At 36.8% G+C, this 72,089-nt stretch overlaps 3 protein-coding genes and 1 long non-coding RNA gene across 7 annotated transcripts; 3 read left to right on the forward strand and 1 right to left on the reverse strand.

The window, feature by feature from the left end:
• Window positions 1–7,739: 7,739 nt before the first annotated feature.
• CCT8 (chaperonin containing TCP1 subunit 8) lies at window positions 7,740–20,364 on the forward strand. The gene is made up of 15 exons (XM_079101212.1): window positions 7,740–7,896; window positions 9,461–9,551; window positions 10,458–10,537; window positions 11,853–12,002; window positions 12,437–12,617; window positions 12,723–12,784; window positions 13,868–14,005; window positions 14,856–15,034; window positions 16,017–16,083; window positions 16,157–16,244; window positions 16,329–16,444; window positions 17,019–17,090; window positions 17,163–17,327; window positions 17,628–17,747; window positions 20,133–20,364. Exons 1-15 carry the CDS (start codon window positions 7,837–7,839, stop codon window positions 20,208–20,210), a joined length of 1,647 nt encoding a protein of 548 aa, XP_078957338.1. The 5' UTR covers window positions 7,740–7,836; the 3' UTR covers window positions 20,211–20,364.
• Window positions 20,365–20,891: 527 nt separating this feature from the next.
• USP16 (ubiquitin specific peptidase 16) lies at window positions 20,892–46,941 on the reverse strand. 4 transcript variants are annotated; one of them, XM_079155909.1, is made up of 19 exons: window positions 46,789–46,941; window positions 45,823–46,007; window positions 43,546–43,646; window positions 41,897–42,075; window positions 38,655–38,758; window positions 37,356–37,459; window positions 36,264–36,445; window positions 35,653–35,748; window positions 34,566–34,696; window positions 34,183–34,270; window positions 33,105–33,183; window positions 31,704–31,795; window positions 31,288–31,344; window positions 30,519–30,695; window positions 28,016–28,673; window positions 26,683–26,777; window positions 25,688–25,774; window positions 22,457–22,613; window positions 20,892–22,360 (listed from the first exon to the last, which is right to left on the reverse strand). In XM_079155909.1, the coding sequence occupies exons 3-19, from the start codon at window positions 43,604–43,606 to the stop codon at window positions 22,236–22,238; spliced, it is 2,472 nt and encodes an 823-aa protein (XP_079012035.1). In that variant the 5' UTR covers window positions 43,607–43,646; window positions 45,823–46,007; window positions 46,789–46,941; the 3' UTR covers window positions 20,892–22,235. The 4 variants fall into 4 exon arrangements, with proteins under 4 accessions (XP_079012035.1, XP_079012032.1, XP_079012034.1 ...); XM_079155906.1 differs by having other exon boundaries at window positions 36,264–36,448; XM_079155908.1 differs by having other exon boundaries at window positions 36,264–36,448; window positions 45,823–45,885; window positions 46,789–46,938.
• A 1,891-nt stretch (window positions 46,942–48,832) lies between these two features.
• On the forward strand, window positions 48,833–51,226 carry LOC306670874. Its single transcript, XR_013766524.1, has 3 exons — window positions 48,833–49,778; window positions 49,880–50,016; window positions 50,953–51,226. It is a non-coding gene; the product is annotated as an uncharacterized lncRNA (long non-coding RNA).
• A 1,085-nt stretch (window positions 51,227–52,311) lies between these two features.
• On the forward strand, window positions 52,312–54,986 carry RWDD2B (RWD domain containing 2B). Its single transcript, XM_079101370.1, has 4 exons — window positions 52,312–52,597; window positions 52,695–52,762; window positions 52,883–53,245; window positions 53,496–54,986. The coding sequence occupies exons 1-4, from the start codon at window positions 52,391–52,393 to the stop codon at window positions 53,728–53,730; spliced, it is 873 nt and encodes a 290-aa protein (XP_078957496.1). The 5' UTR covers window positions 52,312–52,390; the 3' UTR covers window positions 53,731–54,986.
• Window positions 54,987–72,089: the final 17,103 nt, after the last annotated feature.

Genomic DNA, 72,089 nt, shown 5'->3' on the forward strand with positions numbered 1-72,089 from the left:
TGGCCATTGTCTAAGGAGAAGGTGGCAACCACAGAAGCCCTCATTCAAGAACAGTTATAATTGGGACATATTGAACTTTCTACCAGTCCATGAAATACATCCATTTTTATCACAAAGAAGAAATCAGGGAAATGGACATTCTTACAAGATTTAAGAGAGATTAATAAATGTATATAACCTATGCGTCCACCTCAGTGTGGATTGCCTAACCCTAGTCTAATTCCTCAGGATTTTCCCTTATATGTAATAAGCTAAACGACTGATTTTTTTTTTTTTTTTTTACTATTCCTCTCTTTCCTGATGATCGAGAAAAATTTGCCTTTACAGTTCCTGTTTTCAATCATCATAAACCTGCTCATAGATGTCAGTGGAAAGTTCTTCCTCAAGGTATGTTAAATAGTCCCACATTATATCAACATTTTGTGTATAAGGCTCTTCAGCCTTTCCAAAAATTATTTCCAAATATTCTTGTTTATCATTATATGGGTGATATTTTGATTGCTGGGCCAATATTTGCAGAAGATATTTTAACTAATTTAATTAAATTGCAACACATTCTATTACAATCTGGCCTCCATGTGGCTGCAGAAAAAATTCAATGACAACTCCCTATTAACTATTTAGGACATAAAATTCTCCAACGTTATTCCATTCATCATGTTCCAAAATTGACTCTTCCTTCAAAGTTTTCCTTAGTTCATTGGCAACAATTTTTAGGACATTTAAATTGGACTCGGCCATATATTTCTTTATTTACTGATATGCTGTTGCCTTTTTTCAGCTGTTGAAAAAGCAACATAATCCCACCAGTTTTTTCCAATTAACTCCTGCACTGACTGCAGCTCTCCAGCATGCTAATGAGAAATTATCTACAGTTCTTATAGATACTCTCCCAACATTCAATGTTCCTTTATCCCTAATAATCTTTACAGGAAAACCTTATGCCTTTGCTGCAGTTGTTGCCATTTATAATCAAAACTTATATATAATACAGTGGCTATATTCTCCTTACTTTTCAGGAAGAAATGTTCTCCTTTATGCTGATCTGTATGCTCAATTGATCTCAGATGGTCACAATTGGATTTATCTCTTACAAGAAGAGATATTAATGTACTTTATCTTACTTAAGGAAAGACTTTATATTTACAGTATTTATAATTTTCTTCATATTATCAAGTTGTCTTAACTGATTTTTTAGCTCCTATTGCTTTTCATGCACCTCCGGATGAATGCCTTTTCTTATTGTGTCAAGTCTCTCATGCTCCTTCTTCTATAATCTCCTCCATTCCACTTTCCAGCAGAATTACTGTTTAGACTGAAGGAGGAAAACAACAGAGTGTGGTGTCTATATTCATTGATTTAAAAAAATGGACTGATTATTACACATTGCCTCAAGATTCTTCTCACAAGCAGAACTAGCTGCAATTATTTTGGCTTTTCGTATGCTTCCCACGACCTGAAACGTTATTACAGATTGTCAGTATATAGCCAAACTGATGTTTCATATTTCCTTTGCAATTTTATCACCTCATTTGGACTCTGTTTATCACTCTTCAGTCTCTTTTACAGGATTGTACACATCCCGTACCGTATTTTTTGTTCCAGTATTTCTTGCTCACATACATAGCCACACTAAGATTCCTGGACCGCTCACTGAAAGAAATGCTCATTCTGATGCCACTATAAAATCACTTTATCCTCTGTTTTCAGATGCCATGGAATCACACAATTTTTTTTCATCAAAATTCTCACTCTTTAATGAAAACCTTTTCTATTTCCTCTCAACAGGCCTGTTTCATTGTTAATAGTTGCTCTCATTGCACTCCCTTTCATTCCCCTACTTGGGAAGCTGTAAACCCTCAAGGTTTACACTCTAATGCCCTTTGGCAAATGGGCATTAACTCATTTTTCTCCCTTCCACCCCTATTCCTTTTTACATGTAACCATAGATACATCCTCAGTTCTTATATAGACCAGTGCACATCGTTCAGAGAAGGTCTCAGCCTGTGTCTCTCATGTGCTCCTTTGCATTGCCACCATGGGTAAACCTCATCATTTAAAAACTGACAATGCCCCTGCTTATACTTCTAGTGCCTTTGCTCAGTTTTGTAATCAATGGACTATAACTCTAACTCATGGAATTCCTCATAATCTTACTGGACAGGCCTTAGTTGAATGTGCACATCACATGCTTAAAACATGCTTTTTTAAAACAAAAACATAAAAAGAGACCTAGCCTTGCTTATGTTAATAATGCTTTCAATAATGCCTTGTTCACAATAAATGCTCTTAATGTACAGTATGAAGATAATACACATCACCGTTCCTCTGCCTGGGACAGGCATTTTACCCCTAAGGAACCACAACCAAAGATTTATGTAAAACACCAAGTTCCAACAGATCCAATATGGTGGACCTCTGCACCTTGATTACTTGCAAGGAAAGGATATGCTGCAATCTTACTTCTAAAGATCTACTCTGGATTTCTGTCAGGTGTGTGAAACCCATCAATCATCATGAGTTGGTATTGAGGACTTCACAATCTAATTCCCAAATTCCATTTGACTCTGGATGAAGAGGACTCTGATTCAAAAAAGGAACCCCCAACAAGAACAAGAGGCCCAAGAGACCCTCAGTCTTCAAATTGTCTACTGACTTGGGGGGATATAGAAAATAATTCCTAGCCCAGATGTGTTTAGAATGTACTGGAGACATTTTCTTATTATAATAATCTTTGGTACCAGTGGACCCTGAGAAGCAAGTAAGTTATGTGATCTAACTGCACTATGTAACCTAATGTAATTTGATATGACCTGGAATAGACAATAGATAATAAACTGGACTGGCTTTCCCATGGAGGCCACATCCTGTTCTTCGCCATTCTGTGTGCTTGCCTCTTTATTAGCTCTCCCCTTAACCCTTTATAGCTTGACCCCAATTAACTTTTACAGTTTCCAAACCCAGAAAAGGAACAGGGGTATAAATTATTGCCCCCCCCATTAAACTAAAAAATGTGATTAAAACATAAAAAAAGTAAGTTTATACATTAACATTAAGAGCATTTAAAAAGAAAAGAAACTGAAATAAAATAACAAGTCAACAAAAAACAAGTCATAAAATCTAAAACCAAAGAGAATGAATTAAAATTTAATGGAAAACAAGATAATCTAGTAAAGTGAAATAAATAATATAAAAGGAAAAAAAGAAAAGTCAAAAGGCTGCAGATTTTTAGGAGTTGATAAAATTAAATGTGAAAACCAAAAAAATTATAACATGTAGACAATGCAAAAATATTACAATTCTAAAGTAGAGATTAAAATTTTAAGACAAATAGTCACACACAGTGGCACACACCTGTAGTCCCACTACTTGGGAGGCTGATACAGGAGAATCACTTGAGCTCAGGAGTTCCAGCCAGCCTGAGCAACATAAAGAAAGAAGGAAACCTTAAGGCAAACAAAAGGAAGAAGAAAACATGAAAATAAATGATGAACTCAGTCCTTATCGGAGTCTAGCTGGATTAGACATCCCAAGCCCCATGGTAGAGTACCTCCTAAATGGGTAGTTAAAGGGTTTTAGCTCTCTCTTGAGGGGCTGGAGGCCATATTTTCAGTTGGCACTTAACGCAAGGGTTCCAGACTCTTGGATCAAAATAGCAGAAATCTAGAACCTCCTTGACCTTTTTACAAACTCCCGGACAAATCTTGATTGTTTTGTTCACGGATTTACATGTACACAAGCCTACCTGGGAAGAATAGAGACCACACCTGTTGTGTCTTAGTCTGTTTGGGCTGCTATAACAAAATAGCACAGACTGGGTAGCTTATAAACAACAGAAATTAATTTGTCACAGTTCTGGAGACTGGGAAGTCCAAGTTCAAGATGTGGACAGGTATAGTGAGGGTCCATTTCCTGGCTCACAGATGACGCTTTCTATCTGCATCTTCACATGATGGAAGGGCAAACATGCTTGGTTCTTTCTCTCTTATAAGGTTGTTATGACAAGATTGCAATAAATCACTGAGTCGATCTTGAAGCAGGAAATGGAACATTTGTTCACCAGCTGGTGGGTCAAGGGGAGGCTGCAAAGCCTACACCCTTCAACTCTTTAGGGGTTAGAGCACACCTTTTAAAGCATGTCAGTACATTAATCATAAATGGCTATTTCTATGATTCAAAACTACAAACAAACATCATGAAATCTAAAATCATAAGCAGAAGGGGAAGTAGGTCAAGACAACCCTAGTTGAGTACAATATAAATAACAGTTACTAATGTCTAGATAAACATTAACATTCTATGCAGTTAGGGTACATTGCCCAAGAAAAATGTGAACAAAAAAGTAAACAGTTTTACATTGTATAAGAATCACCATTTTGTGTTGCCAAACATGCTACACTAAGCATCTGTTAGTAGGTTTTCTCACAGGAGAAGCATTTCTTACATGACATAGAGTTCTAGGGTAAAATGGAGTCTGTTTGGTCATTGCTCATAAAACCTGATCCATAACAATTACTAATGGGTACTAATACCATTAATAACCTTCCAAAAGGCCATAGAGGGAAGTAAGATTCTAACAGTTGGATTTTGAGGGGACACAAACATTAGCATTCTACTTCTTTGGTCTTCTCTGGACACCTATTTATTTGTCCGCTAGTTCATTTGACAGCCATTTATTGATACCTTACTCCATACAATGTCCAGTTGTAAGTACTGGTGATACAGTACCTACCTTGGTTGAGAAAGATGATAAATAACTTTTGCCGTGACAAGTGTGGTAAGCGCTCTGAAGGAGAAGCACAGAAGCTATCACCATGACAAGGAGGGAATGTCCTGGGAGTCATCAAAGGTTTTCTAAGGAAAGTGTTTGCTTGTTGGACTAGAACAAACTACGCCAAAAGGGAGTGGAAGAACGTTGTAGCTAAAGGGAACAGCAGGGTTGAAAACTCCAGGCAGAAGAGGCAAGCCAAACAATTGTGACCAGAAGACAGACAGAAAGGCCAAGAGGAAGAAAACGCAGATGAGATGAGCAGGGGCCAGAACCTAGATCCTGAAGCCACAATAAAAATTTGCTCTCCCCCCCTCCTTCCCTCCCTTCCTTCCTCTTTCTTTTTTTCCTTCTTTCCTTCAAGTGAGGAATATTTGACCCACCATTTGAACCCAGTGCAAATGTTGCCTTTGATGTTTTGATTCTGTAATTATGAACCCAGTTCAACTCAAATCACAAAATTAACAAGTTTTCATCCAAAAAGCATGTTTCTTGCAATCAAATAATTTTAATTTCTTGATAAGTTACCATACAGATTTACCTAGATTTCAATTCTCCCCATTTACACTTTATAAAATTAATGTAAGATCAATTTTTACTGTAAACTTTCAAAGAAAATTTGTTTCATCAATTGTTTTGCCCTCAAATTTAATTTTCAAGGGTCTAGTTATAAATTTTCTCAAGGTTTGATTCCTTATAGTGATTTTTAATTAATCAGATTTTATGTCATTTTAGCTCCTTTCAATATTATTTTATGTCAGTTATGTCTATAATATTCTGAGTTAAAGAAATGTATTTTTATTTATTTTTTAGCTAATCCATGAGATAATCTTGATTCATCTTATTGTTCTATTGAAGTGGTTCTCAAATGTGGCAGTCTCAGAACTCCTTTAGACTCTTAAAAATGTTGAGGTTCTCAAAGACTGTTGGGGGCTGTGCCATGTTGACCGCACCAGGGCGGCGCCTGATCACATCTGCAGTGAGGAGGTTAATTGACATAAGAACACTCAGGTGATTTATCGTCCACTGCACACAATGTATGCGCATGTGTTCTCAGCACTCCTAATTGGGCCTGCTCGGACTTCTAGCGTCTGGCCTAATCTTTGCATAAAAGGCGTGGCCCTGCTCTCTGCCTCCTGGAGGTGATATAAGCATACACGGAGCAAGACAGCAGCAACACGCTCAGCAGCAGCAGCAGCGAGTAGGGGCAGCAGCGAAGGCAGATCACAGAACGGAGAACTGAGACCCATCACTAAAGCACCTTAGGTAGACATACTCTTAGTTCACAGGATGCAGCAAGCACCAGTAAGAAGCAGCAGACCTTAAGTGAGGCGTAGCAAGTCTCTCTTCCTCTAAGCTCTAAGCAAAGCCTGCCCTTCTCTCGAAGTCTCTCTTAAGCAAAGTCTCTCTCTCTCTCCTCTCAAAGCAAGTAAACCTCATTTCCTCTATCCTGTATAAATAAACAAGCAAGAAAGCAGTGCACTAAAGAGAAAGATAGAAGTAGCTCAGTTTCCAGTCCACCACCCATAAGACCCGTGCAAATTGTTGCTGCAAGAGGTGACAAATATCCACAGATTTTGTACGGCAAAGAGCCAGCAACAAAAGACCTTTTGTTTTTGTGGATTTTAACTATTGTTAGTTGCTGTATTATGAATTAATCTGATGCCTTTAAACATGTTTTAAAATTACAATAAAATCACGTTTACACACATACTTTATTAAATATACTATTTTCCACAACAAAAGAAAATGAAAAGAATGGCATTGTTTCACATTTCTGCAAATCTTTTATATGTGGTTTAAAAAAGGACAACCGCCTTCTCGTGCCTTTCAAATTGTTGTAATATCAAACATCATGTCGGACTCTAGAAAACGCCCCACCGGAAGAATAAACGAGGAAATACCTCACTATTACGATGAAAGTACTTTTGTACTAATGGATCCTGAAAAGGGTCTTGAGGAACCTCAGAAGTCCTTAGACCACACTTTTGAGATCCACTGATCTCTGGAAACGTTTCCCAATGTTTTTGACGTAACAAGAAAACCTTTTCATAATGATGTATTTTAAATGCTTATTAGGAAAAAAGATGTAACTCATGATACACATGCGATTATTTCTTAAGGAGCACTACGTCTGTGCCAGTTTAATTTATATTGAATTTATATTCAAGTCAAAGAACCCACCGAAAACGTTTTGTGTTCTCTGTTTTCTACGAGATTACTTCCACTGTGAAAACTATTCTTTTTGAAATCAGCTGTGTGTTGATGTAGAAAGACACAGCAGTCAGGCTTGGAAACGATTCTGGGACAGTAAAGAAGAGTTTAGGTTTCCAAGAAGTAGAAAAGAGGAATACAGATAGTGGTTACAAACGTGCACGCTGCAATCTGGCTGAGCTAGGCGGGAATCGTGACTTCATAGCATGCATTTGCTCTGTGATCTCGCGTATGTTATTCTCCTTTTGTGAGTTTCCGTTTCCCTTCTATAAAATGGAGATGATGATATTAAGTTATCAGCTGGACCATTAACAAAGATGCTGCAGGTAAAGCAAAGCACACGGAACCTGGCGCCTGTGAGCACGCGACAGGTTTTGATGGGCACCTTTACATTCCCAGTGCCTCCTACAGTTCCCAGCCCGGACCCGACACCAAGGATAGTTTGGGGGTATGAAGACAGGGGCACCGCTTCAGGACAAAGGGCACGCCTGTCCTGACGCTGGTGCCTGGATCTGGAAGAGTTAATGAACATTAAGTTTGGGAAGTGTGATTTACGGGTTAGAAACGGCCACGCCAGAGAATCTACCCCGGAGCTCCCTGCTTAAGCATCAACCAAAGACCCGCCCACATTGCGCTCGCTGCGCTCGGCCGGATCGTTCGACCTGATCGGGGATCGGCCGGTCGGCGCTGGCTGCGGGAACTACTCTAATATCGCGAGGATTCAAGCCAGGCGGTCGGCGGGAGGGAGGCGGAGCGAGAGGCGGCGGCACGCAGCGTCCCCAGAAGGCTGTGCGGGTCGGCCGCTTCCTCCCGTTCTTCCTCCGAGCGCGTGAACGGTTCTGTGCAGGCTGACCATGGCGCTTCACGTCCCCAAGGCCCCGGGCTTTGCCCAGATGCTCAAGGAGGGAGCGAAAGTAAGGGGTGGAATGAGAGGGTGAGGCGGGAGAGCCGGCGTGGGGTTGCGCGGCTTTGCCGGGCCTGCTAACGGGCCGGGCGTGCTCCCCTGGAACGGCGGCCGGGGAAGGAGAAGATTCCAGAAAGGGAGGAGTACCCGAGAGACTCGCCGCCAAAACCCGAGTCATTTGTGTTCTCCTTATGCCGGGGAGACCCGAGGCGGCAGTGTGGAGGATCCACGCAGCCTAACTGGGGAAGCGTCTTGCGGCTCCTGCCTTTTCTCCCTCCGTCAGTACAAGGGGACTCACCAGGCTCCTTAAAGGGATTTGTAAGAGTAAAGTTGAAGGACGAGATGAAATTGCCCTGGGAACTGGGAGGCCGATTAACACACAGTTCATGGATTACAGGCTGGGGAGGAAGAAGGAGGCGGCCCTCCCGACAGGAGGGCTTAGAAACAGGAGCCAGCCAATTCTTGGTTGCCTCTTTCCAAGTGAGAAATTGTGTTGGTAGTAGGACAGTCCAAAGGGTTTCTGGTCCCAACTTAACTGTAACCAGCTTGATGTAAAGCGTGCCCCCCAGGGCCTCGTTTTCCTTATCTTTTTTAAAAATTGGAGCAAAAGGTGGTATTTTTGAGTTCCGAGTCCCTTAGTTACCTGTATAGGTCACAGGGTAAATGGACACCTTGGTCCATATACTATTTAGTTTTATGGTCTTGAACATAATTTCAGGAGCATATTTTTTTTAAAAATATAGTGTGGTTGAATTTAAGGTTTATGGAAGGTGGAGGGAGCTAGGTTCTTGTTTATAGGACACACTTTGGAGGTAACTTGTATATTAAGTAAATGTCAGGATTTAACGTATATGTTGGGGTTTTTTTGTTTTTGTTTTTTTAATAACAGTTGATTACTCCCCTTAAAATGTCAGGCTGAAATCTTAGTTTTAAATTTGGTACTGCTGGGCTGGAGTTGTGGCTCAGTGGTAGAGCACTTGCCTAGCTTGCATGAGGCATGGGTTCGATTCTTAGCACCACATATAAATAAATAAAAATAAATAAAGGTCCATTGACAACTCTTAAGAATATATTTTTTAAAAATTTGGTACTGCTGACTCTGAAAAGATACTTTACCTGAGAAATCTTACATCCTTTCTCTAATTGGACTTAGCACTCCTCCTGTACTTTTCACCACACATAAAAATTAAAAGCCTGGGTTTTGATGTATAAATAGATCTCTGTAGTCCCTAAAAAGCACCCTTCTTTAATCATTCAACTAAGAAGGAGATTTTGTGACTCATTTAAAGTATAAAGCACCATGTTTTACATGTGTAAATCTTGTGTGATTGACTCAACAATCCTGTGAGGTAGGTACTATTATTGTCTGGATTTACAAGTGAAAAAAATTGCCCAAGATCATATAAGTTAGCCAGAAAACTGAGATTGGTAACCACCCATTCAATATCTGGACCCCATGTATGAAATACTCGAACAATACTTTATTTTTATTAGAAGAATAAATTTTATTAGAAGAAAAGCAAAGACATCTTGTGCTGGGAAATTCTTGTTTATTGTCTTGTTTTATTTTACAGCATTTTTCAGGATTAGAAGAGGCTGTGTTTAGAAATATACAAGCTTGCAAGGAACTTGCCCAAACTACTCGTACAGCATATGGACCAAATGGTAATTTCCAAATTCATGTTTTAAAAATACAATAATGGAACCCTGTTTATTTTTCTTTCAAACTTGTTCTGAGGGTTATATTTACAGTGTGGTTTTGAAAGTTTATTTCATTGTTCAGTAATACTAGTACATTTCCAACTTTTAATCAGCAACTTAGATCTCTAGAAAAATAGCAATCAAATTGTTATTTTTATTATATTGGAAGGATATAAAAACTGTAGCACTTTTACTTTCCGCTCCCTTTTTTTTGAGACAGGGTCTCCCTTAGTTGCTCAGGTTACCCTTGAACTTGTGACACATGTAATCCCACAGATTCAGAAGGATGAGACAAGAGGATTGCCAAGTTCAAAGCCAGCCTCAGCAACTTAGGAAGACCCTGTCTCAAAATTTTAAAAAAGAGATAGGAATGTGGCTCAGTGGTTAGACACCCCTGGGTTCGGTCCCCAGTACCAAAGTTATAATTTAAAAAAAAAAAAGTGACCTAAGTTAAGGGAAACTTTTCTCTTCTTACCTTCAACTATTGAAATTAAGATGCAAATCTATGGAATAAGCATTAAACTAAATATAAGTAGATTATTTTGGTTTTTATACATGTTAACATACTTTCTGTTTATTAAGCACTTTTTACTTGCCAAGCATGTCGCAAATAACTTGTAAATCCGCTATAGGATTTGGCATACTCCTTGGTAAACATGGAAAATTAGAAATGAAAGATGTAATATGGATGTGTAATCAGGGAAAGCCCATTGGTCTATGAGATAGAATGGAACATATAGTATGTATTGAATTTTTACAACACTGTTTTAAGAAGTAAATACAGATTTGTACTTCTTACTAGATTTTCCTAGGTGTTTGGGAAAATATTTTGAGTAATAATGGATTTTTTTTTTAACTATTATTTTTGAGGCATGAACAAAATGGTCATCAACCACATGGAGAAGTTGTTTGTGACAAATGATGCAGCCACTATATTAAGAGAGCTAGAAGTAAGTTCTTTCTTTTTGAAACAACCAAGAAATGTTTTGATGGCATCAAAAATTAAGTATATTTTATGGCATAGGTGAAAATTTCTTCAGATTGAATAATAAAAGGGCTACTTTTTCCACCTTGAAATTTTATTATGGCAGAGGTATAAACAGCTCTAGGTTTAATGTTTTAAACTTATTTTTAAAATCTTAAGTTGTTAATGTTTGGAGGGATTAATGATGATTAAACATTTGCTAATAATGTCAAATTGATTTTAGAGTGACAATGAAGTGAATTATTCCAAAATACAGAAATACCTGATAAGCAAAACTTTTTGATCAAACTATTTGATTTTATGAAAATAAAAACAAAAATAATCAGGACACTAAACAAAAATTGGAATTTTGCTTTATTCAGCAGCAGTTTTGATATTATAACCTATAGAGTAGATACTACTGGCAGGGTTATGAGGAAGGTCTGGCACCTAAATGCACATAGCCATTTCTCATAGAGCTGCATTGTAATTGAAGGATATGTTCAATCAACTTCAGGGAATTTTCCTAAAGCTTGGCCTATAAAGAATTTAATCTTGTTTTAAATGAAACTACAGATACTTTTAACAACAGTATTTTCAAGGACATATTTAACTCCTCAAATTATTTGTGGAGGAGCTCATTGTAAATGTTGATTTTTATACACTATGATGTTCTCAGAAATTATTAAAGTATAATAAGGATACTGTCAAGGTAACAATAGCACAGTATTAACTTTTTTTACGGCCGTCACTACTCGCTACTTGTTTCTGTAAAAGTACCTAAAATGAACTCCTAAGAACAAAATTATGTAAAATATTTATAGACTTTTAGGAAAATTTTTACATTCCTTTTTTATAAATCAAAAGTGATAGCCCTTATGGCAGGAACATATAATGAAACTAATATTGAGGGTCTTAACCAAGTTAAGTGATGTCTGTTTTACTCCTCTAAGACTTACTATCTAGATATAGTGATAGGAATTGCATTATTTTTAAATTTAAGGAACACATAATGATGTGCTGAACCTTATAGAGTTGTGTGTAATGGGTGACTGCCCTTCAAAAGATGTGCTTCACATTTGTTTTCATTTGTAGTTAGTTGTACCTAACTATAAATATTTGTGTTTATAGACCTAGAGGAGCTTGGATTTTCTTGTGACCACACTTTTCGTAGCATAGATTAATCAAATGGAATTAACTGACTTACAGGGAAATTAAAGTCTGTTTAAGAAATGGAAATTAATGATTTTATGTTACTGTAGGGATCAAATGTTTGCACTTGGTATTCCTTTTTATACCAGGTACAGCATCCTGCTGCAAAAATGATTGTAATGGCTTCTCATATGCAAGAACAAGAGGTTGGAGATGGCACAAACTTTGTTCTGGTATTTGCTGGAGCTCTTCTGGAATTAGCTGAAGAACTTCTGAGGATTGGCCTATCAGTTTCAGAGGCAAGTGTTCATTTTATAATTTACTCCTAGTTAATTTTTGTATATTGCTTAAAATTTAAGATCGTTAGCAAAGGGATAGCTAACATTGAGCACTTTACTCTGAGCCAGGAATACATGTACTTCATTTGCAGTACCATTTTATCATCAGAACAATCCTATTAGGCCCAATAAACCCATTTTCTTTTAAATGAGGACAGTGAGAAAAATGTTGCACAAGATTCTATAGCTAGTAAGTGGAGGAGCCGGAATTCAAATTTGGGTTGTCTTCAAAACCTCTTCTCATAACTAGTAGTTCTGCCATACATTAGTCTATAAGTATACTTTTGTCATTTTATATCAAAAGTACCCACATTCTTTGGGTTATTAAAAAAAGGACTTTAAGTCATGTGAAAAGTATGTGTTTTAAAGAAATGCTTTTGTTCTTTTCATTTTAGGTCATAGAAGGTTATGAAATAGCCTGCAGAAAAGCCCATGAGATTCTTCCTGATTTGGTATGTTGTTCTGCAAAAAACCTTAGAGATGTTGATGAAGTGTCATCTCTGCTTCGTACCTCCATAATGAGTAAACAGTATGGAAATGAAGCGTTTCTAGCCAAGCTTATTGCTCAGGCATGTGGTAAGTACTAGTAAATGAAAGGATCCAAAATTAAAATATCTTTAACATGACTATAATATTTTCTCTATTGTCTCAAAATATTTTTTTGTCTCATTTTCTTAACAGTATCTATTTTTCCTGATTCTGGTCATTTCAATGTTGATAACATCAGGGTTTGTAAAATTCTGGTAAGTTTAGAAAATTTATTAACATTCTGTAAATGAGTCAGTTATTTTTTGCCAAAAAAAAAAAAAAAAAAAAACTTGATCTAAAATTAATTTAGAAACTTGGTGTTTAACTTTTTTTGACCATCATTTTACAACATTTAGTATTACTAGGTTCTGATATTACTTATTAAATTTAAGTCTGTTGACATGTTTCCTATTGTCAGTTTTCCCTGCCATCCTATTGGATTGAGAATAGTGTATAAAGCAAAATACTAATTTCTTTGCCTTCTTTGTGTATGATGAATTTTAACAATACACTTGGACAATTTTGAGTGGGTGAATATTGTTTTTTACCCTTAAATTAATAAAATTCACAATGTAATGATAACATCAAAACATTGAGGTTTTTTTCTGAAGTACATTTTTGATAAAAATTTTCATGTGCTTTATAGTAGAACATAGTTGGAATGGTTTAGCACATTGGCGTACCAATTATTGTGGTTGAATTTAGCTTATGTAGTATGTATGCTCTCTATGTATTTGTAACTGTGCTATGTGTCTTCTGTCTCCACACACTTTGCTTGTTAAATTGCAAACCTATCAGAGCAGAATTTTTAACCTGGCACACACCTGTAATATCAGCTACTCAGAAACCTGAGGCAGGAGGATCACAAGTTCAAGACCAACCTGGACAACTTAGTGGATGCAGCTTAGTGCTGGAGTACTTAACCTAGCACAAGGCCCTGGGTTCTGTTCCCAGTACCACTACCAAGAAAAAACAGATATTTGTTCTCTGTTCATTCTCTAGTAATGATTCCTGATTTATTGGCACCAAGTACTTTGATGAGTGGATGAATAAATGTTTCAAAGTAGTAGTTTTCTACCTTTAGTTCTTCTCAGTACACTGAAGAACAAACTCCCTTTCGTAACAATGGCTCATTCCCATAGTGATTCCCACCTTGAGCAGAAAGGTCTTTATGCCCACCATCACATCCTATATCCCCAGTTTTCTGTCTTGGTGTATTCATTTTACAAAAGGCTATACTTGGTGTATACAGAATCAACAACTTGGAACTAATGATGATCTTGGTATTCAACTTCTAGGGCTCTGGTATCTATTCTTCTTCAGTATTGCATGGGATGGTTTTTAAGAAGGAAACCGAAGGTGATGTAACTTCTGTCAAAGATGCAAAAATAGCAGTGTACTCTTGTCCTTTTGATGGCATGATAACAGAAACTAAGGTATGTAGACTTCAAAACTTAAAAGTGAAAATATATGTTGCCTTTTCATATTACTGTTTTTAAGTTTCAATGTAGAATTTGCTCTTAAACTAGTAAGTACCTCATTACTGAAAACTGCAGAATCATACATATTTTTAAGCCAGATTTTATATTGATATCTAATTCAGTTACTAAATTCTGAATTTGAAACATTAGATGGTACCAGTTTTGTTTATATTCTATAATATAGTTCTTGGCATTTCAACAAGTGAAATATGTTGAGCACTCTTTGAAAATAGTTTTTTTAAATGTTGACTTTTGGTAACATCTGAAAAAATTGCTAATATACTTTGAAATTTTTGTTTTTAAAAATATATATTAAGTTTTAGGTTTGTATTTGGTTAGCAGTAGTTGGCTTCATCCCTTCCATTCTTGAAATCTGAAGTGTTACTTTTGAAAGGTTTTACCAGATTTGGGGAGAGGAGTGGCCATTTATGAATAATCACACAGGACAAGTTCAAGAATTATATCCTTGCTATTTCGGTTATACTATTTGGTTTTTGTAAAAGACAAAAAGCAGAACACTTGCCCAACATACCTAAAATAGCAGTATTTCTCCAACTTTTCCACTAGAGTACTTGTTGAGGAGCACATGCATCTTTTTTCAGAGTAAGGAGGTCAAAAAGAGGAGCAAGCTAAGAGTTTATTGATGTCATATAGATTTTGTATTCTGCTTCATAATGCATGCATAGTTATTTTCATGTTTTCTCCCAAATTCTTAGGTTATTTCTTAAGTTATATCTTATCCTTTGTCTTTGAACACCAAAGCAGTGAAGTGATTTTAAAGAGAATACTTAACTTGTTTTGCCAGGGAACAGTATTGATAAAGACTGCTGAAGAATTGATGAATTTTAGTAAGGGAGAAGAAAATCTCATGGATGCACAAGTCAAGGCTATTGCTGATACTGGTGCAAATGTCATAGTAACTGGTGGCAAAGTGGCAGACATGGCTCTTCATTATGCAAACAAATACAATATCATGTTGGTGAGGTAAGAGCTGCATTCCATTAACCAATATAATAAGTGGTTTTAAATATTGAAACACCAAACAAGTTCAACAATTGTATGAAGGTAGTTAATAATTAAGGAAATAAGGTCATATAAATTATTAGATCAAATAGCAAAAAAAATTTAGTCTAGAGGGATAGAAAGTGCCTCTGCGAAACCTCACATTTAATCAGTGAATTGAAGAATCAATCAGTAGAAGAGGGAGAGGAAAAAGCATTCCAGGTAAAAGGAACAACTTGAGATGATACATAAGCCTAGAGCTTATGTTTGTTTGTAGTCCATGAACACTTATATGGAGAACACTAGAAATACTTACCCATTCCCATCTACTGCCATTCCTAACACCTAATCAGATGTGCAGAGTGAATCATTGTATTCTTCTCACATGCACAACTGCACACAGCAAAGCACTTTTATGTTTATATACCACGTCCCTGGTGTTTTAGAGCTATAAACCTCTGATTTCCTCAAGTGCAGATGGCAATAGGAAAGGTAGCAGAATGAATCGGACATAACTTTCCCAAGTTCATATATGAATACACAGTGAAACTCCACATGTACACCCACAAGAATGGAATCCTAATTAGAATTGTTATACTGCATGTATGGATAATGTCAAAATACACTCTACTGTCATGTATATCTTAAAAAAAAAAAAAAGAAGAAATTTAAAAAACAAATATATCTGACCCAAACTGGGTAAGCCAAATATGGAGGAGGGTAGCATTTCATTGTATTCAAAAAGCACAGAGGTAAATTTAGTTTCATGATAATCTATACATGACAACTGAAATATCTAAGCCTTGGTGTCACTTCCTGAATTTTTTAAAGTTTCCTCTGAAAAAAAGGAAAAAAAAATAATGTTACTTGTGGACTGATATATGGTTTTCTATTTGATATCTACACTTAATATGCTATATGTTTGGAATTAAAAGTTCTATTTAAGGTCTTTTATTTTTTAAAGGCTGAACTCCAAATGGGATCTCAGAAGACTGTGTAAAACAGTTGGTGCTACAGCTCTTCCTAGATTGGTATGTATTTTGGGAAATAATCAAAGATAGTTGCATCCATTTGAATTTTGTTATAACAGTCTCTTTTTCACAGACTCCTCCTGTCCTTGAAGAAATAGGACATTGTGACAATGTTTACCTCTCAGAAGTTGGAGACACACAGGTGGTTGTTTTTAAGCATGGTATGTAGTAATTGCAAAAGGTATTTGTGTAAATGTGAGATGTCTGTTTTCTTTTACTTAATCTCTGAATGTATTTATTGACAGAAAAAGAAGATGGTGCCATTTCTACCATAGTACTTCGTGGCTCTACAGACAATCTAATGGATGATATAGAAAGGGCAGTAGATGATGGCGTCAATACTTTCAAAGTTCTCACGAGGGTCAGTATTAGCAAGCAGCTTCTTTAGTAATCTCTAATGTCTTAAAAACATAGTTGGTGCTTCTGGGCATTCTGAGAACTTCAAAATGAGTGGTTTAACCAGGCATGGTGGTATGCATGCCTGTAATCTCAGCTACTGTAGAGGCTGAGGCAGGTGGAATTTTACCTATGGCTTAACCTTTCAATTGCTAAAAAACATGATAGTTTCTTAAAATGATTGTACAAAGGACTTAATGGCAAAGCAAGGGTATTTATTTATTGTTAAATTTTTTGTCGTTTTTTTATTTTAATGTACTACCTTCAGTTGCTAAAGCATTGTTTGTAGTGTCTTATCCTTAGAAATGGCAGATAAAGAAGTCAGGGCTGTCCCCATTCTTCACTTTGGTCCTGCCTTTTCATATACTAGACATTGCAGAAAGAAAATTCGCTAGAATCACTCACATTTACCAAGTTTATAAGTAGATTTTGAGTAATGGTGCCTGGTTGAAAACTAGACTGATGGAGTACTGGAATCTGAAAAGATAAGTGAAACTGCCTTTTTTTTTTTTTTTTGGTGTGTTTGGACAACTTAACAGGATAAACGTCTCGTACCTGGAGGTGGAGCAACAGAAATTGAATTGGCCAAACAAATCACATCATATGGAGAGGTATGGCTTTTACTGTATAACTTTCTTCCTATTGCTTGAATAAAACGCAGTAATAAACACATTTTGTTTTAGACATGTCCTGGACTTGAGCAGTACGCTATTAAGAAGTTTGCTGAGGCATTTGAAGCTATTCCCCGGGCACTGGCAGAGAACTCTGGAGTTAAGGCCAATGAAGTAATCTCTAAACTTTATGCAGTTCACCAAGAAGGAAATAAAAACGTTGGACTAGACATAGAGGTATTTGAGAAAACACCATGGATTTAAATTGCTTTGTGAATGCACAACTTAAAAATAGATGCAGTACATAAGAAGGAAAAATCAGAAATAGTGAACTGATTTTCTGAAAATCAGTTTTTATTTTATCTGATGGAGGAAATTTTAGTTTTCCTTTTTGTTTATTGATACTCAAATATAGTATTTAAGCACGGTTACTTGTATGGTACTTAGGAGTCATGTATGCAGGTTTTTGTTTTTGAATAAACATTTTCACCTGAAATAATTTAAAATGAAAGGATGGAAACTGTTTTGTGTTGACAGGCTGAAGTTCCTGCTGTAAAGGATATGTTGGAAGCTGGTATTCTAGATACATATCTGGGAAAATACTGGGCTATAAAATTGGCTACTAATGCTGCAGTTACTGTACTCAGAGTGGATCAGGTGAGCAAAAGTGAAACCTTGATATTTAAAAATGATAGTTTCAATATGGTTCAGCAGTGTTTTCACAGAACCAGAATATAGCATAGTTCTAATTATATTCAAAGGAGTTTCTTGACCCCCACACCTTAGAGATGTTCAAGTACCACCCCCCCATTTTTTAAATTTTTTTCTTCTGTAGTTTTAAATTATATTGAATAATAGTGAGTAAACTGAAATCCATTTGCCCACAAAATTGTCAAAGCAAGTAGAAAGTTGTATTTTGTTAAGGACACATTATATATACAATAAGTGAAAATCATATGAAATTAAACTTGGAAGAAATCCTAGCTAAAAATTAATAGAAAACTATACTTATCTCTAAGCACAATAAGGACCAATTGATTGTTACATAACAAAGTAAACTTTTTTTCTGAATAAGGAAGGACTCTTTCATAGCTGGAGAATGACCAAAAATGGAACTGGGTATCCACTTTCAACTTATTAGAAATAAGCAGAAGGGCTTATTTCTGGGAGTGTATTCCAGTAGTAGGACACTTGCCCAACATGGAGGAGGCCCTAGGCTGAGTCCCTAGTACCACAAAATAAAAACAGAAGCAGCTGTTTGCCAGATTTGTTAATAGAGGGGTTCTGTATCTCCTTATTAGGTAGTTTGTAGTAATAAGAATATGATTGAGTTTTTCAGTAAAGATGATAGGGGCTAGGGATATAGCTCAGTTGGTAGAGTGCTTGCCTCACAAGCACAAGGCCCTGGGTTCAATCCCCAGCACTGCAAAAAAAAAAAAAAAAAAAAAAAAAAAAAATAGAAACACAAGGAATTGTTGATTTTAGAAATTATGTGTTGAGAATAAAAAGGAGAACCCAAAGTGGAAAGGGGACAGGAGTAGCTTAAGTAGACTGAAACGTGAACAGAAATTCTGATAGCGGAAGTTCCTTACCTGAGAAACTTCTCCGAATGTCATGCAAGCCTATAATTCCCATCACAAAGGAACTTCATACGTTTTGGCTTTAAACTAGGAAGCCTGTTTTGTTTGATGGTAGGGAAGGTTATTGGTTTGTGCCCCTGGTCTTTGCACTCTGCACATAAAGATATATGTGAAGAACCCATCCAACTGCATTAGCCAAGCTGGGGTTAGTATAAATTCTTTCAAAAAAGTCAGTTGTGCTTGACTTTATGCAATATATGTTCTAAAAAGAGACTTGCAAATTATTGTAACCGTGGGTTTGTGTAGTAGGTGCTGAATTAATCTTTGTTCAAATGTCTCTTTTACTCGTGCTCAAAGTACAGTACCCAAATTGATAGCATCAACATCATTCAAGATCTTGCTAATTCTTAGACCTAACTCCACACCCACTAAATCAGAAATTCCAAAGGTCTAGCATTCAGCTTTAATAAGCCCTCCAGGTGATAGTGATACCTAATAAAATTTTGAGAACTGTTCTTTTTATTTTTGTGTTGCTGGGGGTCAAACCAAAGGCCACACGCATGCTAGACAAGCTCCCTACACTGAGCCACATCCCCAGCTCCCTTAGGGTTTATAGTTCTCATAGAGGCTTCTGAAAAATGGGTATGAAATCTGTTCAGTGTAGTAAAGATGTTTCATAGTTCATGTTACTTAAAATACAAGTCAAATCCCTTGATGTTGTACAGAAAACTTTCTTCATATAATTGGGAAAGCAGTGAATATTAGTTCATCTTAATAGTTTTAGTTTTTCCCAAACTTATTTGAGCCCACAACAACTTTTTTGTTTTAAAGTATATTTTAAGATGTGAAATGATTATATTGTGCTTGGGGAAAATGTTGGGCTAGCACATTTTAGATAAGCTAGAGAGGCTTGTGGGTTATTTTTTTAGTTCCCAGCAAACGGTGCTTGGATTTGTTTTTGAACACTTGGTACTGTTTGGTTCTCATGGGTAGTAGAAGATTTCATTGTCAAACTTATGTATCAATTACTTTAGATTATAATGGCAAAACTGGCAGGTGGACCTAAAGCTCCTAAACCACAAGGAAACTGGGATAAAGATGGTTGGCAAGATGAACTTCATATATAAATAGCAAATCAGGTGCCATACTGACTGGTTTATTCCAGTGATGCATGCAAAGACTTTCACGTGTCTGCTTAAGTTATCAAAGTGCTTGTTTTGGAATGTCCTTTACTAATCTGTGTGGGCTTTGTTGCCATTTTTACCTACAAAAGCAGGAAGATTTCTCACTGCTGAATGTTCACTGTAATTTCTAATGAGGAAGCTAAACAACTTTGCTATGGTGTTTCACATGCAGTATATAATTGATTGCTTATATTGAGATGATTGCCTAATCTTAAAATTAGGCCAAGAGAAAAATAATTCTGAAGTTTGAATTTATACACAACTTTTGTGTTCTACAGATCATCATGGCTAAACCAGCTGGTGGGCCCAAGCCTCCAAGTGGGAAGAAAGACTGGGATGATGACCAAAATGACTGATTGAATGGCCTAATTCTTACTGTAGGTGGAGGTTGTATTTGCAGTAGTTCACTAGGAATTGCCTAATGGTTTTCTTATTCTCCTTAAATTAAGAAGTGTTTGTGTTTGTATCCTTGGCTGAATGATAAAATAAATGTGTTGTTTTACTCTAAAAGCCTCACTGTCTGATTGACCAGCACTGAATTTGTTTCTATCTTGTAAACCCCAGCAGTTCTATAGTGAAACTGATACAGGTGCATTAAAAATAGATTGGCGATTATAATCTAGAACTTATATATCTTGTTATTTTTTATATATATATATATATATAGAAATACACATTTTGGGGGCTGGAGTTGTGACTCAGTGTGGTAGAGTGCTTGCCTAGCATGTGTGAAGCACTGGGTTCAAATCTCAGCACTGCATATAAATAATTGACAACTAAAAAAATAGTTTCTGAAATTGATATTTTCAAACCCTTTAATCATTTGCCTACTTTCTTAAAAGAAATATAAAATCAGTGTTTTTAAATGTTACCATAAGTGATATTTTTTTTTGTTGCTCAACTTACAAATTTTTATAGGTGTTAAACATTTAGGACAATGGGACTTAATGTAGTCATCACAGTAGCTGTGAGACTTAAGCAAGTGACTTAACATGTGTAGAGAGGGGTCTCCTTCCCTTGAATGGCCTGCTGCTTGATTTTTTTTTTTTTTTTTTTTTAATTTCAGATTAGTCAGTCACACCTGTACAGTCAACCGCCACTTTCCACAAGGGAATGGCAAAGTTGAGTATTGTGACAGACCAAATGAGCCCAGAAAGCATAGAATTTTAACTATCAGAGCCTTGATGGGGAAAAGTCTGCCAATTTCTGAACTAGATGTCCATAGTAGGCAAACTGATTTTCACAAAGCAGATCCTCTTTAAGATTAGTAAGGAGTGTTGAAAAGGCAAAGAACATGTACAAAAGGTTCATTTATTTTTATAGGATATGCTATTATATGTATTGGTGACATAGGCCCTTAAATAGTATTTCAAAATGCTATTTTTGGTATTTCAAAAAATTTTGGTATTTTTTGGTATTGTTTTTGGGTGAACCCACTTGGTGCTTTACCACTGAGCCCTTTTTATATTTTGAAACAGGGTCTCATTAAGTTGCTGAGGCTAGCTTTGAATTTGTGTTCCTCCTGCCTCAGCTTTGAGGCATGGATTACAAGCCTGAGCTATTGCACCTAGCTAAAAGGCATTTTATAAACAATTTGATTGACTGGTTCTTAAACTCCTCAGGGTTAGGAATGATACAAGAAGGTTTTGTTGTTCATTAAATTCTAAAATGGAACAGGGTTGGTGTTCTAAACCTTTCCAGGTTGCAAGTAACAGTACTGGCTAGTTTGAGTTAAAAAGGAATTTATTTGCCTTCTCTGACATGCTAACATAAAAGGGTATTTGGTACCCCAAATTACAATCGTAGGCAGGAGACTGGCTCAGTTTGTCCTAAGTGTTTACCTTTGGTAACAGCAAATAACAGCTTATGTACACTCAGTGGCATTGGAAGAATTACAGACACTTCTCCCAACTGTATACGGCAGCCGTATACATCTGTGCTTATGAAATTATGCCAAATGTCTGTGTTCATAAAATTAACACAATGTAATACAACTTCATTAGCCAGACTTAAACTATTTTTTTAAATGTTATCTAGTGCAGTCAATGCAACTTAATCTAAGTAATAAAACAAGTATTGGGGGTAAGTCAGTTTTTATTGATGTGTCATGATCCACCACCCAAACATTAAGCACAGTGGACTTAAATAATTAATATTTTCTTTTCAGAAATGAAGCAGGAATAAAAACCACTATGACAATACAAAAAAAAAAAAAAAAAAGAATTTTTAAGTGTTTCCTTTGATACTAAATAAACATTTCTTTGTCAGGTACTTTGTATTAAGTGAACATGATTTATAGTCTTTAATTTTTTTATTGTTACTAATATAGCCATTAAAAAAGCCACAAATGTGTTTCCAGAGAAAGCACGTTTTTGTTATGGTTACAGTATTCTCTCGTAAAATAAGAGGTATGCTTGTGAGTTTAGAACTTTAGTTGTAGGCACAGCTTGCACATGTGTATCACTGATGTGAAACCACTGCCCTTTGGTTGATTCCATTTCAAAATCTGTCAAGGGGAAAATATAAATGGGAAGATTCAAGTTAATTACTATCTTGTTGTGCTATAATGTGCTTAATGCCTACGTTTTCTAGGACAGCTTACCTTGTGGGATGTCTCCGTGAAGAACGAGATTAGAGAGATGACTATTTGCAGTTCTCGCCTTGGCATAGGCAGTGTAATGTCCTGACCTCATGGTACCACTGTGTTCAACAACTCCGTATAAGGAATATAGTACTCTTGTGTTTTCTTCTGCAACATTCTTTAAAATCAAATGGAATCCAAAAGTTAGTTCTAGTTCCATTTGTACAGGTATTATCGCAAAACAAGTTTATATTAACACAGTCTTCAGCCTTTGAGAGGGTAGAAACTATTCGTGAGTCAGAACTTAACTATTTTCTCCCCTACCTCTTCTCAGCACACAGATACTTGTTTTTATCAGAAAGTTGCCATTACTGTTTCCCTGCTACCTAAACCATAAGCCATGAGCCGATTGATATAATCAGTTAACTGGCCCAGATACTAAGTAACTGAACTTGCCAAAGTTTCTTTAGGAGCTAGGATAATTACCCTAGTCCTCACCCAAAATATAAGTTCTTAACAAAATAGCAACGTCATTTGTGTACCAAAAACCACCTCTCACATTTTCAAATGCCCTCTAGGGACAGAAGCACAAACTGCTCACCTTCCCCACCCAGATCAGAGGCTGCTTTTTAAGATCCCATATGCCACAGGGCTAACAATAAGGACAAATATTCTCTAAGGCAAGGGCCAATTATAGGCTATTCTATTTATGTTCTCTTGTAACAAAAGTCCTCAAGAGTACTACTGTCACTAAATTCACCTCTATGCCCCCATATTCACCAAAGAACTTTTTACTTCACTCAATCCTGTCAGCTTTCCAGAGATTTCAATGTTAAGTGGTGACCCTCAGAATTTTCACTGCCATTCCATTTTGGCTGATCATCATGGTCAGGACTAGATTCTAGGCTTTGGATATCACTTAAAACTGTTCAACTTCAGAATCTTTTTAATCTTCTAGTCTCAGTTCATAATTCTATTCCTTTAACTCTCACTTCAGCTATTCTGTACTATTTAATCTAACAGGATCACCTAATCCTCATTTTCTCCTGGCCTGTGAAACTTGTCATCATTACCATATGCAGTATACACACTTTGCTATTCAAGATGTCTGTAAAGCTGCATGTGGTGGTGCACACCTGTAATCCCAGCGGCTCAGGAGGATCCTGATTTCAAAGCCAGCCTCAGCAACTTAGGCCCAAGCAACTCAGTGAGACCCTTTCTCTAAATAAAATACAAACAAAACAGGGCTGGGGATGTGGCTCAGTGCTGAGTACCCCTGAGTTCAGTCCTCAGTAAAACAAAAGAAAAAAGAAAAAAAAAAAAAAAAAAAAAGATGCCTGTGAAACAGCAGAAGCAGCACCACCTGAGAATTTATTAAAAATTCAGATTCTCAGACACTACTCCAGACCTACAAAATCACTTTGTAGATGGGATTCCCAGGTGATTTCCTATGCACAAACTGAAAGTGTGAGAACTTACAGCATGTGTGAGCTATCTGACTGTTCATGGATGTCTTCCACAGCAATGGACCCAACTATTCACCACTGTCTTTTTGCCTCTCCTTATCCCCAATCTTTTTTTTATTGACCTCACCTCCCACTTCAGGAAAACTGAGACACCCTGCCCAACTCCATTCTCAGGAAAACAATCTTCTTCCTTAGGTTTAAAGACCAAACTCCAACTTAATGTCTCAGCCCAACCCTCCTCTCTTCCTCTAGTACCTTCAATTTCTGGATTTTCCTCTAGGCCTACAAACCTACTTTTAGAGATTTTTTAAAAAATCTTCACTGACCCACCACTTTTCCTTTTCAACAAAGCCTCTAACATATACACATACTTGATCTCCATAACACACTGAAGTTCCCACAGCTGTTCTGAAAATCCACAGTGTGACCTCTGTACTGTCTAATCCGTAGTTTTCAATCCCTTTCTCTGATATTCTTGACACTGAGTCACACTTGGTCCTTTCCTTGAAACCTAAGGACAGGGCAGTGGTATTTTAGGCAAAAGATGGATTCCTGGTGACGCTGTATTCAAAAGTAATGAGAGGTATTTCCACTTATCAGCTAAAATAACCTAGTCCTGTGGTGATAACAATAACTACAACTACTCTACTCACCTGCTCTGAAATCACACCTTTGAGAATTTTAACTGGGAGAAAGGAAGGAAATTCTCATCATTTTAAGTTTCACACAGAATGTGTCCTCTCCTACCTGTGCCCTACTCACTCAGATGCTCAGAAGCCCTGCCCTTGGCTACCTCATCTTTCTATTCAGGCTATATACTAGGGATCCCATCTCACTTCTAATCACTGCCTACATGATGATTTCCAAACCTCTACTTCCAGCCTAACCTTTCTGCCTTGGGCTTCAGACATGCTTCCTCAACAAAAGCACACGAATATTTCAAAGCCATCTGACTGACACTGTATCCAAAACTGAACTCATTGTCCTTGACCCATCTCCCAACCTGCTCTTTTTTTGCGGTGCTTGGGATTGAACCCAGGGTCTTGGTTCAATCTCTACCAACGGAGCTATATCCCCAGCCCCCAACCTGCTCTTCTCATATTTCCTACCTCAATTTATAACCACTCCATCTGCCTATTCATACAGGCTCCAAGAGTCACCCCAGCATCCAGTAAAGGCCTCTGTCTCAGCACCAAGCAATTCGAAGTGGTTAATGTTGCTGTATCCTGAAATATTCCTTCACTCTTCCCTTCCCTTGCCCTACTTGAAGCCTCAATACTCACTGACTGAATAATTCAACAGCTCCTAATTCACTTCCCTATCTAGAATTTCCCTCCTAAAATCCAGTCTCCACGTCAACACATAACCTGCGTCACCCCATTGCTTTAAACTCCTCAAGGTCTCCCCTTGCATACCTAAGAAGTTCCTCACCATGAACTCCTCATGGCTAGCTCACCTCTCAGGCTTCATTTCCCTGCTTGCCTATACCTTCTGTAAGCTCTAGAACTGCTAACATTGCCAGTCCCTGCACACTATTCTACACTGCTATGCCTTAGTTCCTGTTGTGATTTACACCTGAAAAACTCATTTCATTTTGACTCACCACACTAACTTTTACTTTAAGTATTAGTTCAGGCATGGTCTACTTTACAGGGCTTTCCCAGAATCATCAACATGTTGGATTAAGTCCATACCTGTTCTATGTATAATAATCTAAACACTGGACCATATTAAACTGATTTCACTTCAAAGAATTTGCCTAAAAAGACCACTCTTGCTCACCTACCTTACATTTAAGGGTACAAAAAGGAGCCAAATCTAAGATTTCCGGAAACTTAATGTGTTTGTTAACTTTGCGTAGGTTAAAACCAGCCTAAAAGAGAAGGATAACAAATTCAGTTCTTACCCTAGAATGCTGTACATGCTAAGTAATACCCCACTCTGATGTCCAAAGAACAGCAGCATCTATCCTGGTTCAATCCTAAAACACTGTTCTTCCTGACCACTACTTGAACCTAAGTTAGTTTGTTTTTGCTAAGTGCATCTCTCTCTCTCTTTCTCTTTCTCTCTCTCTCTCTCTCTCTCTCTCTCTCTCTCTCTCTCTCTCTCACACACACACACACACACACACACACACACATAAACACCCCAATACATTAAGAAAGCTGGGCCAGGCAGAGCGGTCACAAGCCTGTAATCCCAGGAACAGGAGGCTGCAACAGGAGGATCACAACTTCCAGGTTGAATGCTTCTGCCTTAATCACCCATAAAAGTCAGATTAGAAATTTGGAACAGAATTTGAAAGTTATACTGCTATTGCAAGAAAAGACAGGGTAACCAAATGATGCAAGTCCAAAATATTGATATCTTTTTATCAAGGGTTAGTAAAAATAAAATGGCATACACAAATTTATTATAATATTCCTGCATGTGAGATTTAAGTATTACATTGTCTTTTTTTAATGTGAAGTTAAGGTATAAATAAGATACTAATTATACAAAGAAGAGCAGCATAAGTTCTAATAAAACTGAGGGAGGACTGTGCCTAAATGCCTCTTCCACTTTGGCAAGCACCTCATCTTGCCCACATATTATGTATTACACACGCAGACACACACACACACACACACACACACACACACACACACTCATATTTCTTCGATGTTAGAATTAAGGAAAAACAAAAGAGCAAAAGAAAACCAAAGAAACATATTAATATATCAAAACAATAACAAAGTAAAAATTACATATTTAAAACAAATTTGGGGTAACAAATAGTACCTGCTGAAATCTCTTTAAATGAAGAGTGAGAACAGGAGGAGCAAGAGAAATTAGCATCTGCTTTTTGGCATTGGTGTAAACATGCTTCCTTTCACCTAGAGAAAAGGACAAATTTTAGCATGTGAAAGATCATTTTTAACCTCTAAAGCATTCACAAATCTAAAGCAAGGATCAACAAACTTCTTCTGTAAAGGGAAAGATATTAAATATTTTAGGTTTTTGGATCAAGAGGCAAAAATCCAAGGATATTTTCTAGATATTTTATTTGAAAAAATTTTTCCCATAAAATTTTATGGATGAAATAAAAATTTAATAATTGAATCTGAGTGCACTTCTATTAAAGAGAAGAATGAAATTAGTTTAGATGACATATAACATTTTGGTTTGTTAGGGTTCAAAATGGCTGTTTCCTTTCATCACATAATTTACAAATATTCATTTATAAAAAACATTTTTGAGGGCTACAGGAATTGCTTAATGGTGGGGAATCTCAGGAGTATGCACAAGACCCTGGGTTCAATCCCAATATAAGCTTGTTCTCACACATTTTTTTTTAAAGTGGAACATCATCAATTTGGCAATGCACCTTTGCCTGGTGCATTTCCCTCCACAAAAAAAGAACCAAACCAAAGAAAACTATGTTTTAGCTCAGATACCATAAAAAATCAGTAGATGCTCCTCAAATTTGGCCCATGAAACTTAGTTTGCCAATGCCTTCTCTAAATCAAATAAAAATGCTACAAAAGCAACACAATTTACTTTTTATATCTACATGTCAAAAAATAAAAAGCTACGATTTTAAAACAATTCAACCACTTTAGTAAAAGTCCTCAGGAATTCATAGCCCTTTCCTATCCCACTTACCGAACTTAAAAAAATAAAAAAGGGAAAGGGAGGAAGTGAAGGGGAATTGTCAATGTCTGTTTCTTTTTTGACACAAACTGTACAAAAGGACCGTCATTCTAGTACTCTGCACTAGTCACATCACATAAGTACACTGAAAACTTCAAGGAGGACTTCCTGGGTGCTTACAGGGAGCTGAAGATGCAAGGAAACAATCACTATCTGTCAGGAGGCCATGGTGACAGCATTCCAGTGGGATGATTTACCCTCAGGGAGAGGTGTTGGACAGTATACTGTCCCACTTAACTACTGCTGCTGCAATGTCACAGAATGCTAGTCACCTCAATAAAATTTGTCTTTGATTCTTCTACTAAAACTTATTCATGTCATCCAAATCCTGATAAGATCACAACAGAAGAGTACTCTACCTATACAGTGCAAAAAGTCCCCCTTAATATTAATTTTATTTACAGTGAGAAAATCTAAATACCTTTTGTATTTGCCTTTGGTCCATTATACTGCCTCCGTGTGCATACTTCACAAAGCAGTTTATTTGCATCTTGAAGTTTCTCATTACGGGTGAACTGATATAAACAATGTTGAACTGAACACTCATCAGTGCTGAAAGTGTCCCTATTTGCAAGAGTACAGAAAGCTGTTTCTGGATCTTCATTTACGACCTCATATACCTTTGTCACAGGAGTATGACTGTCATTCAGAATCTCTATATCTATTTCATCAGGTTGAAGAACAGCATTTAAGTTAAGGTTTTTGAAATCACTGGAAATGTCCACTTCTCCATTACTTTCTTTCAGAAAGCTACCATTTAAGTTCCTAGTACATTCAGAGGGAGATGATGCCAAATCCTCCAGATCATTATCCATGTTGACATTTTTAATGTCTATTTCCTCTATGGACTTCTGATTGTCATTTATATTTTCTATCATTTTTTCTTGGCCATTCACATCTTTCTGATTAACACAAAATTTATGTGTAACTTCCTCTTGTGAAATATGGTTGGATTTAATTTCTGCTTCTTCCTGAAGTGACATTTCAGCCTCACATTCATTATCTTCAGGATGGTCAATGGTACAGATATCACTTAAATGAAGAACTTTTCCTTGAATTTTTTGTTGTCTTCGTTGGTTCTATGTAAAAGGAGTATAAAACATTAAAAAAAAAAAAAAGGTGGGGGGGCGGAGAGAGACAAAGAAATGGAGAGAGAGGAAGACAAGAGGGCACATGTTCCATATCAAGTTTTGCTATTTATTGATCAAAAATAATTCAATAAGGAGGACTTCACTATCAGAATCTCATTATAAAAGTTTCTTTGCTATCAGGATTCAAGTAAATTATGAAGAAAAGATCTTTATATGAAATCAGAAGCAATCAAAAAATTGTTCCACTGGGGAAATAGAAATATGCAAGTATGATTCTTTTTTTAAGAGACGTGATCTAGGCAGAACACAACGGTTAAACCCAAGAATTATACCATGTAGTGGATTTGACAATTTTCACAGCAGAAAGATGTATCCATATGACTTATGATTATGATTATCTGGCCAAGTTTTCACTAAGATAAAGAACAGACTGAAAAAATGTGTAAGTACAGAACTGCTTTGGACAGAAAGATGGATGCCAAAGTTAATGAAAAAGCAAGGAGGCCATATGGACACATGTGTAAAGGACAATTAAGGATTGTCCCCCTAAAATCATTGTTTTTTTGTTTTGTCTTTGTAGCCTTTCCTCTTGAGAAAAACAAAGACAGTTCATCAAAATTCCTATTATTTGAGTATTTAAAGACCCAGAGGTGATAACATTTTTTGCTGTAACTGAAAGAATAGTCTTTGTGAGGCTAACCTATAACACCAGAAAGAGGAAGAGCAGCACATGAAAACACAAAACACTCTAACATGTGTCAGGAAAAATAGAGGAATACACAAATGAAAAATGGAAGAAAAATTCAAAAAAAGAAAACATAAATGGCTCTCAAATATGAAAATATGCTTAACCTAATTTATACTAAAACAAATGCAAAATAAAATTGCAGCAAGATAATATTTTCCACCTACTAGACTAGAAGAAATCTGGAAGTTTGACAGCACGCTGCTATCAAAATCAGAAGAAACAAGTGGTGGTGTGAATATAAATTGGTACCTTTGTGAAGGACAACTAGGAAATATCTATTAGAACTACAAATGCAATCCCTCTTCTCAAAATTTACCCTACAGGTGATATAAATACAGGATTATTCACTGTAGCAATGACCATCACAGCAAAGACTAGAAACAACCTAAATCAAAAGAGAAGTGGCTAAATGAATTATGATATATCCATGAAAAAAACAATAATGCAACTGAAAAGAAAAGTGAAGAAACTTTCTATCCTGAAATGGAAAGGAATCCAATAATCTAACTAGATATAAGCTAAGAAAAAACAGGCCCGGGGAAAGGGGAAAAAAAAAAATAACAGAATGAATCAAACAACATTGCCCTATGTAAATTTATGATTTTTAATAAAAATAAATAAAATAAAATGAAAATTTAAAAAAAAAAAAAAAAAAACAGGCCCAGAACAGTGTTTTTACTAAAAAAATAAAGGGGGAGGAGGGAGTTCAACATTATTTGTATTTCCTCATATTTTCCAAAAGTAATTCCAGAAGGATATGTAGAAAACTAAAGACAATAGTTATCTGTGTCAAAAAAGGATAGTAATAGGTTACTTAGGTTACTGTGGATCTTTATACTTTTTAAAATTTGTAAATGTCAAGTGTTAACAACTCAAAAAACGAAGTTGAAAATGAACTAAGTTTATAAAAACAGTTGTCACACATAATGCCAGATTAAAAAAATATGACTTTTCCTCATATACACTCAAAGCAATTTCCCTGCAGATAATACTAAATGAGCTAATTCTATAACTGTCAAATAAATTCAGACAACAAAGTAGTTCAAAATGTAAAATAAGAAAAGCATGCATTTTCCCTTACACACCTTGGCTTGCTTTTTGGCTTGCTTCTTTGCTTTTTTCTGTAAGTGCTTACTTGTTCCTGAAGGAATATCATTTCTCTCTTTTATGTAACTGTCATTATCTTTTTCTTCCTCGCTGTCTTTATCTTCATCCTCCATTGTCTTTTTCAGATTTTTATCATTTATACTTTTCTTACCACTCTTAAAATACGGAGAAAATGTGGGTCAGTATGAAAACTTTACAACTACCATTTGGTGGTTGAAAGAAAATTCATGTTACCTAAAATTTTTCTATTTCAATTTTATAATAGTTTTACTTCCACAATATTTGAAAACATGCCTAGGACTAAAGGCATTCATCTCACATACTAGAAAGCAATCTTCACATACTGAGAAAAAAAGCTAACAAAACAGCCAAAAAGGAACCTCACATCTAAGTGTAATAGAAAGGAATATAATGGATGTTATTTGCTACATGCTGTATCACATTGTAAGTCCATTTCTAAATGTCTTTTCTGTTCATAAGTTATTTATATAACCTACCATATGTACTTCTTTTAATTCTTTTCTTTCCTTGTAAATAAATGATAGTTTTAGAGAATGAGAGAATAAAGTAAGTGTGGTATGACTTTAACCACTAAGTTATAAGGCAAGGGACCCCTAATTCACAGGAAAAAAAATTCTCCATGGACTAGTAATATATAAATCTGAAAAAGATGACAAGGTTTCTTCCCCCATAAAATCTAACAGAAGCAAAAAATGTACTTCAACAAAATAAATTTCATAGTCTTACCTGATCATCTAAAACTGGGAGAGATAAATCAAGGAAAGATTCATGAACCAAGGAGACCTTAACCAAACAAAAAAGAAAACGTAAAAGGAAGGAAGAAATTCACATTAAACATTATATATTAAGATTCTCTCCATTTGGGTGAAAAGGGACTAGTTTTTAATAAAAGGTTAAGAAAATATGAAATGAAAAAAATACACAATCTTGAGGACTTTGGGTTAGGGGAAATAAATTGAAAGGTTAAAGCAACTTCTTCAAATTTTAGGAGTGCTGACATTCTCCAGCAAAAAATCATACACATTTGGATAGTTTAACAAAGAATATCGTATGAAGTTAGAGATTTCTGTTTGTGAAGGGAACAATAAACTGTTGTCAGTAAACATTAATGAATAAATACAGCACACACTATGTTCACTTACAGTCCTGCATTCATCACACATGATTGTACTAGTCAGTTCACCACCAAAGATACGGTCCACAAAACTTGGTATTGATTTTTTCTTTTCATAATCTGTAGAGGAAAAAAGTTTATGATTACTTTTATATAATTAATTAAATAAGAAAAGGTAAAACCATTTACTGGCTAACTCTAAAATTTTATTTTTAATTTCTTATCCCATAATTTTTTTCCCTATTCATAATTAATTATTTAACTGTATGCTACAGAAGTCCACAGAATATATACCCTACCTCTGGACATAACACAACTGAACACAATCACTTTTTATGAATAAGGAAAAAACATGATCTCTTAGTCAGTGTGTACCAAACAGTGCCAAGTCAGTAAAACTTTCTATATACTAATATCTCCAGCAGTAAAATGAGCAAGCAGATCAGACGAAGATGAATGTCTAGTTCTAACATTCACTGATTTGCTGATGAAAGATACTGTGGTAGCAAACCGGGAGAGAAAATGCATGTAACTTGCTTTATGAACTCTAAAATTGAACTACTTTTATACTTAAAACAAACAAACAAACAAAAACTTCAGGAAACTATTTCAGATGAAATCTTCCTTTTGATTTTTCTAAGTTCCTAGAAATAATCTCGATAAGCTTAATATAAGGTGACATAATTTTATTACCTAAACACTTAATTTTCCAAATACATAAAATTTATATGCATTATTCAAATGATAAGTGTCCACTTATATAGAAACATACTTTTATAATAAATAGTGCCAGCAGCCACAATTCTCTATTACTGGCCAGGTTCACCAGGGTACCAAGGAGGCAGATTTAAGAGTTGATTGGAACCTGAGCTTACAATACAAGTAGCCCTTAGTAACTTATGGCCATTTAACTTAATTAAAATTAAATATCAATTCATTCTTTCAGTTTCACCTTTCACATTTCAAGTGCTCAAGAGCCATACGTAGCTAGTAGCTTCTATACAGGACAGCCTATAGAAGAGTTCCATCACCAGAGTAAGATCTACTGGATAGATCTGTCCTAAATCCTTACATGTTACCCAACAATAAAAACTAAGTTGGCTCTATAATTAATAAACAAATACTGACAACTCATATTAGTGTGATTCATATATTACTGTTAATTGTATTTCTATGTTTTTGAAAAATAAGTCTATGATATCATCTTAGTTCTATCTTTATAAATTTCACTGTAATAATGCATAAAAATATACCAGAAGTTAATTTTTTAAAAAATATTCACCTATGGAGTAAATTTTTAAAAATCAACAGTGATGTAGAAAAATTATATGTTAATAATTGTGGATTTGAAATACAAGTGCCAGCAATCTTGTCCTAAGGTACAGAGGAATTCAACTATAGTGTTTTAGTTCAAAAAGTTAGACATTACCTTTAACTTTATTTTTTAGTTCTTCATCCAATTTTTCAGTAGAATTACCAAATGCTTTAAGAATTCCTTTACTCACTCTCTAAAAGTAATAAAATGGATATATATATACTATTAAATTTTAAAGTTAATTTCCTTAGAAAATATGTAACCAAGAAAGGATCAAGATGTAGCTCCCCAGATTTACTGAAATAAAAATTAATATTTCCAAAATCACATTTTCAAAATTAATTCAAGGAGCCAAAAAGAATTATGCTCTTAAGCAATCACTAACCCCTGAATAAAGGAACTGTCTTATTATTTCAAGATCTTAAATCTATGCAAACCAAAGCTTTTCAAAGCATGCCCACCTCCTTAGGAAAGACATCGAAATGTACTGTCCTAGAAAAAGTGTTTGCATGAGAGCTACAGGGACTGACTCCAGAACTAGATGTTCAGCTCCACCATTACTGGCTGAGACCTGAACTTCTCTATTACCCTAGCTTCAGAATTATGGAATGAGAAAATAATTAGAGCACCTACCTCATAGATTGGTTGTGAGAACTAAGGTAATTAATTCAAATAAAACAGAGAACAGTGCTCCATGAAACTGCAGTATTAGTATAAGTTGCTATCACCATTACTATCATGATGATTAGTGTATTCACATCACCAAATATTATTTTACATCCTGGCAACAAATTTTCTAAATGCAACAGAAGTTTCCTAAGTTTTATAAAATGAAAATGCTTCCTATATTCAAAAAACTGTATTAAAACACACTCAGAAAAAGGTGTGCTGCAACTGAGAACTGGTTGGGAGAATTATCTGTTGGTAGAGGTTAGCACAATAGGACCCTTGAAAAACAACACTGCTATAAACATCAAGTAAACTAAAGCACCATGAAAAAGAGAATCATTTCTAATTATCTTGATTTATTCTAATGAAGAAAACACTGGTTGAAAAAGCCAGTACAGAAAAAAATTTAAAAGTATAATGGCCTCAATGACTAGCTTCCATTGCTTGATAACCCTTAAAATAGCAAATGGCAGACAAGCTCATGAGATGGAATTATAAAATATGGTGGTCATAATATGCTAACTTGGTGTTCTTCTGCTCTCATCCCATCCAATAAATAGCGAAGTAGCTCCTGGCTGTCTTGCTGCTGGTAGCCTTTAAACCGCACTGCTCTGCAGAAAAAAGAAAAGAAAGCAATAATGCGTCTACTAAAACATGAAGCTATTTTTAAGAGACCTTAGGATCATATCATAATATTAGGGTGTTCTGGTTTTTTTCAAAATTTCTGTTTAGTCTAATAATGCCCTTGGCAGATTTAATTATCACATAAAGTACAATTCTTGAAATTCAGAAGTAAATTATATTTAGTATATATATTTACTGGGTTGACTCTAGCGTCATTAACTTTTTAAGTTATTTCTCAGCATCTTACTGATGCATTAAAGGCACAGTTGAGTGGATACTCACTTTTTACAGACCTGAGCAAAGAGTTCTTTAGGTGTCACAATTCCCTTTTTGGTCTCTTGCATCTCATTAAGAAACTGGCTCATGGCTAAGGTAAGAGGACCTGGGGGCTCAAGGTTTACTTCTAAGGGTTCCTGAATACGGAAATAAAAATTACATTTTTCAGTCAAATTTTAAAATCACTTTACCCAAATGTAACTAGTTAACATATATTACCAAGTTCCTGATAGAGCTGCCCTATTTAAGTTTGAAAGGAATATCAAAAGATACAAAAACATGTCAGGTACAGTGGTGCATGTCTGTAATTCCAGAGACTCAGAAAACTCAAGAAGGAGGACATATATTTGAAGTCAGCCTAGGCAACTTAGTGAGACACTGCCTCAAAATAAAAAATAAAAAGGGCTGGGGAATTCGCTCAGTGGTACAATATCCCTGGGTTCAATCCCCAATACCCACCATAACACACATACACATACGACACACTTTATGTAAAAGACCATCTTATGAAGAATTCAGCTCTATTTTAGTTTTAGATTATCAGGAACTTACTTCCAAGGAACTGAAAAAGTTAAAGCAAAATGTAAATAATAAAAATGAATTCATTTGACTACAGATCACTTTAAAAGATGTTAAAAACAAGGGCTGGGGGTATTAGCTCAGTGGTAAAGAGTTTGTCTAGCATGTGTGAGGCTGGGTTTGAGTCCCAGTACCAAGGTGGGGCAGGGATAAAAAAAAAAGACGTTAAGAACAAAAATGCAGAACTAGAATTACACAAATATCAACCTTGCCAAAAGTGAAGCAGAGCACTAGCTCACGGTGTAAAATCTCCTCATAAATTCCATTAGCCTGAACATGTTTAATTTGGTAGTGTCAACTAAAAACAAAAGGGCTGGGGATATAGCTCAGTGGCAGCATATGCAAGGCCTGGGTTCAATTTGTAGCATCCAAGGGAAAAAACAAAAGTACAAAATAAAAACAAAATCAAAAACAAAGAAATAATGTAGAAAAGAGTCTCAATTCTTTGAAAAAATTCAGAATATAGATATTCGCAGAGAAAACTTGTTTATAAAAGTGTTTTTAAAGTACATACTGTTAGTGCCAAATCAGGTGGTTCAATTTTTACAATTGTTCCAGACATTTTCACTTCTTTCAGTAGCTCTCTAAGCACTGGTGTTTGTGACAAATTCTATAATACAGGATGGAAAAGGGAAATTACATAAAGGCAAATTAATTCATTCAGTTATTTCCTAAGTATGCATTCAAAACCAATACTGAAATGAAAAGTCATGACAAGTTCTTTCCCCCACTCTGGCTAAAATCCAGTTCTGAGTTTACTCATCACTTCAGAGGGACATTCTCCTTCATCACCTGGGTAGAAGTACCTGGTCTACATTCCCACCACTATTCTCTTGCCACCACTTACCACCACTTTTAATTACATTTTTGTTTCTATAGAGATTATCCTGGCTCCCCTGGGCCAAACGCAAGCTCCAAGAGCAGGGGCCATGACTGCGTTAAAACCCCATCACTCCCAGTGCTCACCACAATGCTTTACTAACACGCAATAAAAACACAATAATAAATTACTTGCGTTATGTTGAATGCATAGAAATAAATTTCACAGGGGGAAAACCTGATACTATAAACAACAAGCCCTACAGGGTAAAGGTTTTTTAAAGGGGGGAAAAATGACACTGGCACCTGCATAACTGCGTTGAAGAAACATGTATTTCCCAAATTACTGAGTCCTTTCACGGTTATTTGGGAAGAATTCATGGGAGGATTTTCTTTAGTCGTGTTTTCCTTCTTTTCTCTTTCTTGTTCATTTTTACTCTCTTTTTCTAATTTTTTATTTTCAAGTTCAATGTTCCTATTATCCTTCTCTGCTTAAAAAAGAAAAAAATGTGGCAAAATATGTAATATATCCTCATCAAATTCAAAGTTATACTTGGAACAGAGCATTAGAACTGGTGATTTTTACCTAATGTCATTGTCACCAATTTGATTTTAAGCATTACCTAATAAGTGTAGGTAAATTATTCTAAAAAGAATGAATAAACAAATTTCAAAAGAGACATAAGCATGTTTGAGAAATGAAAACAAACTATGTATTTTCATATAAATTTTCCCTTTTGTTACTTAAAGATTTCCTACAAATGAACATTTCTTACCTTGTGAAATTAGAACAAAAAACAAACGAGTAAACAATGTGGATATAGAATAAAATTTTAAAACAATTCATTCTATGGGCCAAAACTCAATTAACTCAAGTTAAAAACACACAACTCTAGATCTGACAAAGAAATCTGTGACCACAACTATCTAAAAAAATAAGCCTAAAGCAAATACTATATGTCAAATCAATTAATCTAATTACCCTGAAGAAATTGAGACATATCTGATCATTAGAAGGAGGTATGAATCTTTATTTTATTTAGCAGACCCACTAACACTTTGTTAAAAGTATACCACCTAAATATTGTATAAAGCAGATCTACAGTAACCCCACAAAGTCAGAGGAACAGGGTGAACTGCCCACTACCTCCATCCAGACCTTTGTCACAAATAACTAGTCATCTCTCACAACTATAATGCTTCTCATTTTAACACCTCATAATGGTATGAGTTTTCAACATTTTACATTCTGTATCAAAAATAGTTTCAGAGTTTAAAATCAATCACAACTAACATTACTCAGCTGTATGTAATACTAGGTAGCATAATAAATATATTATTATGCAGATACATATATCATCAACATTACAGTATCTATTAAGAAACAAATTATTTTACCTGGCTTGGGAGTTACATTACCAGCTTGTTTTCTAACATAATCAACCACTTGGCCCAATCGGTTTGAACTACAATACTGGACTTCATTATCACAGAGGTAACACCTGTGTCCAAAAAGATCACAGAAGAAAAACGATAAACTGACAACCAAAAAAGGGAGAGAAAAATGACAACTCTTGAAACCCAAAGTATGTACTGCCAAATTATTCTATTAAAACAACCGAAAATGAAAATTCTGTTTTCTCAGCTGGGTGGGTGGCACAAGGGACTTGGGAGGCAGAGGCAAGAGGATTTCATGTTTAAGGGTGACCTTAGCAACTTAGTGAGACCCTACCTCAAAATAAAATTTAAGAAAAAGGAGCTGGGAATGGAGCTCAGTGGTAGAGCCCCTGGGTTCAATCTCCAGTACCACACACACATACATGCACAAAATCTTTTCCTGAAGAAGATTATGCATATTTTGTGTGTGCATGTTCTGTATGGTACTGAGAATTGAACCTAGGGTGCTCTACCACTATGCCACACCTCCAGTCCTTTTTATTTTATTTGAGACAGGGTTTCACTAAATTCTGAGGCTGGCCTTGAACTTGTAAAGCTCCTGCCTCAGCCTCCAAAGTTGTTGGGATTACAGACCTGTGCCATTGTGCCCATTAAAGACTAGGCATATTAAATCTCATTTATTATTAATAAAGTTAGCCAGAACTATGGCTACATAAATATACTATTAAAAACTCCAGACATTTTACTGGACTGGTTATCATAGCAAGGTCAAAAGTCATTTCTAGACATAATTGAAATACACATAATTCAATTTTTACACAGAATTTAAACTACAGACCTATACCAACAAAATAAACAAATTTTACAACTGACAAATGATGTTCACTGTTATGAAAATTGTTCTAAATGAAGTAAAAATCTGTTTTAAAGATGTTAAAATCCAGAAAAATAACACATACCAGTCTGACATTTATTTTCATACAAATCATGGCCAAATTTTTACTTTATCTTCACTTATCTGAAATTTCTTCTTAGCATTGTAACCTTTAAACTTAAAACAACCCACCATCTTTTATAATCTCATAAGTAAGAAATACAAAAGGGCAAAAAGCCCTATATTTTCTATATGCTACAATTTTTACGTGTGTACAATACTAGCAAAAGCATCTCGTAACATTCTCTAGCCTTCTGTGATGGTAAACAAATACTACAAAGAGTTTACTTTTCTTGCTCTTTAAACAGCTTCAAACAATTTCATTTCCAGTATTTCACATAATGTACACAGGAACTGACACTCACCACACGCTCCAGTTGTCCAAACTGAGAACTAGACAGTGTGGCTCTGATCTTGGTGTCATATAGTGCTTCAAAGCATGCTGCTCCTGAGAATTTCTGCCACAGCCCTAGAGAAGCAAAATCATAAACCTCAAAGCAACAAAAATTCATGAAGAGGAGAATTCATAATTGGTCATGCATACAGAAGTGTCTCAAGAACTTCTGTCAGTCTTACAATTTTGAAAATAAAAAGTTAAAACTCTAGAAAGTCTGGATTTTGTTAAAAATTACATATCCATAAGCAACTGAGAAAATTTATGGTAGATGGCAGTTAGAAAACCATATATTAAAAGTACTCTTCCTATCCTATTTGTCTTTCCAAATAAACCACACTAACACAGTAAATCATCATATCTGGTTTGGACTCTTAACAGCCTCCCAAATATTCTCTTCACTTCAGTCTCCCTCATCACATACACATTTTTTCAGTTTAATGTTCCTAAAACAAAGCTCTATTCATATACAATTCAAAGATTACAAATTGCTCTCTTAAACTCCTAATAAATTGATACCCTGACCCCAACTTATCTTTCCAATGTTAATTCCCACATTTACATATCAACTACCAGTTAAAAAACACACCCAGCATTTTCATAACTGTAGGATTTTTTCCGTGTTATTCCATTAGTACTAGAATCCTTCATCATTAATCCTGACCAAATCCCACCCACTATTTAGGAATTTACTCAAAAGTCCCCTCCTCTCAGATGAAAAAATACTGGATTCTTCCTATAAACAAACTTGTATAAAACACGATGCAAATTGCTGGTGGTGTTCCTTATTTTCTATTTTGTTTTAGGATTATTAAATGTTTATAATAAATACAAATAATTTATAGTCCTTTTCCCCTGAACTATAAATTTCAAAGGCTCAAACTGATAGAATTATTCTATTAGCAAAAGAAAACAGCACATGGGAGGTGGTTGTTAAGCATTCATTAAACAATCCACCAAGTATATAAAATCTACATACAAAAATCAACAGCTTTATTTCTTTTTGGCAGTGGGGGGGAGTACCTAGGATTGAACTCAGGGGCACTCAACCACTGAACCACATCCCCAACTCTATTTTGTATTTTATTTAGAGAGAGGGTCTCACTGAGTTGCTTAGTGCCTTGGCGTTGCTGAGGCTGACTTTGAACTTGAGATCCTCCTGTCTCAGCCTCCCAAATTGTAGGATTACAAGTATGTGCCACCATGCCTGGCTCCAAGAGCTTTCTTATATACCAATAATGAATTTTTTAAAAAGGAAATCAATTCCCTTCACAATAGCCCCACTCCAAAAAAAAAAAAAAATCTAACCAAGGAAGAAAAAGATCTCTACAATGAAAATTATAGAACAAGACATCAGAAAATAGAAAGACCTTCCATGTTCATGGATAGGCAGAATTCATATTGTTAAAATACCCATATTATCCAAAGCAGTATACAGATTCAACACAATCCCCATCAAAATACCAATTTCATTCTTCACAAACCAAAAAAAAAGTCCAAAAATTCATTTAGAAGAATAAGAATACCAGAATAGCCAAAGCAATTCTAAGTGGGGGGAGGGGGAGTTGGCCAGGTGAATCACTACAATCCCAGTGACTCAGGATGCTGAGACAGAAGAATTGCAAGTTCTAGGCCAGACTCAACAACTTAGTGAGGCCCTAAGCAACTTAACAAGACCCTGTCTCAAAATAAAAATTAAAAAGGACTAACTTCAAATTACACTACAGAAGGCTGGGGATATAGCTCAGTTGGTAGAGTGCTTGCCTCACATGAAAAAGGCCCTGGGTTCAATCCCCAGCACCAAAAAAAAAAAAAAAATTGCACTCCAGAGCTGTAGTAACAAAAACTATGTTACTGGCATAAAAAGAGACACATAGACGAATAGAACAGAATAGAAACACAAAGACAATCCCACACAGATACAGTCATCTGATCCTTGAAAACATGACAAAAACATACTCTGAAGAAAAGACAACCTTTTAAACAAATGGTGCTAGAAAGACTAGATACTCATATGTAGAAGAAAGATTCTAGATCCCTCTCGCTCTGCACAAGTCAACTCAAAGTGGATCTAGGAATTAGACTAGAAACTGTACAACTGCTAGAAGATATCTACTATATGATTCCATTTATATAACATTTTAGAAATTGAGAAAATAGATTAGTGTTTGTCTGGGGCTAGGGAGACACTGGCAGTAAAGCTGTTAAGTATTACAAAAAGTCAAAACAAGAAATCGTGCAACATTAGAACTATTCAACACTCTGTGGTGGTGGATACACAAATCTATATAGGTAACAAAATATACTGAACATAATACACATATACACCACATGTACATACACAACCAAATGGAAGAGGAAGTAAGATTAGGAAATCTAATTGAATTTGGTGAACTGTATCACTATCAAAATCCTAGTGGTGATATTACAGTAGTTTTATAAAATTTTAACTCTGGGAGAAACTGCCAAATGTTTAAGAAAATCTTTATTATTTCTTAGGATTACATGTTGAATCTATAAATGTTTCAGTAAAATTTTTCAACTTAAAAAATTTGGAAAAGTAAATTGGCTCTCTGCCTCCTCTTGTACCTTCATGATAAGACTGCCTAGTACTCCAATTTCCTACAAACATAACTTGCCATCACTAAGGACTGACTGAGAGCCGGATGTTTAATACCATGGCAATCCCTGTGATCCGATGTTATAGACGCAGTGATATACCAGGCAGACATACACTCACCATCAAGACCAACGTACTCATCACCCCCACCCCCCACAACAGCCTGGAATGTGGCCTGATGAGAGCTCACAGCAAAGTCCATCTATCCCCAGGAATTATCCTCAACGAAAGGGAGTGAACCTGCTCATGATTATTACTTCTCTCCAGGGTCAGGTCTCCACCATAAAGGTCTTTGCACAGGTATAAAGGTTCCTTGCCTTGATTCATGACATGTCTCAAAGGCCAGTGTTCACTATAGTCAGGTGAGGACCAGGTGCAATGGAGTCATTTAACTCCTCCCTCAGTCTAACCCTGTTTCCTAACTCTGAGAACAATCACCAGTAAACTGCTAACATACAAATCTTACTCTCAAAATCAGTTCCCCAGAGAGCAGGCTTTCATCCTAGTTAGCCATATAGTACTTTTAGATAATACCTTCTAAAACAAGTTCAAAGAGTTTTCTGAAATCCCATATTGATAAAATGTAAGCATACCTGATGGCCACATTTAAGACATAGCCAAACTGAAGGATTTTCTTCTGCTTCTTCTTCAGATTTATCTTTCACTTTGTTGTCCGTCTTACAGTCTTGACAAATATTCCATTCCACATTCACTAAAGCCTTTTTCAAATTACCCTGTTCCAATCCTTTTCTAATGTGTATACATATAGGTTCTATTAAAAAAATAATTAAAAAATGAGGCCAAAAATAGATTTTTATTAATGTCAAAACTTAGTTTTTCATTCAAACTTCAAAACTGAATTTACCCTATAAACAATCAAAAACCTAAAAATCTTGTTTGATATTTGAATATTATGATGATTATGTGACTTTTTCATTTTTTTTTCCTTTTTTTCTTCTTGGTGGTGGTGGTACCGGGAAGCAAACTTAGGGTCTCATGCCTAGGCAAGTGTTGTACCACGAAGCCTCCAAGAAAGAGATCATGTACAAGTTTGAAATTTTGCTTTTTTTAAATTTCTAAATATAATCACTACCACCCCTACAAATTAATTTATTTGGCTATTTTCTTTAAAAGAAGACCCTTTATCATATTTGATTTCCTTTATCTTATGGAAGTTGGAGAGAAAGTCCCCCATTCAATTAACACTACACATACTTCAGGCAAGGCACTATGTTACATATCAGGGAACCTAAAAGTGACCAAGCCACATCTCTTCTCTTTTGAACAGCTCACATTCTGGTAAGAACAAAGCTAAATGAATTAACCTATAAGAATTTCCAAAACATGCTACAGCATCACAAGAAGAGGTAGCTAAAGTCTCCAAAATTTTCACGAGGTAACATCTGTAGTCCTAGAATACATTAATAGTAGTAAAAATATCCACACATCCTATAAGCTGTGCTAAGTGTTTTACATACAATATCTCATTTAATCCTCACAATCACCCAGAAAGAATACATGTTGGGGTCAAATGAATAAATTGTTTTGCAAGCCATTCTAAAGGGTTTTCACTGTTTCAGGGACACTGGAGTTTTAGAAACTATTCAAGTAGCACAACTAGTTTTATGATCAATGAATGTTCACCAAGAGAAATATAAAAACAAATGAGATCATGCAGAAAAACCACTTAATCCCAATCACCAAAGAAGAAAAAATTACTCTTTTGAACTATCAAATTAGCAACAATTTTTACAAATGATACTAACCAACCAACACTGGTGAACGTTCAAGGAAATGGGCACTTGATTATGCTGCAAGGAGCGTGTAAATTAGTAAAACATTTCTGGATAATAATTTGGCAACACGATCAAAAGAGACTTGAAAGTATTTATACTTTGATTCAAAACAATTGTAATTCTAGAATCTATACTAAGAAAATAATTAGATGTGTACAGATATTTAACAACAAAGATGTTCATTACTATTCCATTCATAACAGTAAAAAGTGAAAAATTACCTAAGTGTGTAACAGTGGAGAATAAATAATGAAATATGCACTTGTGACCCTTTATGTCAATGGAATAATATGCTACTAAAATGCCACAGAAGACTATTAAATGACTTACAAATGTAAACGTTAAAATGCAGATTACATGACAATAATATATATGTTGATCTATTTTTATATGTTAAAATATCCTTTTAGGAATATAATGTTAAAGATTAAATTAGTGAAATATACCTGAAGATTCAGAAGAATCATCAGTTGGAACAGTTTTTCCCTTTGTCCGTTTCTTTCCCATGCTGGCACTTTATGGATTACTTACTGACACAAAATACAACCTAGAAAACAAGATAAAGTTAGACTGACCAAGAAAAAAATGTTTTATATTGCTCTAGAACAAGGAAATATAGCCAAGTCATAGAGTATTTCACACGTCTATCACACTTTATAATTTACAAAAAGTAGATGGGATAGTATCATTCCTATTTTTCATAGCTTGGGAAAATGATTCTTAGCAAAGGTAAAAGGCTTTCAATAAATGTAAAGATCAGGGGAGAGCCTCAGTCTTCATACACAGAACCTGAAAAGCCTCAACACTTGACACTATTAGAAATTTAACTCCTTACCACATAAATTAAAAGCTCTCAGTTGGGCATGGTAGTGCACACCTATAATCCCAGCCACTCAGGAGGCTGAGACAGTAGGATCACAAATTCAAGGGCAGCCTACTTAGTGAGACCATGTCTCAAAAATAAAAAGGGGTGGGGATGCAGCTCAGTAGTACAACACCTGCCTAGCATGCATGAGGTCCTGGGTTCAATCCCTGGTACAGCAAAAATATAAAAATTTTCTTAAACAATAATTCCTAAAGCAACTTCCTAAATGAAGTTAGAAATTTTACAAAATAATTTCAAACCTGGATATAGAAAGTGATGCATTTTTCTGCACCAGAATTTCCAATAGGTGTTAGCTAAATAAGAATTGATTACCATTTAATTCTCAACTATTTACATTACAATATTATTGCCAAAATCACCTTGGAAGGCAAATATGGCTGCACATCAAATTTCACCACTTTAATCAATTCAAAATTAGAAAACATGAAAAATACTGAAAAAATCACACAGCTCTAACTTTAAAAATATTAATAACTTTGAAAAGTCATATTTTTATGCATTAGAATAATTTGTTAGTGACAAACCTCTTAAATGAATATCAGGCATTATACCTGAACTGTTCATTAAAATTCTGATCATATAAATGGAAATTAGGGCAAATTAGGGCCTAGAGAAAACATTTCTCATTACTGTGTGTGTGTGTGTGTGTGTGTGTGTGTGTGTGTGTGTGTGTACACACTTGCACGTGCATATGCACACTGGGGATAAAACCCAGAGCCTAACACATGCAAAGCAGGTGCTCTACCTGGATTAGAGTATTAAAAGTATTCCCCTTTTTGGCTTTTGATGGGTTAGTGTAACTGAAGGTAATACAAAGAGGTTTAAATAAAATATGAAAGCTACAATTGATAATTATATTTTCCAAGGATAATCTAAAATGCTTACAAAATGAATGAACAAAGGAACACAAAAGTATACGAGGACATACAAAAGGAGGCATATTTTATGTAATTTTCCTACACTTAAAGATGTTTATTTAATTGTAGATCTTAGAAAAAATAGTGCCCAAGTTCTTGCCTCCAATCCAACTCCCTCTAATCTGTGCTGCATTCCAATACCAGATTTGTTTTCCAATAATGCCATTTTTAATCACACCACTCTCTTGACTTGCCTTTAATAGTTTCCAAATCCATATTCCTCAACTTTACAGGTATAGTCTTTTATAATTTGCCCCAAATGCTTTGGCAATCCTGACTCTCATTACTCTTTCACACACACACACAAAAAAAGCCACTACCTGAAGTTGTAATTACATGGTGCCTTTGATCTTCAAAGTCCATCATAGATATTATTACGTATAATTTTCACAACCCTTTAAATGGGGGCATTTCACTAAGGGAACACACAGAATAGTCAAAGAACACAGGGTTATGGAAATGTAACTAAAACAAAGATCTCTGGGTTCTAAGACGGTCCCTTCCAACCACTTTCAACTTTTCAGTAGCACCTACTCCAAAGCACCTTGCCCTCACCTCTGTGTCTTTGATTTCTGAGGCATTTTCTCTACTGATCCAAAAATCTCACCAATCCTCCAAGCTTTCCATTTTAATGAAGTCTTAGTCAACACTTCCACTTTAAATAAACCTCTCCACTGAACTTCCCCAGTATCTGTAGTGTGCACTATTCATCTTGTCCCTTTAACAGATACTATAGTGGACTGTTTCTTAAACCTTTAACCTGAACATGTCATTTTTTCTTTCGGCAATGTGAAATTGTAGGAAAAAGAAACAGTTCCAGGCATGACTTCTGAGTTACCTACAACATGTAGCATAATGCTAGTATACAGTAGGTCCTCATGAAATACTTCTTCAGTTAAAATGAAAAAATAGAAGAGTACCTGAGGCATAAAGGATGATTACAATGTGCAAAGGTAGGTACATAAGAATGGAGCGAACAAGTTCTGGTGAAAAAGAAAAGGGAGAACGAAGAAGTCAGAAGTCTGCAGTAGTGAAGACAGCACTAGTATATCTGGTTGCAGTAGCTCACACTCCAAAGGAACACTTGAAAGGCGAATCCTAATTGCTGCAGGTAAAGGACATAGGGGGTCACTTAAGAGCTCCAGTAAAGTTTTGACAACTATAAAGGCAACTAATGAGTCATGAGAAGAAAATACTGTGTCATCAGCTATAAAACATCAATAAAGCTACAAGATTTTTTCAACTGAGTCTTAAGATTTAGCGTCTTAGCCAACTTACTCTTCACAGAACCTCATGAAATTTTAAATCAGAGCTAGTTCTACACGTCTCATATTAATCCAATCCCCTTCCCTGTGCCCTCCCAGTCTTCCTCTGCCTACTCGCTTCCATTACAAATTTAAGTGTGTGGAACACTCTCGTCAGCAGGTCTTTATTAAAGAAGCTTTCGAGTTTTGCGAAAACTAGTCCTCTCGTAGGAGTATTCACCCGGATAGGTGACGGATCCTATTCTTCTCACTAACCGAAAGGACGCAGCCACAAACCCAGCCCCGCTTGGCAGGCGCTCCCAGTAGCTAGCCAGCCGCCCACCCACATTCCCGGAGGCCGCCACGCCTCCTCCCTTTCTCTGCCCTCCCCTTCCAACTGCTCCCCACCCACGGGGGAATCTCGGGGTCCGCGGGTCGACAAGGACGCCAGCACCAGGAACTCATTGGCCAGCTCCGGGAACTGACGGGACATGAAGCCAATGAGAACGTGGCCCCGGAAAAGACAGAGTAACATGCTCAGGGGCCTTCCAGGGAGAACACGGTTGGGCGGAAAAACCCGTGCTCTGCGAGCGCAGGGGCTCGGGAGAGTGGTGGTCGCGAGTTGGTGGGCCCGAAACTTACCCACGATGACAGCGCCCATAACTGCATCTCCTAATGGGCCTTTCGGCTAGACAGCCGGCTCCGTCTTCCTCCCGGTGACGAATAGAGAGCAACAGAGTCGATTCTACAGTGTCCCTTAGAAAGCCGCAACTTCCGGGACGCGGCATTATGGGAAGCGACGGCACCCGGGGCCGCAGGCGCTGACCCTGGTTAATGCGCGCCTGCGCGTGGACCACGACGGAAGTTCGAGCGCGGTGGTGTGGCGGTGTGGCGGTGTGGGACGTCTTCTTAGATGGGTTATCTATGAAGCTAATTAAATCTTTCGGTGAAAGTGTGGGTACCTGGTGCTGGTCTGTGGCTCGGAGCCTCCCGAACGGTAAAAATTAATTTTATGCTATTTGATCAATATGTAGCACATCCCGGAACGTGGGTTTTAGTGCCGTGCCTCTTGCACTGGTCTGGGCAAGAGGGTAGGTTTCTTTCTTTTTTTTTTTTTTTTTTTCCATTCTCGGCATAAGGAAAGTGTTTCAACTGGATCACTCGCATCTCAGGTTTCCATCAAAACAAGAATGGAAAACCGGTATGTTTGTACCTGGAAAACTACTAAACAACCAAAAGAAACTACCGATACACACAAGAACATGGATGTATCTTTATTATACTGAAAAAAGTCTACAAAAAATTACCTCCTTTATGATTCGAACTAGCTTAAGTTCTAGACCAGACAAAAACTAATTATGGTAGGGGAGAAAAAAAAAATCACAACAGTGGTTGCCCCTACGGGGTGTTGGGCATGAACTGACTAGGAAAAAGCACGAAGGGACTTTTCCGAAATGGTAGTAATGTGCTATATCTTAGTAGGGTTGGGTTACATAAGTGTATGCTTTTGTCAAGAAGCAGCAAATGTACGTTTAAGATATGCATTTCACTTTTATCTCAGAAGAAAACACTCAATTTGAACTTTTTTTTAAATATATACTTTTTAGTTGTAGGTGGACACAATACCTTTATTTTATTTTTATGTGGTACTGAGGCTCAAACCCGGGACCTCATGCGTGCTAGGCGAACACGCTACCGCTGAGCCACAACCCCAGCCCCGAACTTTTAATGATGTGCATAGAGGTGAACTTGGAGAGAACTGGCCTAATGTTTGCAATATACTTTGACAGGCACCAAAACAGTTTTAAGTGTTATGATAATCTCTAGATCAGAGTGTCTTAATCTCAACGTATCAACATTTGGGAGGGTGGGGTTGGTGCTGGGGACTGAACCCAGCTATGCTTTACCACTGAACTATATCCCCAGACCTTTTAATTATTTTGTGTTTGAGATTTGTCTTGACAAGTTGCTCAGGGCCTCACTAAATTACTGATGTTGGCCTTAAGTTTGTGATCCTCCTGACTCAGCCCCTGCAACTGCTGTGAATACAGGTGTTGCCACCATGCCCAGCAACCCTATCAACATTTTAAGCCAACAAATTCTTTGTTTTAGGGGAATATCCTCTGAATGGCAAGAAGTTGATCAACTTTGTCCTTCCAAGAGAGCATCCTTCCAGCTGCAATAACTCAAAATGTCTTCAGACATTGCAAAGTGAACAGGGGGGATCCTTTCTTCTTGAGAACTGCACTGCAAAATTTGCCCTGTAAAATTCTCTCAACTTTGTTTTATACTTGAATTTTTTCATAATAAAAATTAGAGGAAAAGTAGATTATATAATGGCGTGAAAAATGCCCATCAAAACACCAAGTAAAAGATAAAACTGAAGACCTGTGTTATCATATTTTTGTTTTTTAAAAAAGTCAGCAGTTGTCGAATATCAATGAATGTTTTCAAATCTTGACATTTCTAAAATGAACATGAAACATCATAAAAGTGTACTGCGCGTAGCTGGGGAAGAAAAAAACCATCTCTAACTACTCTTCTGTTGGGAGTTTCCTTCAAACTGTCCTTTGATTAACAGGGACAAATCTCTGGATGGATACGGTGCCTCCCAGCTTGGTTACTGGGCAAGAACACGTAAGGTCGCCAAGGCCAACATCCATCCCCTTGGAGTCTCCCTAACGTCTTGCCATTCTGGTTCAGGGTCAAGGGAAATCAGTCGCCATGCGTGGGAAGACATCAGAAACGCTCCACCTGCGATTCCACCCTCGCCCCGCAACTTCACCTACCTAGTCGCGATCTGCACCCGATTAGCGTTTGAGGAGGATTAAAGGGCCAGCCCTGGCCCTACTAAACGCTGCCCCTTAAGCTCCGACAGTGGCAGCAACTGAGAAATGACAATGAGGCTGGCGTGGAGAAATGGAAGAATGAAAACTGCCACTGAGAAGCACCTGGGGCGGGGGATGGTCAAAGAATAACCCTTCTGCTACAAGTGCCGAGAAGTAACCTGCGGCCGCATCCCCGGACCCAGAGGTCCGGGCCGTCCTGATGCCTGGACTCCAGCCTCGCGCGTCGGCGCCAGTCGGGAGAGGGCGTCCCACTTGCCCTGGCCGCTCGCAGGACTGGCTGAAGCTTCGAGTCGTCCTGCCCTAGGATTTTGTCTCCCTAGGGGATCTGAGGTCACCGAGGAGCCGTGACGCCCGGGCTTACAGCAGAGGGAGCCTGGCTCTAGGCGAGCCTTTCAGCGGGGCACTGGCAGAGCGGTCTGGGAATCTCTCCCCCGCGAAGGGGTCACACCAACTTCCCGGAACTTGGGACGTAATGGGTCCGCCTTCCCTCGTCCTGCGCGTTCGCTTATTGGTCCAGAGCCTCCTCGCCGCATCCTAGCCCCGCCTACACTCGCTCAGAGTGCCCAATCAGGAGCCACGGCGTCTGCGTGCTGCACAGGTTTTTTTTGGGGGGGGGGGGGGGCGAACTTTGCGACTCGGGCAGTCAGGAGCCCTGCGGTGTCAGAGTAAGCTGCGAGAAGAAATGATTCCACTCCCGAGGCTCAGCTTTCGTTGTCCGTTTTAACGGCAATGACTGAAATCTTGGGTCCGAAAGTTCTCTTGGGGGTTCTCTCGTCAAAGAAGGTAACCCGGCAAGGTAATGTCTTACCTGTGACCTCACTCCCGTAGCTGGCCAAGCACGGCTCCGTCCCGTGCTTCTTTGCTAATTTCAGTTTGTCTTCCAGACCCCAAACTGATGAAATCCTCTCCAAACTTCACTCTCTCCCTGGTGGACTTTAAGTAAATACCTGACTGGAAATAATGTGCACATAGCCAGACGTGGTGGTGCACTCCTGTAATCCCAGCGACTCAGGAGGCTGAGGTAGGAGGGTCACAAGTTGGAGACCAGTCTCTGCAATTTAGCGAAACTCTGTCTTAAAAAATTAAAAAAAGGCTAAGGATTTGTCACAGTGGTAGAGCGCCCCAGAGGTCAATCCTCAGTACCAAAAAATAAATAAATGAATGAATTTTTTTAATTTAGCGTTGACGCCCAAAATTACATCTCAGCTGAATCTAATAAGCTCCATAATCATTTATCTACTTGCCTGTTGGACATCTCTGTTTAATAGGTGTCTTAATAGACACCTACTTAATTTGTTGAAAACCAAGCTTCTGTTTCCACAATCATCCCCCTCCAAGTAAATAGCAAATCTTACCTTCCAGTAGCTTAAACCTTGGAGTCATTCTTACGTTGCTCTTGTAATTCATCAGTAAATCCCGTTGGCTGTATTCTCTGTATATCCTGTACATGCTCACCTGTTTGAGCACCACTACCCTGATTCAAACACCCTCATCTCTCCCCAAGTTACTGCAGGGCTTGTCTGCTCTTCCTGCTTACCTCTTCCTATATTGTTCTCCATAGTAGCAAATTTAGGCCTCTTCATAAGTTAAGCCTGGCCGGTGTTCTTCTGTGCCAGTGAGAATAAAGTCAAAGCCATCCTGGAACCAATCCCCCATGGATACTAAGAGATACCTGTGCTATTTTTCTTGTACTTGGGGAGGATACAGCCTCCATCACTTAGCTGTGCTGCTTTCCTGCCTCAAAGACCTTTCTTCCAAAGGCTCTCCTCCATAAGCCTTCTCCACTTGTCTATGTCTTACACTTTCATGAAGGTTCAACTCAGATCCTGCCTCCTTCCTCAAATCTTTCCCTGTTTTGGGCCCATGTCATTGATCCTACATTCATCTTAATCTTATGATAAGACCTACATCAGTCATTTAATGCAACCTTTTTGTTGTTACTTTTGTATCTTATTAGATGTGCATCCTGATCCTCAAACTAAGTAGCACCAGGAAGACATGAAGGACAAAACTTTACATATAATAGCTGCTTGATAAACTTTTATAAAGATGAGAAAGAATGATGTGAAGATGCCACTGATTTAAATAATGGTGTTTGATTTCACAAAAATCTTTTTATAAAGGTAAGCCAACTTTTCCTTTGTAGCAATGACATTTTTTTTCAAAAATGTTATCCTTTTTCTTTGCTCAGTTTAGAAGTATATGCTAATGACAAAATTTCCTTCTTCCTTCAATCCCTTTCAAACAACATAAATTGGTGAATTCACTTCCAATACTTTTCCATACATATATGATCATGACAGAATAATATAGCATGAGGCCCTGGGTTAGATCCCTAGCATGGGGGGGTGGGGAATATGTATATATATGTACGTACACACACACACACATATATGTATGTATGTATATTTTTTATCTCACAGTATTTACATTGTTCTAGTTTCAGGTAACCATTGAACATCAATGACAATAGACATTTTTGATGACCTTATAATATTTTATTTGCGTGTATATTTATTAAACTAGTGTCCTCTTGTTGAACATTTGAGTCTTTTCTGGTTATTTTTCTTATTCTATGCAATGATATAATGAACATCTTTAGTTTTCTGATGTGAAACATCAAAACTCTGCTTTGATGTAGCACTTAGGGAAGGGAGGAGGCCACTGGCAGAAGGCTCTATCTTCATGTTTTAGCTTTCTTCTGTCATTTGAATTTTCTAACTTTGTATTTCATATGTGTTGGTGGGTATACAGGGGGTTTAACCCAGGGGCACTTTACCACTGAGCTACATCCCCAGCCGGGTTTTTGTTGTGTTTTTGTTTTTAATTTTTTTTTTTTTTTTTTTTTTTTTTTATACTGAGACAGGGTTTTGCTAAATTGCTGAGGCTAGCCTTGAACCTGCAATCCTAAGTTTAAAAACGTTAACAGAGATTATTTGAGCTGTGGGATGATTAGCCATTACTTGCTCTTATTTATTTTCTAAAAAGAAGTTAATCATCCACATAACTAAACTCTCTTCCTCATTCTATTCATCCTAGGTTTCCTTTCTTTTGGTTATGTAATTGCTATAGCTTTTTGACTATCTAATTTGTTTACTTCAATGAAATTGGTCATTGTGGTGGCTGAAAATACCATATGCCTACTATATAGATAGTAGGAAGAACAAAGGAATTCAGTTAGAGTACTATGGATTGCCTGCACATAATTAGTCTTTAGCATATTACATCTGAAAGTAGAATAAGGAGGGGAGAGACTGATTAAATTTCACATTTTATGAAAAAAATCAAGTATCTTTTGGTAGGTATCATTTTAATCTATTGAGTTCTCTCAAGTTTATATATGTAAATTGTCTCTCTTATTCTTACCTCCTTAGAAACCTAACAGATGTCCAAATATGATTGAGATAGAGCAAGCAGAGGCCCAGCTCTCTGAGTTAGAGCTTCTGGCCAGTATGTTCCCTGGTGAGAATGAGCTCATAGTGAATGACCAGCTGGCTTTAGCAGAACTGAAAGATTGTGTTGAAAAAAAGACTATGGAGGGGCGATCTTCAAAAGTGTACTATACCATCAATATGAACCTGGACATATCTGAGAAGTCAATGGTAAGTCAACTTCGTTTTTGTCAGAATTAGAACATGCCAAGACTTATAGCAACATTTATGGCATTCTTTTCCTTCCCCTTTCTTTTTCCTTTCTCAGGTGATATTTTCTCTGGCCTGCATTCTTCCCTTTAAATATCCTGAAGTTCTACCCGAAATTACTGTCAGGTATGTTACAGAAATTCTGACTAATTTTAGAAGTCAAAAGTAATCAGAGAATGAAAGTAGTCCTTGAGTTTTCTCTTCCAAGAAAATTGATTTAATTTTTCCCCTTTCCTTTTCCATCAGATCAGTATTATTAAGTAGATCCCAGCAGACCCAGCTGAACACAGATCTGACTGCATACCTGCAGGAAAATTGTTGTGGAGATGTCTGTGTATTGAATGCCACAGAATGGGTTAGAGAACATGCCTCAGTCTATGTCAGCAGAGATGCCCCATCTTCCCCCACCACAGAAAGTCCAGTCCAGTCAGTCGATCACACTCTTACAAGACTTTGGATCTACAGCCATCACATCTACAACAAATGCAAAAGAAAGAATATTCTAGAGTGGGCCAAGGAGCTTTCCCTGTCTGGGTTTAGTATGCCTGGAAAACCTGGTGTTGTTTGTGTGGAAGGTCCACAAAGTGCCTGTGAAGAATTTTGGTCAAGGTTTGCTTTCATGTATTTTATATATCATATCAATAACAGCAGTAAATGTGTTTTTGGTTAGGATTATGACCAGAATCACAGCTGATTAAAATAAACGCCAATGAGATAAAAGTAGACTTAAGAAAGAAAAAAATACATGGACTTCTTTGCTTGTAAGATAGAATATTTGCTAAAATTGTATTATAACTTCTGTTTTTACTGCTCTAGAATATTCAACACATTTTGAAAATTTCCCCTTTGAAAATTTCAGACTCAGAAAACTAAACTGGAAGAGAATCTTAATTCGCCATCGAGAAGACATTCCTTTTGATGGTACAAATGATGAAATGGAAAGACAAAGGAGATTTTCCGTTTTTGAAGAAAAAGTGTTCAATGTTAATGGAGCTAGAGGAAACCACATGGATTTTGGTCAGCTGTATCAGTTCTTAAATGCCAAAGGATGTGGGGATGTTTTCCAGATGTTTTTTGGTGTAGAAGGACAGTGACTAAGGAGAAGAGTGGTTGAAAGTATTTTGTCACTGTTGACTTTTTGGTTTTGCCTACTCTTTCTTGAAAGATTAAGTAATTTTAAGCCGACTGCAGTGGCACACACCTGTATTCCCAGCAACTCAGGAGGCTGAGGTAGGAGAATCACAAGTTCTAGGCTAGCCTTGGCTTCTTAGCAAGACCCTCTCTCAAAATAAAAAACTTAAAAAAGGGCTGGGGATGTAACTCTGTGCTGGAGCACTTGCCTAGCATGCATAAGATCCTGTGTTCAATCCTCAGTACCAGAATAATCCATTAAGTTTAAGAAGGGATTAATTTTATTTTAGTTCTATATTTCCCTTATTGAACATTAGGGGGAAAATAAAGCAAGAAAAAGAAATGCAGTTGATAAAAATATTTCATGATTTAAAGAATGAGTTCCAATTTTTAATCTTTAAATTATCAACAGAAATTTCTTGACATAAAATTACCCATTTTGAAAAAGAAATTACTTGTATGTGAAGATAATGTTGGTGGCCCAACTTGTCAGCCATTCCCAACACCCTTCTCCTTTACCTGCCATCAGTAAAGAAGTTGGGAAAGCTAACTGCTCACCTGCCCAGACTCTTGCAGTTACAGGTAGCCTTAGGACACATTTGCAGGATTTCTAGGAAAGATTTGCTTCCCAATAGAAGTAATAAAAGTGGCTAAGCCACCTTTTTCCTTAGTTTTGAAACACATACTGAAGATATGGCAGAAGCTGGAGTGGTCCTTTCAAACATGAGGAAGGAAGGATAAAGGGAACCAAAGAGATACCAATGTTCATCATGTTGGGCTGCTGATCTAGTACCGTACCCTGACTATCTGTAGACATCTTATGAAATAAAACCAGTTTTGTTTAAATTTCTATTAAATTTCTTTCTTGTTGGTAGCAGCTGAAAGCTGGTTTGTCAAATCGATTTTGATTTTTTCACAGCTTTAGGTCAGTGTCTACCCCTGTCACTTGATATACTGATAGTGCAGTTTTTCTTAGTTGTTTTGCAGTTCGTCTTCAGTTTAGTATACTTACACTCTGCCCCTTTTCCTGGACTTGCCTCACAAAAGGCTGAGACATGAGTGGAGCTTGGACTTTTTAACTTATCTTACCAAATTGGTAATTTAGAGAATTTTGTGTTGGTAATTTGGATTTTGACAAATATTTTCATTCTGGAAGTGACTTTCTGAAAATTAATTTTTGGCAACTCAATCTAGAGTCAAATAAACACATTGCCTGATGTTTGATTCCTCTATAAATCGCTTTCAAGAGTTTTTATTAAATATTTGCTAATTGCTATCACTCAGGTTGGTTACCACATGTTGAATATTCCTTGAAAAGTCAGACCTTTTGACTGACTTTTAGGGTTGGGGTGAGAAACAAAGCATTCTTTACCTTAGTTGCCTCAAGCTCATTGCTGAGCCAATCAGTAGATAAAAATATATATAATGTATTAGTATGTGAAAGTTAGAAGGAATAAAAGAGATCAAGGCAATGTGGACAGATCTTGAATATAAAGATGGCTAAACACAGATGGGGATCAGAACAACATTAAAACACAGTGCCCACTTTGATATCTAACTCTTCTGTACCTCCTCATTGCCTCCTTGCTGCTCACCTCCTGATAACCCTGTCACCCCAGAAATACCAGTTCTTCCTCTGCTGCTACCATATAGCCATATAGACTAGCTATGTAGTTAGTTTTGACTCTTCTAGCCACTACCAAATTTGAATAAAACCTGACATCCCTAGAGACCACCAAAGAGACCCAAATTATGTATTACTTTTAGCAAAACTAAAACTTTTTCAGTTATTGCACATTATCTTTAAAATTACAATGTTATATATAAATAAACAATATCAAAAGTGACAAAAACAGGAGCTAGGATTGTGGTTCAGTGGTAGAGCACTTGCCTAGTATGTGTGAGGCACTAGGTTCAATCAGCACCACATAAAAAAATAAAGGTATTGTGTCCATCTATAAAAATATTTTTTAAAAATTAACAAAAACATAAGAAAGAAGGAAAAATGCTTTGGAAGTTCTCTTCCCTAAGACAGACCACCTATCAAATTTAGATACTATGATTATTAAACAGCAAGAGAAGTACAGATTTTCCAATCTCATGAATAACAAATTCCTTTGAAATAAAAATGTTGCAATTATCAAAAGAAGAAATAGCAAGTTATATGATCCTGCCCGTGTTATACAATGTAAGAGACACAACAAAAGCTATAAGAATCTGTAATTAAATGTTAGAGGCAATAGCTGTCTTAAACATCTACCAAAGATTATATACTTGATATATAAACATCCTTAAAAGCAAATAAATGTATTCAGTATATTTGCATATGTATTTGTTACACAATGAAAATTTGTCATTAATCTGGTATCACTTGAACTGGAATCATCTATAAATTTTAAAAATCAATTAGTCCCGAGTCAAATTAGTTTTAAAAGCTTTCCAGTATGAAACAAGAGCGGACAAGAAACATTGGCTACCTGTCAGTTTGCATTTACAAAAATAACTTACACAAATATTATTCCTTAAGTCCTCTAAAACAAAAACAAAAACTAAGATTAATTCAAATCCAAATTAGTTGAGTATCAAGGCCAGATTAAATCAAACTGCATAATTTTAAATGCATTTGCTTCTGTGCAGGATTATGGCTTTGCAGCCCTTAAAAACTATTACATACACACACACTTGCACACACACAAAACCATCCAACTTTTTTCTTACAATAAGGATGTTTATCAGGGAAAACCAACAAAAATCATTGGTGAAAATCCATAAAAACTGCAAGGCAGCTGTCAAGTCCACAGAGATATGGGAGTAGGTTTCAGGAAAAGCCACAGCAAGTGCCTGGAGACAGCATGGGAGCTAGGATTTATTGGGGAAAACTTCCTGTGTGTAAGTGACTGCTCCAAGAAGTTCCTGGGCGACACACTGAACCAGTAGCACCTCCAGCCCTCATGGTGCATCGCCAAGCAGCATCCTTCCCTCCCTCACAGTGTTTCGAACATTGGTCCCCAGCTGGATGAGTGATAGGCATCCTTTCCACAGCGCTTTCACTTCCGCTCCAGTCTCCTGTCAGGTAACGGTTGTGCGTCTTCGGCTGCAGAAGCAGTGACATCATCAGCATTCCTTTGCTTAATGCGGTGCATGTCCTGGCGTACCTGCAAAAGTGGCTTTGTACTATTAACACTAACTTGTAGTAGTTCCCACTAAAAACCAGAAAAGAAAACTAGAGTCCGTCAAGATAATATCTATCTGGACTTCCCAGTCCGGGCTTGATCTCATTTTCCTTACCTGGACTAGGTTTTGGGGAACAGAAAGGGAGCGTTCAGAGACACGGTGTCTTACTGCCCCCTTTACTTTGGGGATGATACAGCAGCCAAGAGTTAAAGCATTTAAGCACAATCTGCCAATCTGATACCACTGGGCTGGGGGAGGATTTGTAGGTTTTAATGTCCTTTGTCATTTCTGAAACGTGAGAGCCGGGTCCATCCGGCTCCTGGTGTTCGGGTGACATCAGCGGTTTCTGCGCCCCGACCTTCCGCCCCCGCGCGCCCAGGCCCAGCTGCAGGGCTCGGGAAGGAGGCACTCAGCCCTTCATGCGTGCGCGCCGCGTGAAGCGTGTGCCTGGAGCACTGGCTGGTGAGCTGCCAGTGCCCCGAGCGCCGGTGAAGAGGTTGCGTCACCTGCAGCTGCAGCTGCGGCTTGTGACCCAAGCTGAATCCTAAGGGGCGGACTCAGCCTCTCGCAAGGGTACTGGCATCTTGCAGTCACCCAGGTGCTACTCTGGTGCCGAGATGGCTGGATGTTTGTAGGCGCTTACTATCTTTTGGGAAAAGAGTTCCACGTTTTGGTGGAATTTCCTAGATGTTACTGAAGCAGAGAGAATTAGAGGAATGATGTCCCTTGGGACCCGGTGGCACTTCAAGGTCCACGAAGCCACCGATTTTACCCATAGTATTTCCGAAATACAGGCTCAGTTCCCCTTCCCCCGTGGGACATTTCGGATTTTGTAAACCTGTTCCTCCCAGCTTCAAAACGATCTACCTCTACCCATACATCCGTATCTCTATCTTCTACCTATATAATATATGTACGGGTGTGGGTGTGTGTGTGTGTGTGTGTGTGTGTGTGTATAAAATACTTTTCATACGCGTTTTCTCTTTTAAACAAATACTGTACAAGCTGCATTGTATCTGCCTTCTATGATTAAACAGTAAATTATAAACGTTTTCATGGCATTATTTTTCAGCAACGTGTTAAAAGACTTGCCTGAATGTTGTGTAAGTGATTTCAGCAATTCACCGTTTTGATTATGAGGTCATAACATTTTCCGGGTTTTTTGTTGTTTTTTCCATCATCAGAGTCACTGTAAGCATTCATTATTCTCTCTTCAGATTGCATTTGTAGAAGTGGAAATTCACAGAGAAGTCTGTATTTGAACCTCCAAATTCCACCTGTGAAAGGTTGAGAAATGAAAATTGAAATGCTGCTGACATTTTCTTTGACCCAGATTACTACCAAAATGGATAATTATTTTGTTGATATAACATGAAAAATTATATACACACTTTTCAATTTAATGTATTGAATTCATCAGGTTTTTTTTTTTGTTTTTTTTTTTTTTTTTGTTTTTTTTTTTTTATGGTTTTCTGCCTTTGAAGTGTTGGCTGGGAAAACTTTCCCTGCTCCAGAGTAATTGAATGTGTACCTATATAATCTTGTAATATTTTTATTTTTGTTTTAAATTATATTATTGTGAAATAGCAATAATATGTAACATTTATCCTGTTTACCTTACTCTGATATATTCACCTTGCACAAAAAGGTAAAAAATTAAAATAAAGCAAAACAATGAGTAGCAACATTCTTGCCATTCATTTTAGGAAATGAAACTACATTGCAGTTGAAGTCCCCTTGTGTACTTTTGCTACTGGCAATCCTATTTCTTGGTGGTCCTAACCCCTACCACAATGTGTAACATTCCCATAAATTTCTGTGTACTTTCATGATGCATGTGGGTCTCTGCACAACAGTTTGTGGCTTCATTTTTAACAATCATTTTAGAGTGTGACATGAAGTAGGTATTTAAATTATTTTTTTCAAAAGTAAACAGTTGTTTCGGTGAAGTTTATTGGATAATCCAAGTTCTTCAGCGGTTCAAGATGCCACTTTTATCAGAGCCTGGATATGGATTTATTTCTGGATTTGTCATACTATTTCATTCCTTATCCCTTGACAAACTTTTAGGACAGATATGGCATTGTTTTGCACTTAAAATCCTGCTGGGATGAATCATTGTTATGCTTGCTGCTCAGAGTATTTTTACTTATTCTTTAATGCATATTTATGTAGATGACTTTTCAGAATAGTTTTGTGATATCTAAAAACCAAATTTTACTGAGAATTCAGTTAGATGTACATACCTTTTAGCTCTATTGTGACTTCTTAACCACAAGGCCTTGCCACTTTAGTCAGGTTTTGAATAAATTCTTGTAGGGTTCTTCTTTGTTTTTGTAATTTTTAGGTATTTTGGATTTAATAATTACTTTAGATCTTTTAGTTTAGAACTGTTTTATTATTTTATAATTTCAAATATAGATAGACATTTCTGATTGGACAAATTTAGCATTATTTACAAAAAAATTTCTTTTAAAATATTGTTTGTTGTAGATGGACACAATACCTTTATTTTGTTTATTGATTTTTATGTGGTGCTGAGGATTGAACCCAGTGCCTCACACATGCCAGGCAAGCGCTCTACCACTGAGCCACAACCCCAGTCCCTACAAAAAAAATTATTTGATCCTCCCTTTTTTATTCTTGCAGATTAACTTATAAATCATGTTTTCAAAGCTCATTAAGACTTTGGTTTACATTAAAGTTATGGGTATTTCGATTAGAATTGACATAATACTAACAGCTAATATACATTAAATGTTTGCTATCCTTATACAAAGTTATTTTAAAGGACTCTCATTTATCTTTACCACAGTTTTGGTTTGTTTCTTTCTTTATTTGTTTGGTGGTGGTGAGGTGGTTTGACAATGGATCTACACCCCACCATTCTTATTTTTTTTTTTTAAGAGTCAGTGTTTCACTAAATGATCTCTTATTTAAAATGGCATTTAGAGAATAATCTACACATTGTGGGTGCTCATTACCACTGGGTTTTCCATTATTTCTAGGTCAATTCAGAAAACAGATTTTGGAAGTACTGTTTTTAAAGATCTTTATGTGTCCACATACACAAAGAGTTCATCCGGATATTTCTACTTAAAATGTACGCATGTATTTTCAAACCTCTTTGATTTTGTATTTATATTCCCTTTCTCTTTGTACCTCACAACATTAACATAATTACAAACAATTGGCATCTGCTATGGTTTGGGTGAGTGTCCCCAAAGGTACACATATGAAGGCCTGATTCCTAGGTTTGTCCTATTGTGATATGCTGTGGACCCTCCAGAGGCAGAGTCTAGTGGGTGGTCCTTAGGTCATTTGGGGTGTTTGCTCAAAGGGGATTTGGGGACCCTGGTCTCTCCTTCTCTATCTGCTTCCTGGCTCTGAATGTAAGTGGGTTTTGCTCCAACATGCACTTCCTGACATCGTCATCCAACACCCTCACCAGAGGCCCAAAGCAAATGAGGCTGCTCAGTGTTGAACTGGATCCTACAAAACTGAGAACTAAATAAACTTGATCTATTTATAAGTTAATCACCTCAGGTTTTTTTGTGATAGTAACACAAAACTAACAGCTTCCAAATCTGTGCATTCAACTATCTACGGATCAAAAATATTCACAATATAATTCACAATAATATTCACAAAAATATTCACAATATAATGAATTTTTGGTCATTATTCCATAAATGATGCAGTATGGCAACTATTTATAAAATTTTTACATTGTATTAGGTATTCTAAGTAACCTTAACTCTATCCAGTAATTTTTTTTCCATTAAATTGCATTGGTCATAAAAATTGATCTCTCAAGGTTTTTAAGTATTTTTCACCTATATATGTCACATGTAATATATGTGCTAGTCAACTATTTATATTGATGTGTCTTCTAGTCAACAGCAGGGTATTATGAATTAAGTTTTAGGGACGTCAAAAATCACATATATGGGAGTGTAAGTAAGTACCACCATTATAAAAAACAGTATGGAGAGTCCTCAAAACACTAAAAATAGAACTATCATATGCTCCATCAATCCCACTATTGGATATTTACTCAAAGGAAATGAAATCAACATGTCAAAAAGACACCTGCACTCCCATGTTTTCTGCAGCACTATTCACAATAGCCATAATATGGAATCAAACTAAATAAATGTCCATCACCGGACAAATGGATAAAGAAAATGTGGCATACATACCCAATGTAGTAATATTCAGCCATAAAAAGTGTGAAGTCCTGTCATTTGCAACATCATGGATGGACCTGGGAAATAAGTCAGGCATAGAAAGGCAAATAGTGCATGATCTCACCCATCCATAAGTGTAATCTAAATAGTAGACCTCACAGAGGCTGGGGTTGTGGCTCAGTGGTAGAGCGCTTGCCTAGCACGTGTGAGGCCTTGGGTTCAATCCTCAGCACAACATAGAAAAAGAAATAAATAATATTAAAGAATTGTGTCCATCTACAACAACAAAAAAATTTTTTAAAGTAGGTCTCATAGAAGTATAATAGTGGTTACCAGAGACTGGAGATTATAAGGGGGAGAGGAAGTAGGAGAGGTCAGACAATACATATAGTGTCATTGTTTGATTAGAGGAATAATTTCTTATGTTTGATGGCACAAATGGGTGAACATAATTAATAATACTGCATTATATATCTTAAAATAGTTAAAGAGAGGAATTAGAATATACTTGCCAAAAAGAAGTAATAAAAGTTTAGTGTGATGAATATGCTAATTACTCTGGGTTGATCATTACCTAAGGTATACATGAATGATAGCATTACATTTTATCTGGTGGCATAGCTCAGTGGTAGAAGGCTTGTCTAACATGTGTGAAGCACTGGGTTCAATCCCAGCAAAAACAAAAAACAATTACACTGTACCCCCAAAAATGCACAAATATTATGTGTAAATGTTTTTAAAAGTTTTATGTGGATTTTTGCCTGTACAGAGGTCATAGATAAGCACACAAACACACATTCAAGTGTATAATTTATTAATATAGTCCCCTTTTTATTCTTTCTTAAATGTTTATAGAAAGTATTCTATAAACATCGTTTTCCATTTTTCACTTAATAATATGAGGATCACTCCACAACAGTATGTAGACATATTCCTCTCTTCTTTTTCTTCCAGCCAATTAATGCATATTGTATATGTTAAATGTATATATACATGAAAACACTCCATATTCGCATATTCCATTATGAGAATATCATATTTTCTCAGATGGTATTTAATTGGTAGATATTTGTGTTGTTTCAGGTGGATATGTATCTCAGTGATAAGAGTGCTTACTTACCAAGTGTGAGGCCTGGGATTCAATCCCCAGTACCACCAAAAGATTTGTGTTGTTCTCGTATTTTTACCTAGAAATAGTACTGCAATGAACTAGTCTTGTGTGTTCATTTTTTCCACATTTTTGCCAGAGTATCTTTAATATTTCCTTTTTAGCAAATAGTGGAAGAATTATGATTGAAAATGGAAGAAAGTTTTGTGGCTACAGTTGATAATTAGCTAATTTGACAATCACTATGACATGATAACTATCCATTGGAATAGATACATTGAAATAGGCACATGTTTTAGAAGCCCCCTGATGAGCTAGCAGTTGACACTTTAGTAGTAAATCATGGTGGAGGTCAGAGAAGTCATAGGATAATGCTAAGGGCAGTGGAAGAAATATATAGGGATGCCACTGTATATTAACTGATATAGGAATATCTTTCTATTCTAACTGCAAAGTAACTAAACGGTGCATGCTGTTTGAATATCAGGTCTATTTATGTTCACTGTTGGGAAGACATGGAGCGTCATCTCATAGTTTCCTTACACTGCTCAATTGGAGAGAAGGTCATCTGCTGAAGTCCAGAAGGTAGGTAGGAAGGTCAGAATTTTGAGGAAGGGGTGAAATAATTGTTAGAAGTCCTAAAAATTAGAGAAATAGAGTACACTCTTGACTTGTATTTAAGACACAAATAAGTCTTAGGATCATGAATTCTTAGTGGTTCAAAACTTCTATTGAATAAATTGTTTTTTAGCTAGTGCTCAACTTTTCACTGATAAAGAAGCTAATAAAAGATAATTGACTTGGTATAGTATTTGATTTTCCCAAATGAACAGGCTGAAAGTACAAATAAACAAGAGACCTTATGGTATTGTTAAGAGTAATTGATTTGAAGATCATGAAGTCTAATCTGAACAATTTTGTTAGTCAGCTTTCTATCACAGTGACAAAATACCTGAGATAATCAACTAAAAAGAAGGAAATATTTATTTTGGCTCATGTTTTTAGAGGTTTCAGTCCATGGTTGCCTGGCTCCCTTTCTTTGGGCTGGTGGTGAGGCAGATGATCATGATGGACAGGACATGGTGGAGCAAACTTGCTTACTTCATGAAAGCCAGGAGAGGAAGGAACAAAGGTCCCAGTATGCCCACACAATGGCCTAACTTCCCTCCACTAGACCCCCACCTTCTAAAGACTCCACCACTTCCCAACAGCACCATCAGCTTGGGACCCAAGTCTTCAACACATGAGTTTTTGGGGAAGGTTTAAAATCTAAACCATAACAAAGTAAGTAAAGAGGGAAGTAAAGAGAGTCTTAAGAGTTATAGGAAAATTTAAAGACTAATGCAAGGTCAAGATTGGTTTGAATAATGCCTAAATGGAAGTAGTTAAACAAGGAATTTGGAAAGAGGAAATTATATATAGTGCAAGAGTGGGGTGAAATTGGGGTTAGAGAAAGTTTTTGTAATAAAGTAGGGATAAAACCATGGTAGTAGATGAACAAGGATGACTAAAAAGGATACAGAAGATGAAGACTTCAATTGCTGAGAGGTCAGACAAGTGACCTCTGTTCCACATAGTCCTATTTAGGACTTTAAAAAGATGGTATTTGGAATTATTCGTGTGGGGAGACCAAGTACGAACTCTTAGGAGAGAAAAAAGGGAGTGATCAGAGGGCTGATAGAAGGCATATATTAGGAGGAGGTGTTGTCTGATCACAGAAGTCTGAAAAGAATAATTTCTTGTTTTAAATAAAGTGTAACAAAGAGAACCCTGTCCCTACTCCCATGTTCCTATGGACTGAAATTTTAGATGATAAATAGCTGTCATAGGAAGATTGCTGTGGAATCTCTGTCATTAACTAAAGATGGATATTGGCTAATCATGGAGTTGCAGTCTCAAAACATATGTTGAAAGGAAGTGATTGGTAGAGCAAATGGGAGTAGAGGTTTGTCAGGAATGGCAACTGAATTATGGGTCTTGAACTGTCCTGTGACAGAAGCAATGCCTCTCTTGGGAACTCTCAGTCTCAATTTGAGACTGCCCAGTTGCTATGGTGATGTCCTGTTCAATCAGGGGTTCTGTGCCAGCCTGGGAGCTATTTGGTTCTTGGCCTTGAGATTCAGATGCCAACTGCTCAGGGGTAGACATTTTGGGTGCAAGCTAATAATCATAATCAGACTGTTTATACTCATGACTTTGGTTCTGCTCACTTTGAAGAAACTTTCTCACAATAAATCCTTTTGATGTTATACCTATATAATAAACGTGCTGAGCTTGCTGTCTGTCACTACTTTCCTATCAGGGTCATGGTCAACCACCAAGATCCAGCTTTTTCTCTATTTGTGTGTCTGTCTGTCTTTTCTCCATCTCCTCCCCACCAAGACCAGTAACCTGAATTCACGGCCGTGCAGGTCGCAGCAGAGGTCAAATGGCAAGGAAAGACACAGTTTATAAGGGTGATTGTGTATGTGGTAGGGAAGTTAATATATAGACAAACAGGAGAAATTCTGAGATTTAAGGAAGATGGAGGAAAATAGAGATAGAGGAAGTTATTCTACTAAGAGGTTTGGGCCAAGCCAACCAACCAATTAACAAACAGAAACCTTTCCAAATTCCTCAGCACAAGTTGAACCCTTAACCCAAAACCCCTGGAAGATACCCCTCAAAGTACCACTGCATTCTTTTTTCAACCCCAATCAATCAAGAAAAAAGTACTTCTCCATACAGACTATCCTCCTATCCCAACACTGCCTGCTTCACATTGTCCTTCCCCTCTTACTTATAACCAGTGTGGGTTATACGGAGTTCCTTCCCCCCAATTTTTTTTTTTTTTAATGTTCTTGGATGTGGTCTGACGGACATTTTCCAACAGCTACCTATCCAGGTTGTTGGAACTTGTCCCAGGACATTATTCATCTTTTTTCTCCATAACATCTGTAATGACTTAGTAAACCCTTTTATTTCAGATACCTCTTGGTCACTCAAGTTTTGGCTTATGATATAGCAATTCCACTTACCCTCACAAGTCCAGAAGTACTGCTACGGTTTCCCGCCAACTTCTGGAAATAGTTGTGCTATGACTTTTTCTCTTTTTCAATGTTTTCATTAATATTTTCCTGTGAATGTGGAAGCTGCCCGCAAATGCTAATTTTTTTTTTTTTTTTTTTTTTTTTTGCAGTACTGGGAATCAAACCCAGGGCCTCCTGCTTGCAAGGCAAGCACTCTACCAGCTGACCTATCTCCCCAGCACACGCAAATGCTATCTTGAAACAAAAAAAATTTACCCATGCACTCTGCTGGTACATTTATGGTTGCATTTTCTTCTTTTATATCTCATTAATTAATCTACCACAGCATAGTCTTAGTCTAATATACTTTTTTGTTCAACGTCTAGTAAGACTTTATTTTATTTCGTCCCACATTTTGTATTGGTGCATTATAATTGTACATAACAGTGGGCTTTGTTGTTACATATTCATACATGCTCACAATATAATTGGCCAATATCATGCCCTAGAACTTCCCCCTCCCTCACCGTCTCCCACTCCTTGGTCCCTTCCTTCTGCTGATCTCCCTTTGATTTTCATGTGATCTGCCCCCACCTTTCTTTTCCTTTTTCCTTTTAGTTTATTTAAAATGAACTTAAAACATAATTTATGCTGGGCATGGTGGCGCATGCTTATCATCCCAGTGATCAATGACATGAAAGGTGAAGGTAGGAGGATCTTAAGTTCAAGGCCAGACTAGGCAACTTAATGAAACCCTGTCTCAAAATAAAATAAAAAGGACTGGGGATATAGCTCCGTGATAGAAGCACCTCTGCCTTCAATCCCTAGTGCTGCGAAACAAAAAACAAAAAACAAAAACCATAATTTATGGAAATATAATTTATCTTTTTCCAGTGGCTTGAAATTTGTTATCTTGTCTTAAATTTCTTATCTACTTAAATTTGTGTCTTCACCTCTGAACTAGGGTGCTTCAAAGAGACAGAACCAGTAGGATAGATATAGATATAGATAGATATAGAACTGGGGATTTATTGGAGGAATTATTTCAGGTGACTATGGAGGCCAGGAAGTCCCACAACAGGCCATCTCTGTGCTGGAGACTCCAGGATGCAATTAGTGTGAGTGGTATGGCTCAGTCCAAGGCCCAGAGCCTCGCAGCCAGGGAAGACCAGTGTGTGATCTCAGAGAACCTAGAGGGCCTCTCGTCTAAGTCCCAGTGCCAGAGAGCCTGGAGCCCTGATGTCTAAGGGCAGGGTGACGAGAGTGTCCAAGCTCAGGAGAAAGAAAACCCTTTACCCTGGTATTTATTTTTTTGTTCCATTCAGGCCACCAGCTGATTAGAGGTGCCCACTCACATTAAGTATGGATCTTTCCCATCATTCCATCCACCTACACGTGAGTCTCCCCTGAAAACAACCTTATAAACATACCCAGAAGTAACCCTTTACCAGTTCTCTATGTATTCCTTAATCCAGTCATCTTCTATTTGAATCACTGTGTCATTATCATTCATTTGGTTTATTTTTGAAATTTTTTAATTTTTTAATTTTAATTTATTTTTATTGTAAACAAGTGGGATACATGATGTTTCTGTTTGTACATGAAGTGACAGCATACCATTTGCATAATCATACATTTACATAGAGTAATGATGTTTGACTCATTCTGTTATTTTTTCCTTCCCCCTCACCCCTCCCACCCCTCTTTTCCCTCTACACAGTCCCTCCTTCCTCCATTCTTGCCCCCCTCTCACCCCCCATTATGTGTCATCATCCGCTTATCAGTGAAATCATTCGCCTTTTGGATTTTTGAGATTGACTTATCTCACTTAGCATAATATTCTCCAATTTCATCCATTTGCCTGCAAATGCCATAATTTTATCATTCCTTATAGCTAAGTAATATTCCATTGTATGTATATACCCACAGTTTCTTTATCCATTCATCAATTGTAGGACATCTAGGTTGTTTCCACAGTCTGGCTATTGTGAATTGAGCAGCTATGAACATTGATGTGGCTACATCTCTGTAGTATGCTGATTTTAAGTCCTTTGGGTATAGGCCAAGGAGTGGGATAGCTGGGTCAAATGGTGGGTCCATTCCAAGTTTTCTAAGGAATCTCCACACTGCTTTCCAGAGTGGCTGCACTAATTTGCAGTCCCACCAGCAATGTATGAGTGTACCTTTTTCCCCACATCCTCTCCGACACCTATTGTTGCTTGTATTCTTGATAATTGCCCTTCTAATTGGGGTGAGATGGAATCTTAGGGTAGTTTTGATTTGCATTTCTCTTATTACTAAAGATGGTGAACATTTTTTCATATGTTTGTTGATTGCTCGTAGATCTTCTTCTGTGAAGCATCTGTTCATATCCTTAGACCATTTGTTGATTGGGTTATTTGTATTCTTCATGTAGAGTTTTTTGAGTTCTTTATATATTCTGGAAATTAGTGCTCTATCTGAAGTATGAGTTGCAAAGATATTCTCCCACTCTGTAGGCTCTCTCTTCGCATTGCTGATAGTTTCCTTTGCTGAGAGAAAGCTATTTAGTTTGAATCTATCCCAGTTGTTGATTCTTGCTTTTATTTCTTGTGCTATGGGAGTCCTGTTAAGGAAGTCTGATCCTAAGCCAATAAGGTGAAGATTTGGACCTACTTTTTCTTCTATAAGATGCAGGATCTCTGGTCTGGTTTCGAGGTCCTTGATCCATTGTGAGTTGATTTTTGTGCAGGGTGAGAGATAGGGGTTTATTTTCATTCTGTTGCATATGGATTTCCAGTTTTCCCAGCACCATTTGTTGAAGAGGCTATCTTTTCTCCATTGCATATTTTTGGCACCTTTGTCTAATATGAGAAAATTGTATTTATTTGGGTTTGTGTCTGTGTCCTCTATTCTGTACCATTGATCTTCCTGTCTATTTTGGTGCCAATACCATGCTGTTTTTGTTACTATTGCTTTGTAGTATAGTTGAAGTTCTGGTATTGTGATACCCCCTGCTTCATTCTTCCTGCTAAGGATTGCTTTAGCTATTCTGGGTTTCTTATTCTTCCAGATGAATTTCATGATTGCTTGCTCTATTTCTGTAAGGTACATCATTGGGATTTTAATTGGAATCGCATTGAATCTGTATAGCACTTTTGGTAGTATGGCCATTTTGACAATATTAATTCTTCCTATCCAAGAACATTGGAGATCTTTCCATCTTCTAAGGTCTTCCTCAATTTCTTTCTTCAATGTTTTATAGTTTTCATTGTAGAGATCTTTTACCTCTTTGGTTAGATTGATGTCCAAGTATTTTTTTTTTTGAGGCTATTGCAAATGGAGTTGTTTTCCTCATTTCCCTTTCAGCTGTTTCGTCACTTGCATATGAAAATGCTTTAGATTTATGAGTGTTGATTTTATAGCATGCTATTTTGCTGAATTCATTGATAAGGTCTAGAAGTTTTCTGGAGGAGTTTTTTGGATCCTCTAAATATAGAATCATGTCATCAGCAAATAGTGACAGCTTAAGTTCCTCTTTTCCTATTCGTATCCCTTTAATTTCTTTAGTGTGCCTAATTGCTCTGGCTAGAGTTTCAAGGACAATGTTGAAGAGAAGTGGTGAAAGAGGACATCCCTGTCTTGTTCCCATTTTTAAAGGGAATGGTTTCAGTTTTTCTCCATTAAGAATGATGTTGGCCATGGGCTTAGCATAAATAGCCTTTACAATGTTGAGGTATGTTCCTACTATCCCTATTTTTTCTAGTGTTTTGAGCATGAAGGGGTGTTGTATTTTGTCGAACGCTTTTTCTGCATCAATTGAAATAACCATATGATTCTTATCCTTAAGTCTATTGACATGATGGATTACGTTTATTGATTTACAAATGTTGAACCATCCTTGCATTCCAGGGATGAAGCCCACTTGATCGTGGTGCACGATTTTCTTAATATGCTTTTGGATACGGTTTGCCAATATTTTGTTAAGGATCTTTGCATCTATATTCATCAAGGAAATTGGTCTAAAATTTTCTTTCCTTGATGTGTCCTTTCCTAGTTTGGGTATGAGGTTGATATTAGCTTCATAGAATGAGTTTGGTAGGGTACCCTCTTTTTCTATTTCCTGGAATACTTTGAGAAGTATTGGAATTAGATCTTCTTTGAAGGTCTTGTAGAACTCGGCTGAGAATCCATCTGGTCCTGCGCTTTTCTTGGATGGTAGATTTTTAATGGCTTCTTCTATTTCATTGCTTGATATTGATCTGTTAAAATTGTGTATGTCCTTCTGGTTCAGTTTGGGAGGAGCATATGTCTCTAGAAATTTGTCAATGTCTTCGGTAGATTCTATTTTGTTGGAATACAGATTTTCAAAGTAGCTTCTAATTATGTATCTCAGTGGTGTCTGTCATGATATTTTCTTTTTCATCATGAATTTTAGTAATTTGAGTTTTCTATCTCCTCTTTGTTAGTGTGGCTAAGGGTTTGTTTATTTTGTTTACTTTCTCAAAGAACCAACTTTTTGTTATGTCAATTTTTTGAATTGTTTCTTTTGTTTCAATTTCATTGATTTCAGCTCTGATTTTAATTATTTCCTGTCTTCTATTACTTTTGCTGTTATTCTGTTCTTCTTTTTCTAGGGCTTTAAGCTGTAATGTTAGGTCATTTAGTTGTTGACTTTTCATTCTTTTCTGGAATGCGCTCCATGCAATGAATTTTCCTCTTAGTACCGCTTTCATAGTATCCCAGAGATTTTGATATGTTGTATCGTCATTCTCATTGACCTCTAAGAATTTTTTTATCTCCTCCCTGATGTTTTTTGTTATCCATGTTTCATTCAATAGCATATTATTTAGTCTCCAGGTGTTGGAGTAATTTCTGTTTTTTATTTTGTCATTGATTTCTACTCTCAGTCCATTATGATCTGATAGAACACAAGGCAGTATCTCTATTTTTTTGCATTTCCTAAGGGTTGCTTTGTGGCATAACATATGGTCTATTTTCAAGAAGGTTCTATGTGCTGCTGAGAAGAAAGTAAATCCACTCGTTGATGGGTGCAATATTCTATATATGTCTATTAAGTCTAGGTTATTGAGTTCTATGGTTTCTTTGTTTGGTTTTTGTTTGGAAGATCTATCTAGTGGTGATAGCGGTGCATTAAAGTCACCCAGAATTATTGTGTTCGGTCTATGTGATTCCTGAAATTGAGAAGGATTTGTTTGATGTACAGGGATGCACCATTGTTTGGGGCATAAATATTTACTATCATTATGTCTTCCTGATTTATGGTTCCCTTAAGCAGTATGAAATGTCCTTCTTTATCCCTTCTGACTAACTTTGGCTTGAAGTCCACTTTATCTGATATAAGGATGGAGACCCCTGCTCTTTTACTGAGTCCATGTGTGTGGTAGGTTTTTTCCCATCCTGTCACCTTTAGTCTGTGGATGTCTTTTTCTATGAGATGAGTCTCTTGCAGGCAGCATATTGTTGGGTCTTTCTTTTTAATCCATTCTGCCAGTCTATGTCTTTTGATTGATGAGTTTAGGCCATTAACATTCAGGGTTATTATTGAGATATGATTTGTATTCTCAGTCATTTGGCTTATTTTTGGTTTTTAAGTTGGCTTGGTTTCTCCTTTGAGTGGTTTTTCTCTAAGGTAGTTCCTCCCTTTGCTGACCTCCATTGTTGTTTTTCATTTCCTCCTCATGGAATATTTTGTTGAGAACATGCTGTAGTGCAGGCTTTCTATTTGTAAATTCTTTTAACTTTTGTTCATCATGGAAGGATTTTATTACATCTTCAACTCTGAAGGTCAGTTTTGCTGGGTATAGGATTCTTGGTTGGCAACCATGTTCTTTCAGAGCTTGAAATATGTTGGTCCAGGCCCTTCTAGCTTTTCGAGTCTGGGTTGAGAAGTCAGCTCCTATCCGTATTGGTCTCCCCCTATATGTAATCTGATGCTTTTCTCTCACGGCCTTCAAAATCCTATCTTTATTTTGAATGTTAGGCATTTTCATTATAATGTGTCTTGATGTGGATCTGTTGTGATTTTGGGCATTTGGTGTTCTGTAAGCCTCTTGTATTTGATTTTCCATTTCATTGTTCAGGTTTGGGAAATTTTCTGATATTATTTCATTGAATAGGTTGTTCATTCCTTTGGTTTGTATCTCTGTGCCTTCCTCGATCCTAATAATTCTTAAATTTGGTCTTTTCATGATGTCCCATAGTTCTTGGAGATTCTGTTCATGATTTCTTACCATCTTTTCTGTTTGAGCAACTTTATTTTCAAGATTAAATATTTTGTCTTCATTGTCTGAGGTTCTGTCTTCCAAGTGGTCTAGTCTTTTGGTGATGCTTTCCATTGAGTTTTTCATTTGGTTTATTGTTTCCTTCATTTCAAGGATCTTTTGCTTCCTGCAGGTGCTCTTCAACTTATTGGTATTATCATTCATTGCCTGCATTTGCTCTTTTATCACATCCTTTGCTTCGTGAATCATCTTAATCATGTATAATCTGAAGTCCTTTTCTGACATTTCTTCTAACATACTGTCATTGGATTCTATTACTATAGGATCTAGATTTGTTTGGATCATTTTCTTCCCTTGTTTTTCATGTTGTTCATGTATCTTCCCTTCTAGCAGTGCAGATCTGGGGTATTGCAGATTTCCCCCTATAGGCTTATAGTGGCCCTATAGGTTTCCAAAACCCTTTCTTTAAGGGTAGATCAATATTAGCAGTGCCCAAATCAGACACTATGCAATCCTAGACCAAACAGCCCCTATGAGGAAAATAACAAAATTGTCATAATAAACAGAATGAGTTCAAATATTATCTTTAATAAAACAAACCGATTTGCAATAAGGTCT

The sequence above is a fragment of the Sciurus vulgaris genome (genome assembly GCF_902686455.1).
Source record: "Sciurus vulgaris genome assembly, chromosome: 10".
NCBI classification, from domain to species: domain Eukaryota; kingdom Metazoa; phylum Chordata; class Mammalia; order Rodentia; family Sciuridae; genus Sciurus; species Sciurus vulgaris.

Excerpts from the sequence above, each read along its gene's own strand:
- CCT8 (XM_079101212.1), top strand. The coding sequence starts at position 7,837 with ATGGCGCTTCACGTCCCCAAGGCCCCGGGCTTTGCCCAGATGCTCAAG. Across the intron at positions 7,897-9,460 it reads TGCTCAAGGAGGGAGCGAAA|CATTTTTCAGGATTAGAAGA; the intron begins GTAAGGGGTGGA and ends TTTATTTTACAG. Across the intron at positions 16,445-17,018 it reads CTTTCAAAGTTCTCACGAGG|GATAAACGTCTCGTACCTGG; the intron begins GTCAGTATTAGC and ends ACAACTTAACAG.
- USP16 (XM_079155906.1), bottom strand. The coding sequence starts at position 43,606 with ATGGGAAAGAAACGGACAAAGGGAAAAACTGTTCCAACTGATGATTCT. Across the intron at positions 35,749-36,263 it reads TCTTCAACGCAGTTATGCAG|AATTTGTCACAAACACCAGT; the intron begins GTGCCAGTGTCA and ends CCTGTATTATAG. Across the intron at positions 22,614-25,687 it reads TTTGTACCCTTAAATGTAAG|AATGTTGCAGAAGAAAACAC; the intron begins GTAGGTGAGCAA and ends TTGATTTTAAAG.
- RWDD2B (XM_079101370.1), top strand. The coding sequence starts at position 52,391 with ATGATTGAGATAGAGCAAGCAGAGGCCCAGCTCTCTGAGTTAGAGCTT. Across the intron at positions 52,763-52,882 it reads CTACCCGAAATTACTGTCAG|ATCAGTATTATTAAGTAGAT; the intron begins GTATGTTACAGA and ends CTTTTCCATCAG. Across the intron at positions 53,246-53,495 it reads TGTGAAGAATTTTGGTCAAG|ACTCAGAAAACTAAACTGGA; the intron begins GTTTGCTTTCAT and ends TGAAAATTTCAG.